Raw genomic sequence first — 60,948 nt, forward strand, 5'->3', positions numbered from 1 at the left:
AAATACTTTTAATTTGAGATTTTTATTTTAGTATCAGCGTCCTGCTAAAGGAAAAAAATCATTTTTGAAACTTTGAACTTTAACCCTTAGACCACGAGGGACGCGTATATGCGTCGAAAACAAGTCAAAATACTGAGTCTCAGACTTGAGGCCACATCTCCTGACCACTTGATTTAAAGGGGCATAAACCGAATGCTTTTAGAAAGAGTATAATAATAGCTTTCCAATGGTACCAAAATCATCTTCTAAATCAAAAGCTAAAAGCTTTTATGGCACTTTAAGTTTTGAGTTTCAAAAAAAACAGCACGCACAGGCCTTATAAAATTGGTCGAGTGACATGTTTAAGGAATCATCTGTTATTTCCAAGAGGAAACCAGTGACAACATTTGACATGATATAACAACATAAAAGCAACTAATAGAACAGACTTACCAATGCTATCGTCATCACTGTCCGAAAATTGGAATCCTTCTTTCACTTTTTCGGACGCGTATTGTGATGGTGGGCCTGGAAAGGTAGAAAGAAAAAATCAATATTAAGAAAATATAAATTTGAGTTTGGTAAAGGTTTATTGAAGGTCTCTTCACCATTTTATAGTGGTCACTTTGAAGGGAAACAAACAAAAAATGAACAAGCAAAAGTCAGAAGAATGCAAAATTTGGTTACAGTAATTAATACAAAAAATTACAAAATACAACTGTTAAAAAACGTGGAATTTTTCTTTAGAAAGATATCTAAGGCTATTATTCGTTCCAATAGTCAGAGCGATTACAAAAATGTTCACTATTTGAAAAACATACTTAAAAGGTTGCTAATATTTTCCATAAAGGCTTTTGGGTCGAACTGTATTTCGTCATCGATGCTGGGCGCCCCCGCGCGTCCACTGTCTTGATTGACATCTACCTCTTGGGGCGTTTCAACGCCCTCATAACTGGAGACTTTATCAACAAATAATTTCATATTATCCACAAGATGTGATAGGTTTTCAACGTCGTTCTGAAAATCAACAAGTGAGGTTTCTTCGGTCAGTCAAATAAATGGCATAAATTAGTACTGTTAAGTATCACACGATTTGATTTTACCTTTCAACAAGATGATATATCTTGATTTTTTTTCAGAAAAAGAAATTGCTAATATGGGGGAGGAAGGGGACCAAAATTATCAATATTAAGGTCAAAACTAGCGGAAAGGCTTTTCGATCTTTTTTCAGGTGCGAAACTATGACAACTATGAGCCGAATTTCTCATTAGCTATTCTTTCCCTCCAATTGCACACATCTCTTCTTTCTTCAAATTCTCCACCCTAACAAAAAATCATACCTTTCCATGTTGTTGATTGGTAGACTCTCTGCCCCAGGCTCCCAACATCATTTGATCAAGTTCTTCCGGTGTAACTGTCATCCAACTGTCATCTGTCAAAACACAAGGAAAATAAAGAATCTAATGTAGAGCCCCCCCCCAAGCGGTTTTCGTGATGGCGTGATAGGGGCTTTTTTCTAGCGTGATTACGTGATTTGGAAATTTTATTTTCGTGATAGAATGATCAGAGGTCAAAACGTGATCGTGATTTGAAAGATTGTTGAGCCGTGACACGTGATTTGGACTTTTTGAAAGTAATACATGATTATCCAAAATCTTTGCTGATTTGAGTGATCGTGATTGAAGACGAAAAATTGCGTGATATCGTGATCAGACTTACCGCTGGGGGGGGGCTCACTGTACACTTTTCTTTAATAAGCATAACGCTTACAAGCATATCAAACAAGATTCAAATCTTGAAAAAAAACTAAAGCATTGGCTAAGCATATACGGAGCCTCAATTTACGAAAAGTCAAAACACTTATTTTAAAATTTACCGGAAAAGAAATCAGAGACAACATTACATTACAGTCATTTCATAAGTTTAGCATAAACAATCAATAACAAATAAGGCTAAAAAAGAATTTTGCAAAGCCTAATGAGGCTCACATAAATTTACAAGGTAATTTACAAATCTAGCCTTACATTGACTTTATCCAGTCTAGATGCAAAAGTCTGAGGAAAAGTTCGGTAAAAGTATATTAAAATGATTTTGAGGATTTGAAATCCCTTTCCAGGTTTCGGTTTCAAAATTCATGTGTGTGTTTAATTACTAAAAGATGCTCTTAACCATGTGAAAGCTATTGTGACTACCAATTAAAAAAAAAATTGATAGGTCGATATTCAACTTTTCAAGCACTTTCTCAAAGTAATCTTTTTAGTCTTATTGAGCATAACTTTTGATCTAATGAACCAAATTTAATAATAGACCCATCAAAATTCTTTGGTTTTTTTCTTTCCTTAATGAAAAAGGAATGGTTCTTTTAAAATTTTTAGAACTCGAGAAAATTAACTTTAAAAAAAGAATTTTTTGTCGCGCACCCGGTATATAATTCTTGCAACCATTTCTAGAACATATTTATTTTCGATGGTGAGTTGACTTGCACGACATGGTTTAAAATATAACAAAATCCGACCTTACCATCTTCGGGTAGAAGTTTGGATGCGAGGTTCTTGACCATTGGTTCGTTGTGACCGACTTCTTCGTATAGTTTCAAAAGGTCTTTACCGAATGAATCAATGCTAAGAATGTATAAAATATATAAAATTGCTTAAGTGGTGTTCACATGGAAACTGATTTTGACAAATCAAATCATTTGTGGGAAAAAAAGCTTTCCATATACAGGGACGAAAACACAGGAATAGAGACAGCTCTTAAAAAAGCAAAACATTGGGCTTTTAAATTTATTTTTTAGCTTGTGTTTCTCCTCGCACGGGTTCGAAGATTTATTCATTCATTCATTCATTTCCTAAAATCAATTCACGACTTGAAACTAACTTGATTTTGATGTGTTCTTTAAAATGTTCTTTTGCTCTGGACATGAATTCTTTGTATTTCTTTGAGCCTTCCATTTCACCCTGGAAAAGAAAAGTCATCATTCTATAAACCTTGATGCTAGATTCAGATCCCCCCATACAAACAGTGTGTATCAATGCTTGTTGATAGTATAGAACAGTTAATGTTAATGATACTGATGTGTTTAATCAAGTTAATAAGTATTTGCATTTTCGCGAATTTTTGCTGTTCTCGCGAATAAATCTCGCGAAATCAATTGAGAAATCAATCCACTTGAAATTTTCAAAAAAAAAAGAAGATTCTAAACGTGAAATAAAATGTAAATTTGGATTCGCAAAGTTAAATCTACGAAAAAAATTTTAAAACGCTGATTCCCGAAAATAAATCTGATTGAAGTAAATTGAAGCATGAACTCCTTATTCCATCCTATCTTAAACATGCTAATGGAAATGAATAAGAAACATAGTCGAGATGAATATTACCTGGAAGAAGTCATTTTTCTTGAGGTTTTCCAAAAAACTTTGCCATTGTTTTCCATGAGGCTGACCATCTTTCTGAGAAATGAAAAATGCAAAGTCATCAAAAAGTGTGAAAACAACAGGCTGTATACAATAATGGACATAGCAAATAAAAATTTAATGGAACTGAAGGATAGAGGCTTTTAACTCGAATCTGGTCAAATTAAGTCGATGAAGCTGGATGAAGAAGTCTGAAAAGTCGTCCTTGTATTATCACAATATCAAAGTGCATACGAAATACCTTTTCGACCCTTCTTACGCAGGTTCTTAGTAGCGTTATTTTTCGTCGCTTGCTTAATAAAACCCAGCGTGAGGGATCGGAATTAAATTAGGGCCGGATGATAAGACGTCTGTTGCATATTAGCGAGATTATGTATCTGGAATTCTCTACGGCTACGGTTAAAATGGTGAGGGAAATGGCGAGTAGGACAAGTAATGGAGGGTGAAAGCAAGTTCAATATTTGACGTACGGCATTATTTCGACTTTGCTTATACGTTGTTTGGTGTTTTTCTCGTACAGAGCAAAGTAGACAACGACAACGACATCTTTGGTGACGCCTCGCATGGGCAACCCCACAACCGTAGCCGTAGAATATCTCCGATACGTAATCCCTCTATTACTGAGTTTGATAGGGGCCTTCACCGAATAATAAAAAGAATTTGCTATGCATCAAACACGGCCTTCACCAGATCATTGAGAAATAAAGTACGTAAATCCACTGACTTGGCAAGGAAGGAAACTCTATTGAAGAAAATTCATTTCGATCTTACCTGACTCATCTGATAACGTGAAAGTAATATCTCAAATCCACATGCCTAAAAGTAAGCAATTCAAAATAAAAATAACTTTCTAGCTTGGCAGGAAATCTTTTTACCACAAAGTGATGATTATTAACCAGAAGTTTGGCAGGGAATCTTTTTATCGGAAAGTGATAATTATTATTTAAGAACCTACGAGAGGTACGATTAAACGTGACAAGAATCCCCTTTCCAATTGTTGATGTGTTTTTATTTATGAAATTCGGTCTGATTCATCTTCCTACAATATAAACATTCTGTTGAACCTTACCAATTTGTATCCGAGTTCTTTCGATTTGTACGTTGTATCATTGGTTGTGGGTAGTTGCCATGGTGAACGACGTTCAGGGACGAAACGCGCCTGTGCGAGTTGACAATATAGATGTTTGGTAAATTTAACCTGAAAGGATGGAGAAGATGAGATCAAATACATTTTCGGCATTCTTTGTTTAACTAGTTTTGGATCCGAGTTACACCTTTTAAGGCTTGATGCTTCGTATGACCTGGATCTTTATTTGAGTGATTAGTCACGCTACGTTTACGGGAACCTGTTCGCAGGCCCTTCAAGAAAATGTCGTAAAATTCTTATCTTCTTCGGTGAAATAAAAAAAAGCTTTTGTCGTGCCTGCCTTATTCCACACAGGATACAAACGCGCCACGATAAACCGTACCACGATAAACCACGCCCTTTTCCTCCTTATTGGACTAAAACGCAATGTATCATTTTTCTGTCGAAACTGCAAACACACAGAAAAGTAGAGTAGAGTACTGAAAATGAAGAACAATTTCAATCATGTTGACTCTAATCAAGAAAAGAAAGTTAATGTTTACAATAATTAGATGTGAAAGATTCGGTACTCGTTTCACTGCCCATACTCTGTACCAGAGTGTATCTCACGATTATCGTAGCGTAGTACACTCTGTGTGCATTGTCTGTTTGAGAAAGATTTTGCCGATGATGATGGCAGCCAAAGCTACGGCAATTGTAAGCAAAGGGATGGGGTCCATGATTGAGTGTCTTTTTAAGCATGTTTTGGCTGCTTTTTTAATGTTTTTGAGCCAAACTAGAAGCTGAAAAGTGACGAAGACATATTCGAAATTGTCTAACAGAAAATTATTTCCCCATTACCTTATATTTTCCATGTAGTTCGCCAAAGAAAAAATATAAACATTTTTTACAAAAGTTATGACAAGAAAACAAACTATATAGCCACTCTACATAGATCAAATGCCGTAAAAGTAATACTAAATTTGAACATAACGTACAGAGATACTCTGAATATATTCGATATTCTTTTGAAAAGAACTGAAGTTAAAACCACTTAAAAACAAGATTCCAATATCAAACAAACAATTTCTCTCTCACGTTCATAAACTCAAAGATTAAAAATGTAAACAAAAAACATTCGATTTGTTTAAAAAGAGTTATTAGTCAGCCCCGGTGACTCTTCAAATCGGTTCGACGATTCTTTTCCCGCTGGTCGTCGTCGTCGTTAAGACTTTCATTTTTAATTCCGATTTCGGATTATTTTCGGGAAACAGGATTTCGGGATTATTTAGCGCGCGAAAATAATTTTTTCTTAGCAAGATAAAATAAGAAAAGAAAAAAAAACACACATAACATAAAAAGAAGCCTTATAATTAATAACAAGAAAAAAAAGAAGAGAAAAGAAATTCTTTTTTGCGTCATATCCAATAGTTAATAAACCAGCCGAGGCTGGAAGGTCAGCCAATAGAGCTTAGCTAGATAGCTTTAATAAGTGGGTTAACAGATGTAAGAGATGCACTGAAACAGAGTAGACTAAATATGTTGAATAATGTACAAAATGTGAAACATTTGATAACTTGATTTAAAATTATGTAAAACAAGCCTGAGAGCTCCTCCAACCCCCCCCCCCACGAGAAGCTCAAAGTATACTTCTCTTTAGCATTGTCCTAGTCCATATAGTACGTACGCAAAGATTTTCCAAATATTTCACACCCTCTCCCCCTTGTACGCAGAGAACAATAGAAATGACTTTTTTTAAACAATAGATGTACGCTTTTGCTGAACCCCCTCTCCCCCTTCACTGTGTACGTACTATATGGATGGCCAGTCTCTGGGTAAATAAATTTTGTAGTTTAGTAACCGTCAAGTTACACAACATGCACACAACCATCTTGAAGACTTTGCTGGTCGCAAATGATAATCGAAAGCAAAACTTAAAATTCACAACTATGCGGGAAGCTCATTTCCCCCCGTTTTGCTTTAAACTCGCTTTTGATTGGTCTATGAATTTGGGCGATTGATTTACCGCCTTGGCGGAATAAACACACAACCATAATAAATAAATTCAACAGGGCAGCGGTGTAGCAATTAATTTCAACTGGGAGTCCTCTCTTCTGTGCCAAGCACTGGCAGTGTTTTTTAAACTTTAAAACAATGTTAAATGAAGACCAGATTGATCTGTTTGTTATGGCTGTGCAAGTTATGACGAGAGTGTGCACAGCATGTTGTGTAACTTGACGGGAGCCTGCTTTCTGCAAGTCTGATAAGAGATATCTATAAACTGTTATCACCATTCATTCCATTCCATCATTCAGTCAAAATTTGCGCCAAGGTTAGAAAAGGTTAGAAAAACACAATCTGCGTCCGGAACTGCGTGAAAAATAGTTTGATCAATTTCAACAAGAACTGTATATTAATATTAATATAAATGATCAAATTCCAAAGACCATTTGTCATAATTTTGCAAGTCCAATAATAGGAGATGTGATATCATTCATCATTTGGCCTGTCATCTGATTTACGGTTACGAGCTGGAGAGTCGGAAAGCTTTTCCGCTGCTTTGCTGGATTTCCAATGTTGACCTCTGCACGCTCTGTGTTTAAAAGTTTTCAAATCGAAGTAGAGAGCCGCATGCTAATGGAGAGTAAACCTTAAACACCAATTTATCCACGTTTTCTCAATTTTAAAATTCAGATCAGTCCACACGAATTCCCTTTCAACAAGATGTATAGCTGCTTCTTAACAGAAAAATATTTTCGACTGACCGGCCGAACGACTCCCACTTTTTAAAGTAGAAATGACGGGAACCAAACAGTTTTTTGCGATTCGCCTTTATCACAAACACGTCGTCCAAGTCCAAAAAAGCACGATTGCATCCAGTCTTTATATCAAATTTATACAGTAGCTGAGTAGGTATAAAGTGAGAGTTTAAACACAATGGGTATTGTTTAACATGAATAGAAATGAATGGGTATTGTTAACATGAATAGAAATGAATGGGTATTGTTAACATGAATAGGAGAGTTTGAACACAATAGGTATTGTTAACATGAGCAGAAATGAATAGGCATTGTGTTTACTTTATCTCAATAATATTAAAACAAAAGGGGTATGGATCGAACTAAAAATGAATGGCTATTGTGCTCAAGATGTCTATAAGCAGAAATGGATAGGCATTGTGTTAGCCCAAAAATGAATAGGCATTGTGTTAGAGCAAAAATGAATAGGCATTGTGTTAGAGCAGAAACGAATAGGCATTGTGTTAGAGCAGAAATGAATAGGTATTGTGTTTACTTTAAGTCGTTAAATTTAAAACGACGAGGTATGAGTAGAGCTGAAAATGAATAAGCATTGTTTTATATTGCGCTTTGATTAAAACACTAACATGAACAGAAATGAATAGGTATTGTGTTAGAGCAGAAAATGAATAGGTATTGTGTTAGAGCAGAAATGAATAGGCATTGTGTTAGAGCAGAAATGAATAGGCATTGTGTTAGAGCAGAAATGAATAGGCATTGTGGTTAAGGCATTTGGAGTAGAAATGAATAGGTATTGTGTTTACTTTAAATCGTTAAATTTTAAAACGACGAGGCATGAGAAGAGCTGAAAATGAATAAGCATTGTGTTTTTCAGTTGTGTACCTTTTTAAAGTAAATCAAGATATAATTTTTGCGCTTTGATTAAAACACAACCTATAAAAGGGGTTCGAAATACCGTTTTCCCCTCAAAATATTTGCTGAATCCCGGAATCCCGAAAATTGAAAAAAATAATAACACCGTCACACCGGTTTGTACAGGTTCAAATACCGGCATAATGACAAAAAAATAAGGCCAAACACCGTCACCGTCTGATTTTAAAATATCGTTTTCCCGTCTTTTTCTTTGTCAATCCCGTAATACCGTACTAAAAAAGGGCCAATCCCGTCACACCGTAAAAGTACACCCCCCCCCCATAAAAGGATGAAAATTGCTCATGTTTTTTTCTCAGTTTTTACCTTTTCAAAGTTGGAGAGCTGTTAAAGGAATAAACAAAATGGCGACTTATAAAGAAGATACTTCAAACACCAATGCTTTGAACAACATTGGTGTCAAGGCATCATACGGAACGCCGAAGGTGTTCTCCGCATAGCGATATCAGTTAATGATGTGAATTGGAAAAAAAATCCAAGGGATTATATAATCTCAAATGAGGATTAGTTGATCCCAATGAGCGATTAGGTAATCTAATAAAGGGATTCGGTAATCTCTAAAAGATTTACTTGAATCAGGTAATTACAAAGAGGGATTAGGAAATCTTATAATAGGGGTTAGGTGATCTGAGATAAGGATTAGCTTGAATTAGGTAATCCCAAACAGAGATTAGGTAATCCCAAACAGAGATTAAGCGAAGGATTAGGTAATCTTAAACAGGGATTATGTGATTTCCAAAACATATTCACATGGATTCAGTATAATCCCAATTAAAGATTAGGTAATCTTAAACATGGATTAGGTGATCTCAAAAACGATTGCCTTAGATTGGGTAATCCCAAAGAAGGATTAGGTAATCTTTGATAGGGATTAGGTAATCCCAAACAAAAATTAGGTGATAGTCCCAAAATGATTAATAAAACAGACTAGGAAATGTAGAATAAGATCAAGCTAGCTTAGTCCCAAAATCGATTGTAAAGAAGAAAAAAAAAAGAAAAAGACATGAGCGTACTCAATTGAAGAAGAAGAATCCAAGATACTGAAGAGAAACCCGATATCGGATTCCTCTTGCATTTGGACTATAAATTGGCAAGAAAAGATTCCATTTCTTCATAATGTTTAAAACCAAGGGCGACAATGTATGAATGTGACGATTGCGAAAAGACCTTTTCCACAAAAAGCAACTACAATCGCCATGTTGCAAAAGCCCACCCTGAAGAATCTGAAGAGGAAGAAGATGAGGATTATTCAGACAGCGAGTCAATGTCCAATGATGAAGATTCTGATGACGGTGTACAATCTCAAGGGAATGAAGAAACGATAAATATCTGGGAGACCATGTTCAACGAATGCGAAGAGACTGGTTTATCAATTAATGAAATTTATAAATCCAAAATCCTTTTTCTCCGGGCAATGAAAAAGAATATAACTCATAAAGCCATCATGCAAACTTTGCAAAGAATTAGAGACGAAGAAGATATGGACTTTGAGGAAGCATTGGATTTTGCCATTGAAAAACGTCGGTTTTTGATTCATCGACAAATAATTCAATTTTCAAATGATGAAATGAAAGAATGAAACGAATCGATCTCTGTAATGGACACTTGTATTTTCATTAAAACTCTGAATATATTGCTCTCTGATTAGATTATACTTGTATTTTATTTCTTTTATTCTTTGGGTCAATCATTTCACTCGAGGTCAAGCATTTAGCGTAAGGTAGGGTTACTGAAACATCATGATAATATATATGATGCTTTAAGTTTCAGCTACGTTGTTTAAGAATAAACGTAACAGGACAAGTATGTTAGCACTAACAAAAAGCTAGAAGAAATGTATAACTATAAATGAAATGCAGGATCTTGGATTCTTCTTCTTCAATTGAATACGCTCATGTCTTTTTTTCTTCTTTTCTTTACAATCGATTTTAGGACTGAGCTAGCTTGATCTTATTCTACATTTCCTAGTCTTGTTTTATTAATCATTTTGGGACTATCACCTAATTTTTGTTTGGGATTACCTAATCCCTATTAAAGATTACCTAATCCCTCTTTGGGATTACCTAATCTAAGGCAATCCTTTTTGAGATCACCTAATCCATGTTTAAGATTAACTAATCTTTAATTGGGATTATACTGAATCCATGTTAATATGTTTTGGAGATCACCTAATCCCTTTTTAAGATTACCTAATCCTTCACTTAATCTCTGTTTGGGATTACCTAATCTTTGTTTGGGTTTACCTAATTCAAGCTAATCCTTATCTCAGATCACCTAACCTCTATTATAAGATTTCCTAATCCCTCTTTGTAATTACCTGATTCAAGTAAATCTTTTAGAGATTACCGAATCCCTTTATTAGATTACCTAATCGCTCATTGGGATCAACTAATCCTCATTTGAGATTATATAATCCCTTGGATTTTTTTTCCAATTCACATCATTAACTGATATCGCTATGCGGAGAACACCTTCGGCGTTCCGTATGATGCCTTGACACCAATGTTGTTCAAAGCATTGGTGTTTGAAGTATCTTCTTATAAGTCGCCCCATTTGTTTATTCCTTTAACAAGCTCTCCCAACTTTGAAAAAGGTAAAAAACTGAGAAAAAAACATGGAGCAATTTTCATCCTTTTATGGGGGGGGGGGGGTGGTACTTTTACGGTGTGACGGGATTGGCCCTTTTTTAGTACGGTATTACGGGATTGACAAAGAAAAAGACGGGAAAACGATATTTTAAAATCAGACGGTGACGGTGTTTGGCCTTATTTTTTTGTCATTATGCCGGTATTTGAACCTGTACAAACCGGTGTGACGGTGTTATTATTTTTTTCAATTTTCGGGATTCCGGGATTCAGCAAATATTTTGAGGGGAAAACGGTATTTCGAACCCCTTTTATAGGTTGTGTTTTAATCAAAGCGCAAAAATTATATCTTGATTTACTTTAAAAAGGTACACAACTGAAAAACACAATGCTTATTCATTTTCAGCTCTTCTCATGCCTCGTCGTTTTAAAATTTAACGATTTAAAGTAAACACAATACCTATTCATTTCTACTCCAACACAATGCCTATTCATTTCTGCTCTAACACAATGCCTATTCATTTCTGCTCTAACACAATGCCTATTCATTTCTGCTCTAACACAATACCTATTCATTTCTGTTCATGTTAGTGTTTTAATCAAAGCGCAATATAAAACAATGCTTATTCATTTTCAGCTCTACTCATACCTCGTCGTTTTAAATTTAACGACTTAAAGTAAACACAATACCTATTCATTTCTGCTCTAACACAATGCCTATTCGTTTCTGCTCTAACACAATGCCTATTCATTTTTGCTCTAACACAATGCCTATTCATTTTTGGGCTAACACAATGCCTATCCATTTCTGCTTATAGACATCTTGAGCACAATAGCCATTCATTTTTAGTTCGATCCATACCCCTTTTGTTTTAATATTATTGAGATAAAGTAAACACAATGCCTATTCATTTCTGCTCATGTTAACAATACCTATTGTGTTCAAACTCTCCTATTCATGTTAACAATACCCATTCATTTCTATTCACGTTAACAATACCCATTCATTTCTATTCATGTTAAACAATACCCATTGTGTTTAAACTCTCACTTTATACCTACTTAGCTGTACTTTTGTAAACTTTATCAAATCCCAATAACATTATAACAACATCAATTCCCCTAGAGGCAAACAAGAAAAAAATATATGTTTTTATTGCAAAAACTATTAAAAAGCAGCAATAAAAAGTATATATCAAAAAATTCAACATAAACAAAAACTTGAGCAAACGGCTTTAAACCTTCAAAGGATATATAGTCGCGCGGCTGAGGTCGAAAAAAGTGGCTAGAAAATGATTTTCGTGATACTTACACCTCTTAGATTCCACTTTTTTCGATGGAAACTCTCGAATTAGTATATGTAGATTCCAAAATCAAAAAGTTTCCACGATATTATCGTGCAAGTAACGAGTAAATGGCGATTTTTTGCGTTTCCAGGCAAAATTGCAAGGCCTGGAAATTCATGATTTTTGGAGGGTCTTCAAATTAAAAAAAAACCTATATCACATGATAGAGCTAGAGCTCTCAAAACTGAGCGAAAAAGTGTATTACACCAAAGTCCTAACTTCTCTAGATCAAAATTATGGGCCTATTGTGGTCAAAAGGTGTTTAATTTTGCATAAATTAATGCAGATTGTGGGGAAATTCCCCTGTTTTTTCATCAGTTTTTACCACAAATAGGCCCATAACTTTTGATCTAGAGAAGTTGGGACTTTGGGTGTAATACACTTTTTTGCTCAGTTTGAAGAGCTCTATCATGTGATATAGGTCTTTTTTTAATTTGAAGACCCCCCAAAAATCATGCCATACCAGGCCATTTTCAGGCCTTGCAATTTTGCCTGGAAACGCAAAAAATCGCCAATTACTCGTTACTTGCACGATAATATCGTGGAAACTTTTTGATTTTGTAATCTACACATACTAATTCGCGAGTTTCCGTTGTTTTTTTTGGAATCTAAAAGATGTATCACGAAATGAAACGTTTTTCGACCTCAGCCGCGCGACTAATAGAAAAAGAATCCCCTTGATGAAAATCATGTGTTTGATTTGCCGAGTTAAAAAAATAACTATATTTAAATGTATAAATGACAGAAATTGAAGCTTGCAACAGATTTACACTGGAGATACTTTGGTAACAACACTAACTTATCACATCTGACTATCGCTTGAGCCGCCGCCATCTTGAAACTACATTATGATCTGTAAAAACAACGCACGCTAAAAGTACGCAAAAAATTAACCCGATCGGAAGAAAGTTTAGAAATCAAAGTGAGATCGGAAAATCGGATTTTTTTTTTGCCGTCTTATGATGATGCTGATGATGGAAGAAAATTTTACCTATTTGAATGCTCAGCTTAGGCTGACCAATAAAAGATGTTTTTGCATTGTAAATAAAGAGAGCTAATTATAGAGAAAGCATAGATGGAGAAAGTGAGTATATCAAAGAAACTTTTTTTCCTTCGAATAATTTTAAAAGTTATATACTACTTGTAGACGGCATACCGGATAAGTGGGATGGGGGAACCCGGGAACCTAAAGTGGGAACCTAAATGAACACCTGAAAAGAGGGATGGGGGAACCCGGGAACCTAAAGTGGGAACCTAAATGACTACCTGAAAAGTGGGATGGGGGAACCCGGGAGCCTAAAGTGGGAACCTAAATGAACACCTGAAAAGTGGGATGGGGGAACCCGGGAACCTATAGTGGGAACCTAAATGAACACCTGAAAAGTGGGATGGGGGAACCCGGGAACCTAAAGTGGGAACCTAAATGACTACCTGAAAAGTGGGATGGGGGAACCCGGGAACCTAAAGTGGGAACCTAAATGAACACCTGAAAAGTGGAATGGGGGAACCCGGGAACCTAAGTGGACCTAAAGAAAAGTGGGGGGGAACCCGGGAACCTAAAGTGGGAACCTAAATAAACACCTGAAAAGTGGGATGGGGGAACCCGGGAACCTAAAGTGGGAACCTAAATGACTACCTGAAAAGTGGGATGGGGGAACCCGGGAGCCTAAAGTGGGAACCTAAGTTGTTTAATTATTAATAGAATTGAAATATTTTTCTTTAAAAACAAATACATAAAGATAAGAAATATGCAATGAAAGAAAAAAACCTTTTATCATAATAAGAACACCAGTTATTCATACTTTTTACATTACGGTTCGCAAACAATAATGTTGAAAATAAAACAAAGGGAATTTATTTATTCAATTAGCTCCAAAAAGCATGTTTATTTATCAGCAGTTTTATAGTGCATCTTTTTGAAAGGTTCTTTTTATTAAATTGACTTAATTGACTTTAAACTTTAAACTTTAAACCGTCATATCTTCAAATCTAGAAGGAATTAGAAGTTCGTTCATAGCTCGATGGATAACTTAGAGCCTCTTCTTTCTTTTGCACGGATCTAATTTGCTTGGATACAGAATCTAGTAAAACATTATTTACGATCTAGTTTTTGTTCCCTCTTGATGCAATACACATTGTTTTTTATTAGCAGCTCCAATTTTCGGGTCAGGGCTGGGGTCGCTTAGCATTTAACGGATTCTAGCTCGTTTTTCTTTCTGTACCAACCAAACAGTACAGCGTGTGAATACACTTCATTAATTAAAAATGTTTGATAGTAAAATAGAACATATTGCACGGCTTGTCACGTTTCAATACACATAAGCATAGTTCCACGGGGGGGTCACTCAAGGTAAACGACCTACCATACGTGCGGCCCTTTTTTCCAAGCTTCCCAAAGTACACTGTAAGGGTGGAAATGAGCAAAAATGAGAATAAGTGCACTCTAAGGGTTTAAAATTTGGTCAAAGGACTGGCTTTTAGAATTTCATCCGAACAAGTGTCATGTTTTAACACTGGGTAAATTTTGGAACATCAAATATGAACATCCCTATACCATAGCAGGATCTGTTCTAGAACATGTTGACCAAGAAAAAGATCTAGGAGTGATAATCGATAGTGACCTGACCTTTGAAGCCCATATATTCAGTAAAATCAAGAAAGCTAACTCTATTGTTGGATTGATTAGCAGGAGCTTCGAATTTCTCTCACCAGATATGTTTCGAACGCTTTTCATTGCATTTGTCAGACCCCATTTGTAATATGCACATGTAGTATGGTCTCAATCGCTAATCAAACATATCAATGCAATCGAGGGCGTCCAACGAAGAGCTACAAGGCTAGTTAGTTGCTATAGAAACTACTCATACGAAGATCGGCTACGACTCATCAATTTACCTAGCCTAAAGACCAGGCGGCAAATCGGTGATATGGTGGAAGTTTTCAAGAACCTCCACATTTATGACGAGTCTATAAGATCAGAGAAATTTACTCCTCGAACACGACCACGACGTCAGCATGATTACGAGCTTCAAAGGAACTTTGCTAATGACGGTATGAGAGGCTACCAAAGCAACTCTCTTTTTTACAGAAGTGTGAAATCTTGGAATGATCTAGAAGAAGATATTGTTGAAGCACCATCCTTACAAGTCTTCAAAGAGCGTTTGATAAAAGAAAGGGAGAAAAAACTTTATAAAATGTAAAATCAAAAGTTCTGTTTCATAGAGGTCAATAGACCTGCGAAATATATTGCTATAAAAAAAAAAAAATAATAAAAAAAAAATTTAGGTTCCCACTTTAGGTTCCCGGGTTCCCCCATCCCACTTTTCAGGTAAAAAATATGTGCACATCTTTTCAAAATTTTCAAAATTTGAAAAGTAAACACAAATCGCCATTTTCAATAGACCTATTTATTTAAACATAAAGGAATTCTTCTTAAACTACGATAAGACTTGCTATCGAGCAAGTGTTATTTTTCGCTTATTAAAACAGGTGATTCCTCGAATTCAGGATTTTTTCTTCCATTTTTTCGAGTGGTCACATCAAAAAATAGATAAAAATATTTGTTGTTATGACAACAGCTATATAAGCGGAGGTAAATCATTTGGTGTGACCGCACTCTTTATGTATTTGTTTTTAAAGAGAAATATTTCAATTCTATTAATAATTAAACAACTTAGGTTCCCACTTAAGTTCCCCCATCCCACTTTTCGGGTAGTCATTTAGGCTCCCACTTTAGGTTCCCGGGTTCCCCCATCCCACTTTTCAGGTAGTCATTTAGGTTCCCACTTTAGGTTCCCGGGTTCCCCCATCCCACTTTCCAGGTAGTCATTTAGGTTCCCACTTTAGGTTCCCGGGTTCCCCCATCCCACTTACCCGGTAGCCCTTGTAGACAGACTATTTCTTCTATCTGGGTCTTTTATTATTCTCATGGAAAGAGTATAACAACAACGGAATAAATGTTTTTCACCGACTTCTGCTTTGGATACGGATTCCACTATGCACTGCTCTGTTTTCTTCTGAACGTTTCAAGCAAATAGATACGTTCTTTCAAGCTGCTCAGATTTTAACAAAGCCAGATTTCTTATCTGTACTTCCTATTAATCATTCTAAGCCTTCTAAGCATTTTGGGCTGACTTTCCAGCGCAGCTGGTTTATTTTGCAATGGAATGTCTTCATTTAGAGCTCTCTTTTATTCAAATTACCAAAAAATAAAAAGCCAGCTATGTTATGAAAACACTTTTTTTGGACAAACTTCTATACTTTCGCTGACAATTCTGACGGCCATTTTCTCTTATCGCCTCCGATTTCTTGCCAAACTCCAACAGCACTCCATCGCAGCGGTTGGTTTGAAAAATCTCAAATAAGAAAAGACAATGACAACAGACCCTCTACGGCAATAAATTTTGAAATTAGCCGTAGATATCGGGTTTGTGTACAGACTACACTACCCACACCCTAATTCCCCGTCCTTTTACGTGTTTTTATGAATTTTAGAAGACGTCTAAAATTTTAACTTACTCTTGATAAAGCTTGTTTGTTTGGTGTGAACGATGGTAAGCTTTTACAAGTCTGAAAGAGAAAAAAATCGTTAGCTCAATTTCGATGCAATGTCTTTTCGGAGCTTTAATGGATTAGTAAAATAATTATACCTGACAACTCAGATACTCAAGACTGAATATAACTGATTGCTTTTATTACATGTTTTTTTATAAGCATACAAAAATTCGAAAACAGGTTCGGAGATGCTTAGGTCGAGGGCTTCACAAGGCTCAAAAATGCTTATAAGGATGCTTATATCCCAAGCAAAATTTTAGAAAAATTCCAAAATCCTTAAAATCCCAGCCAAAATGAGGAAAATTCATTTTTCGTAGGCTAAGGTAATGCTTAGCCTAGATATGCTTATAAGTGCAATGCTTATAAAAAAAACATGTACAAATGACCAGGAAGGTCATTTTGAAATCAAGTTCCGGATTCAAATAGAAATTTTTTAGTCATTTTTTCATTCGACAACAGTACAGAATACCACTAGTGTTTAGTAACCTTACTTTGATATCGATATGATCTCTGTTATAAAACGCTTCAACTGCGGCGGCTACAAGTGCGGGTTGTTTGTGAAGCATATAGATAAGCTCTAACGGTAGGTAACAGTGGGCATGATGAAAATCTTTCTGGATTTTTGATGGATAGCTAAACAGAAACGATCATCATCATCATCATCATCATTTTAAAGCACCTATCTCTGAAATAAAGAGTAGAAGTCTATCTAATTGATCCAGTCAATCCAATTAATGGATTTAAAAAGTATGTCTCGAAATTCTTCAATAGATTGCTGCAGCTTCTCTACGTTAGTCCCTCAAAGATGTCACGGATGTCTTTTGATTTGATAGGGGCGATGGTGACCATTTCAGTTTAAAAAGTAACCGTGAATCAGTTGTAAAAAACTTTTACATAATATTAATAAAACGACTTTCAGCGACAATTTCGATCTTCAAAAGTAACCAAACATTTTCATCAAGAAACACCGTATTTAAACCGTATTTAAAGAAAAGCTTTTATTTTAGTTCTAACATCAGAAATGCTGATACAAAAAAAATGACCTACTCTTTAATTCTTGCATTTAGACATTCTTGTATCTTTGGACACGCGCACGTTTTAGCTTCATCATCGTTTGTTAGTATTTTGAATGCTTGTTGCAAGGTAGGTTTCCCTGTCGGATATATGGTCACTTCAGAGGGGTTGGATGGAAAAGGAATTAGGTGTAGATTGCCATTATAGATAAATACCTAAAATGTTGAAGTGTAGAATAAATTAAACTTTTCACTAATTTCGTAACAGATATGACCTATTCAGTCAGTATTGCTAACAGATACAATGACTGTGATATGGTTTTCTAATTGGCTTCAGTCAAATTGTTCAAAACGCGTTATACTGTTCTGTTGGAAACGAAACAAACAAAAGCGAAGGCGACTTGGCTCTTATGTAATGTCAGATCCTTTTGCAGAGCTTACGAGTCAAGAACCCAGGCTTGAAGAGACCAGACGGTTGTGATCACCCGATCTTTATTACACTACACTTTAAATATGCGTTGCAGTGAGCCTACTAATAAATTTTGTTTAAAACAAGAGAAGAAACTAAGGCTTTTCGTCTGAGACGGAAAACGGATTTTACATTAGCAATTTAGCACAAAATGAAATTTCGGTGAATTATATAGAATTTTGAGACGTATTTAAACCTTTATTTACTTCACTAAAACGGAAATCCGTATGAGACGGAAGAAGTTCGAACACTGTCATAATAATATCAGTGCAGAATGAACAATCTGTTGTGGGATAAGCCTCACCCATCAAACATAAAAACCTCCCAGTTCCACATATATAAACACTATTACTAACAACTCACATCAACAGCACATCCTACCAATAACCCTATACCTTGATATTATGTTTGACTAGAGGTTTTCAGGATAAAACTTTGGGTTAACATTATTATAAAGCAAATACTGATACATTGACATCAATCAAACATCTTAATTTAAAAAGATAGCATGCCCTATCACACGTCAAAATTAGCAAAACCCAGATTTTAGGAGTGTGATTGATTGACCACACGTTGGAAGTTTTCAAATGACAAAGCCTGTGAAATTCATGCCACAAAAGCATACTCGAACCTTCATCAACATTTATTCTTACCCTGTTATCACTGGTTTCAGGTTTGAGCCATCTAGGGAGGTATTCAGCTGCTTCAATCAATAGAAAGTTATCATCTGTGTCTGTCACTCTACAAATAGAAAATTAAAGAAAGTTTAATCATTAAAAAGTTTCAAAAATTGATTGACATATATGCAGAAAATATTTCAAAAAACTTAATGATTTTTTTTAGATTTGTCACTAAAAAGTTCCCTAACTTTTCAACAGCTTTCAAATCATATCTGTTAAACCGAACTCGAAAAATACTGACTAATAGCAGTCCAAAAATCTTTTTTTCTCATACTCTATGGTTGTCTGAAAACGATACTGTTACAATAAGCTATACCTGAATCAGAAAAGGTAAGCCATACTGCAAACAATTTTTTGCCTTGATAAATCTATCTGTAAATTGTAATGTATTTGAAAATCTTACTGAATGATGCATCTTGGGAACTTTTTCGACAATTTGAATAAGAGATGAACAATAAACCATTCATCATTGATATTTTCTCCAACATCTGTGGAACCATATAATGCAGCAAGTCCTGAAATTGATATGAATTTCATTTGTTAGTTTTAAATAATCTTTTCTTCTCGTCATCCACATGAGATAAACCTATTAGAAACTTACAAATAAACCAGCCGAGACTGAAAAGTCAACCACGATGCTTAAAAGGTTTAGTAATAAATCAAGCAAATATAGTCCATAGTGCCATTAATATAGACTTTTCCTAATAGCAACGTCATATTGAATAAAAAATTTCAACATAAATTGCGATAACTCCACATTTAATGGGTGTTAGGGAATCCACAACTATAATAAATTAGCAATTTTTGCTAGAGTTGGGAATTTTGATGGAATGTCGACTGCTACTACGCTTTCAGGAAAGTTCGCTAATTCCACATGACATCGTGATTAGAAAAAGGTCGATGGCAGAGATAAGGCAGCATTATCAGAACAGTATATAAATGAAAAGAAAATTAAGAAAATTAAGAAAATTAAGATGCAGTTTCAATAAAAGTGAAACCATATCTATTTCTATTTTACTTATTTTAATTACTAAACCAACACAGTTTAATTTAATAAATCTTTGAACTAAAAAAAAACGATTTAAAAAAAATCAAAATCTCACCTGAATTATCGAAATCCAGAGTAGCATTTAAACAAAATTCTTCTTTATGCCATAAATACTCTTGTATATCAGTAGAAATACACCCCAAACATTCTTTGTGCAATCTGTCGAGATCCTTATCCGGTTCAACAACCAATGAATATTCTATTACTGTGTTGATACTCATTATTCTGGCAGATTTAAAATTTTTATCTTTAAAAAGAAAATGCGCTTTTAAAGACAAAAGTGGAAATTTTACTTAAAAGTTTTTGTATTGAAGATATTTGTGGAGATTCGGTAAATTTTTTTAGTTTCGAGATGTGCCTATCCATTTACCGGATTCAACATTTTATTCCAATTATCAGCAACCATAGTGCAAGGGGGAGGTCGTCGGTAGTCCGACACTTTCTAGTCCGACAGTAAAAATGTCCGACATTGGATTTGACGAATGCGTCAGTATTCCGACAACAATTTTGTCCGACAACGAGTAAAAAAAAACATATTCATAAAACGAAATATAAATCGGCGAAGAGGGGGTTCATCTTTTATAAGCAACCACGTGCTTATAAAAATCCAAAGTTCAGACTTATTTGAAGTTCGGCCCCTAAACCGGACTTTTCTTAAATTTTGGGAAGCTTTTTAGGATTAGGCTTCCAAGAGTCAAGAAATTGGATTCAGCTGTTTTTACGACCCTTCTTCTTTGATTAAAGTTTGTGTTTTAAAACCCTTGTAATTCTGAACAAGCGAAAAGGGACCCTTAAAGGTGGTGCATTCTTTTTGTTATAAATTATCTTTACGCAAATTTGTTTGGTCCTTTGTTTCTAATTATGCGAAAATGCCGCCAAAATGAACATATTAATATTATCTCAGTGAAAAACCCTTATTCAACATTCGACACTCTAAAATCTTTCGTTTTCGGACAAAACTGACGTCGGAGAAAAAACTTCTTAATTGTAAATTTATTTTAAAGATTCGGACTATTTTACTGTCGGACTAGAAAGTGTCGGACTAGTGACATGCACCCGTGCAAGGGTAGAGCATTTTGGGCTCCAGTTCAAAAGGTTCAATTCCTGGTAGGTTCATCCCAAAGATTCCTTGCTTATTCTTAGCAAATAATAAAGAAAAGGGTCAATGGTAAGCAATGCAGGGAGAAAAGAGTGTCACCCTCCCCTATCTTTCAGTCAAGAGCTATCAAAAGAGGAGCCTTCACAGACTTAATAACTTAACTATTCCAACAATGTTAAATAAATACATCTTTCAATGCTTCTTAGAAAAAAGGGGAGACTAAAATATTTGGTTTTATTGATAATAATTTTCTTTGTCTAATAATATCTTCTTTCTCGTTTTTGTGCTCACAAACTCATTCCCACTATTTTGCAGACCATGCTATATTGAAAGTTATGTACATTAGAACAAATTTAACAGACCAAATCAACCATAAAAACTATTATTCTCCCCAATTAGATAACGTTTTAAGGTGCTTTGAGGGTGTAAAAAGTGAAAAAATTTCTTTGTCGCCCGAGCATGGTGGGCAATATTTTTTTCCTAAATCTTGAGTCAACTTTCTATAGGACTTGGACTGGTTAATCTATGATTTGAGGCTTTCAAATCCATTTTTTTCACTGACTAGTACTAGGTCAGAGTTTTTGTCACGTCGTGATGGAAAATTTTCAATAGCCTGTAAAGATCTATGAGAGTGGAATCAGGTATTAATTTTCTCCATGAAACATCAACCATAATCAGAAACCTAAAATAGAAATTAAAAAATCAACCCACAAGATTTTCTGTAGCCCTTTTTAATTTTTGTCACGCCGTGACGGAAAATTTGGGCCTATGTCAAAATTCCCCTATCTTTTCGTCAATTGTACTTGAATAGAGATTTCTTTGCCTGAAAATTCTTCAAATAGGTAGAGTATATCAGAATATGCAAAAAATGGAGTCAAAAATGCAGAATTACAATGAACTAGAGGTCCTGCAAGGTGGATTTTCTCATTTTTGATCAAAATGTTTCGTAGGCTAATTTTGGAAAAACCCGGGGTTTTTTTTAGGATTTAGCTCATGTTTTAACTTTCTAAGTTTATTTTTCTCATTCTAGTATGTATTTCTGACAACTTTACATTAAAATTATAATATTTCTTACAAATTCAGGAAAATAATTACATTGTTCTCATTTATGATTTTTAGCGTTTCATCACTTTTTTGGCCAAAAATGGGTAATTTTTAGGCCGAAATCCAAAAAAAGCAGAATATTAACTTGAAAATAACCCTATCATGTTATATATCAGTGGAAGCGGAATTTTGAGTAGATTTTGAATATCCAAGTTTCATGTCCTGAAAAAGAACTCAACTCAAATTATTATTCTTTAACAGCTAAAAATAGACATGGGTACGAGCTTTTTGCTTATGGCTAACCTTTCCATGTTTCACTTTTTTGCACTACTATATCTATACTGATAGATACTATATATTATCAACCTATGGGACTATAATAATTATAATCTTTAAAAGTTACTTTAACTTTGATCTTGTCTTGAAAAAAATATATCATTAAAAGCAGATTGAACTTGCATGGACAGGCCATAAGTTAGCCACATAAACACTCTAAAAACTCCCAATTCCTTAACCTTAGAAAATTCCACAAAAATATTTAAAAATGGTAAAATTAACATTTTTAGGAGGCTCAAAGCTCAATGTTGGATGTTGTTATTAAAAAATGTGTAGTAATACTTTTGAGACACGCCATTACTTAACCACTTGAGGGACTCAAGTACTCTTCCACACGTTCACGGCTCGGCTTTTCAGACATCTTTTCTGACCTCTTGGAGTTTTGTTTAAAACCCCAGGCGGTGTCAATCGAACTGTTCGATTATCGAATTAATCGAACTTCATCGAACCCTATCGAATGATAGCTGTTCGATTAACGAACCCAATCGAACACATATCTTTCGTAAAGTTCGATGACTGTTCCATTATACATATGATTATTAGAGATATATATCACCTTCATTGTATATATTCAGTCAAACATTCACTAAATGTTTATATACTAAGTAGAAAAACCTTCTGGTTATTATTTATGTTTGACTTATGATCAACTGACTTGGAGGAATATCTCAACACAGCCTTATCCGAGAGGCAAGCTCAGCTCGACGATCGGGTCACCAATATACCCAACCAGCTGGCTTCCAACAACACACTGGCTATACACAAGTCTTGCATCTCTGCACTCACTTTTCATTAACTGGCAACTCTGCTACGTCACAGCAACTGGCAACTCTGCTACGTCACAGCAACTGGCAACTCTGCTACGTCACATCGACTGGCAACTCTGCTGTTACAACTTTGTGGTTGCATCTGCTTGGTCCAGCACAACCGGCTATAACTGCCACCCAAAGCTTCTCCACATCGGGTTAGCCCCAAACTATACAGGTATAACGTTTATTACCTTATTCGTTTGTGCAACACCAAGACATTTCGTTTTCACTCTGGTGTCTGGACCAACATTAGCGCTCACCTGTCAAGAAAAACGCGTTCACAAATCGGGTTAGCCCCGAACTACACAGGTCAGAGAGTTTTTATCTTACACAATCTGACACCTTGAGTAATGGTTGTGGTCCAACGCATCTGGTGTCCACACGCCACAACAAGGACTCGCTGTTCGAGAAACTGCACGTGTTGAGAAAGTGAAACGTCCTACAATAACAACTGGCGGTTCCAGTGAAGATTGGTCTTACTTCACAGTTCGATGGCAAGACTACGTCACAGCCACCAAGATCACTGGCCCAGAATTGGTCATACAATTACTCGAATGCTGCGATGACGAACTCCGAAAGGATCTCACTCGCCTTTCTGGGGGAACACTCACAACAAAGATACAAGAGGAAGTACTTGCAGCAATCAAAAGCTTAGCTGTCCGCGAAGAAAACACCATGGTTGCAAGAGTGACACTCAATGAGATGAAGCAGGACCGTGACGAACCAATAAGGTCCTTTGCTGCACGTATCAAAGGACAAGCTGGCATATGCAAATACATCCTCACTTGCCAATGCGAGCGTGAAATCAACTACAGTGACCATATACTGCGTGATGTAGTTGTTCAAGGACTATATGACAATGATATCCAACTTGATCTTCTCAGTGACCAAAATCAAGACATGTCACTTGAGGAAGTCCTTCAATTTGTTGAAAAGAAAGAAGCTGGTCGACGCTCCGCCAACAAACTGCAAGACTCCCAAGCAGCTGGAATCAGCCAATACAAAAGAAACCAGCGAGAGCAGGTCAAAGAAGGGTCCTGTAACTACTGCGGCAAGAAGGGTCACAGAAAGAACTCATCATCAGACATCAGAAAGATGAAGTGTCCAGCCTTTAACAAAACATGTGATTACTACCAGAAGAACCATCACTTGGCAGTGGTTTGTAGACAGAAGAACAAGGCAACCACTGAAGTATCAGCATTGGAATCTTTCCTTTGTTCTACAACCTCCAACACAAACAACGCTCTTTCATCATCCACTGCTCTCGACCACCACTTATATACAGACAGATGGATCAAGAGAGATTCCCAGCCACAGCCATACATCAAGCTCTCTGTCTCGGTGGCAGCTGAAGATTATTCAAGACTTGGGTACCATCTTGATGAGAAAAAGCACATCAACATTTGAAGCAATGGCTGATACAGGATGTCAGAGTTGTGTCATTAGCATCAAACACCTGCAAAGACTTGGTCTTGGAGAAGAAGACCTGATACCAGCAACAATGAAAATCAAGACGGCCAACAACAATTCTATGCCAATCCTTGGAGCTGCCATCCTCTTCATCAAGGGACGTTCAGCCAACGGTGACACCAAAGAGACAAGACAAGTGGTTTACGCAACTGAAGTAACCAACAGATTCTTCCTCAGCAAGCAAGCGTGTGTCGAACTTGGGATCATATCAAACGATTTCCCCACGATTGGTGAAGTTGGTGCAATCCAAGAGGTAGAAGGTGAAGGACAGACAAGCTCACCTGATCCTACTTCAGAAGTATCAATCACATCATCCCAACCACCAAAGAGTGCACTAACATCAAACTGCGACTGTCCAAAGAGGGAGCTGCAACCAGCAAAACCTACGAAGCTTCCCTTCCCAGCAACTGAAGAAAACAGGTCCAAGCTACAAGACTGGCTCGTCAGCTACTATCGCTCCAGCACCTTTAACACATGCAGCCATCAACCTCTTCCAATGGTAGACACCAAGCCACTTCACCTGATGATCGATCCGTCTGCAACACCAAAAGCATACCACACTCCTGTGCCCGTCCCTTTGCATTGGCAAGAAGACGTCAAAGCTGAAAAGGCTGAGGGTAATAGAGCCTGTCCCAGTCGGGGAACCCGTTACCTGGTGCCATCGAATGGTGGTCTGTGCAAAGATGGATGGCACACCTCGTAGAACCGTTGACTTCCAGGTGCTTAATGCAAATGCCACCAGGGAGACCCATCACACGATGTCACCATTTCACCAGGCCTGTCTAGTTCCCTCCGGAAAGAAGAAGACTGTCTTTGATTGCTGGAATGGCTACCACAGCATCCCACTTGAACCAGACGATCGTCATCTGACCACCTTCATCACCCCCTGGGGAAGATACAGATTCAAGGTTGCACCCCAAGGCTACGTCGCTTCTGGTGACGGATATACCAGAAGACTGGATGAAATAGTCTCGAACGTCCCAGACAAGACCAAATGCATCGATGACTCACTACTCTGGGCAAATGACATTGAAGCTAGTTTCTTTCAAGCTGTTGACTACTTAGATTTATTGGGGAGAAATGGTGTCACACTCAATCCTGAAAAAGTCCAATTCGCCCAAGATTGTGTCACATTTGCTGGCTTTGAAATAACCCTGGACAACGTCAAAACGTGTAGAAGATTCTTCTAAGCAATTGAGGACTTCCCGACCCCTCGCAACATCCACGATATCCGATCATGGTTTGGCTTGATCAATCAAGTGTCTTATGCCTTCTCATCTGCTGAAATACTCCAACCATTCAGACACCTCCTTCGTCCAAACACACCTTTCATATGGAGCAAGCAATTGGACGAGACGTTCCAACTGTCCAAACAGCTCATCGTCAACCAAATTGCAGAGGGTATCACCATTTTTGACAAGGACAAGCCAACCTGTTTAGCTACTGATTGGTCGAAGAAAGGCGTCGGTTACTGGCTCCTGCAGAAGCAATGCCAATGTGAAGGCTCGAAACCTGGTTGCTGTCATGATGGATGGAAGATCACACTGACTGGCAGTAGATTCACAAACAAATCTGAATCCAATTACTACCCCATAGTCGGCGAAGCATTAGCGGTTGCTGACGCACTGGAAAAGACAAGATATTTCACCCTTGGCTGCTCAAATCTGATTGTGAACACTGACCATAAACCCCTTCTCAAAATCTTCAGCGACAGATCTCTGAATGACATCCCAAACACTCGTCTGAGGGATCTCAAAGAAAAGACCCTTCCATTCAAATTCACTATCACTCACATCCCTGGCCTGAAGAACATCACCCCAAACACATTCTCCAGATACCCAGTTGGTGAAGCACCTAAAGACACTGGGGATGACGATTTTGACGAAATCTTGTCCATTGGATCCGCCTTTCAAGCAATTACATGGAACATGGTGAAGGTTGCTACACAAAGCAGTGTATCCATGAAATATCTCATCAAAGCACTGGAAGATGGATTCCCAAACAAGAAAGAGGACCTTCCACCAGACATCCAACAATACCATCAATACAGAAGTGATCTCCATTACGTTGATGGTGTCGTGTTATACAACTGCAGGATTATCATCCCACCGTCACTTAGGGCCCAGGCCCTGGATTCCCTTCATGCAGCCCACCAAAGCACTGGTATGATGCTATCCCGTGCTAAGTCATCAGTATTCTGGCCAGGTATCACCAAAGATATTCAACAACAACGCAACAATTGTAATGCCTGCAACCGAAACGCTCCATCGCAACCAAGCTCATCTCCATATCCAACACCATCTCCAGAATATCCATTTCAACTTTTCTGTGCCGACTTCTTTCAGCATGAAGGCCAACATTACCTGATCATGGCATGAACCCCCCCAGCCCGCAGGGGGGGGCTACAACCAAAATCTTCCTGAAAAAGGCTGGGAGCTGGATTTTTTTTCAATTTCAGGGGGTACCTATGATCTCTGGGGGTATCTAACTTTTATGCAGTAAGGTCTGGGGGCTTGGGAACTATATTTTATCTTGCTTTTATCTAACTATCATTGTTCTATTTAATTGTAAAGATATACAATTTTTTTCCTTTCTTAACATATACTCAATTCACAGGGGGTACCAATCACAGAGGGTACCTACCAACGTCTGTTGTTTGGGGGTACCTAAAATTCAGGGGGTACCTATTTTCTTAGGGGGTACCTAAACCCCTGGTCCATGCCATGCTGATAGCAGTAGACAGATACTCAAATTGGCCAACCATTGACCGCACTCAAGAAGGATCGAAAGGCCTGATAGATTGTCTTCGCAAACAGTTCTCCACTTTTGGTATCCCCGAGGAGCTAGCATCAATTCAGATGAAGGACCAGAATTCAAATCACACGCCACCACCACATTTTTGAAGAGCTGGGGAGTCCATCAACGATTTTCTTCGGTAGCTTTCCCACATTCGAATTGCAGGGCTGAAATTGGTGTCAAGACAGCAAAACGACTGATCGACTGATCACTGACAACACTGGCCCCAACGGTAGTTTGGACACAGATAAACTACAGAGAGCACTACTGCAATATCGCAACTGCCCAGATCCATCGTCTCTCACCTGCGATGTGCATCTTAGGAAAACCTGTCAAAGATTTCATCCCAATTCAACCTGGACGCTACAGACCCCACCCCACATGGGTGGACACTTTGAACAAACGAGAAGACGCCTTACGTCATCGCCATATGATAGCTTCTGAACGATGGTCCGAACACACCAAAAAACTCCCGCCACTTAAAATTGGTGACCATGTTAGGATCCAGAACCAACGTGGGCCCCACTCACACAAATGGGACAAAACAGGCAAAGTTGTTGAAGTTCATCAATTTGACAAATACACAGTTCAAATGGACGGCTCTGGCCTGCCAACAAATCGCAATCGACGGTTCTTACGCAAATTCGTCCCAGCTGTCCAGAAGACTGCACACCGCCCTCCAATTCATGACTTCAAATACATCCAACCAGCAAAACTTGATGGCCCAATGGAACCAAATCGAGCCAAATCATCAACTTCCTACAGAGAAACCTCCGAGGCTGCAACAGAACGATCAAATCCCAGGCATACAAGATCTACGTGAAACCCATTCTTAATTATGCATCCTCCGTCTGGAATCCAGTCAACAAGGAAAGCCTCACTAAACGACTAGAGCAAGTCCAACGAAAAGCTGTGCGTTTCGTCTACTCTAACTGGTCCTGGAAATCCAGCCCCACAACTATGATCAACAATCTTGGCTGGGAATCCCTTGAAAATCCCTACCAAAAGACTTCTTGCCCAAACGAGCAAGAATAAACACCAAATTCCAACAAGTGCATGGTAGAGTCCTGGCGTATTCCAACTCTTTTGTCCCTACCACCATTGACTGGTGGAACGAACTTCCGAATGAAGTGACCATGAATGATAGCTTAACAACATTTCTGACGAACTTCTAAAACATATTTAAATCTCATTTATCCTAACTATATATTTTTACAGCTATAGCCTTACAATGAATCTTTACTTCTACTTTCAAGTCTTAGCACCTTACCCTAGAACAATCTTTGTGCCAAGTCTTAGCACCTTCTCCTAGAACAATCTTTGTGTCATTAATTCATTCATTCCTGCTTAGCATCTACTAATCCCTTGCATTATTTCTGAGGTTTACTCAATACTAGGAAGGAGTTTTATTTTATTTTATTTTGTATATATATCAATAAAAATTTTTACTTAGCACATTAATTCATTTTTCATATCACTTTTCTTATTTTTAAGTACTACTATAGCCTTAGTCTTAGCCTTAGTTAACTTTGTTTAACTCTTGCTCTAGTATTTATATTCTTTCCCTTAATTTTAATAAAACTTGTACATTATAACAATAATATTCATTTTAAACTTTAAATTTTATATGTGGCGAATATGGGCTCACGCCTAATGCTACTTAATTAAATAGATAGATAGATAGAATGGAAACACCTCGATCCACTCCAGGGGACACCCCATCGACACCCAATGGCAATCCTCCGAGGGATTCCATTGTTCATGACTTGCCTGTACAAACTCCGCCTCCGACTCCGACGTCTGGCAACCCTGGAGACGTTAGCTCAGCCAAAGAACTGTCTTCACCCACAACAGCACAGAAGTTACCTCTTGCCCTACGTCGTCTGCTGGATCATAATAAAAAGGGACTGAAAGAGTGATCCAGCCCTGTTTCATTTGTTTTTTTTTCTTTTTCGATGGATCATAACAGAAAGGACTGATAAGATGATACTATATTTTATCTTTATGTTGGACATTTTGAACCTAGGGGGGAGATAGAGATATATCACCTTCATTGTATATATTCTTTATATCGTTTCAGTCAAACATTCACTAATGTTATATATATACTAAGATAATATATATATACTAAGATAATATCGACAGATAAAAAAATTCACTCCATTAAGAATTAGTGAATAAGAAAAAGAAACACCATAACTCCAAATTTGAGTCTAAGAGCAACAGAAAAAACATAAACATAAACAAAAGTCAAGAAGAAAACGAATACCAGGTAGAGGCTGCTGATCCCGGGGCCTAGGCCAAAGGTAGCCCAACCCACCTGAGTTGTTTTATACTCAGAAGTGGCCGATAAAGCGGAACTTGTTTGGCTTGTGCTGGCTATCAAGTATCAACTTGGACAAAAGACCAAAGACCGCATAGCTTAAACACACCAGGTTAGCCCTGGACTATTGAGGTATTACTTTACTTTTTGCTTCTTTCCGTCCAACGCTTCATTCAATCTCACGTCTCAATACAAGGGTCCTGTGGCTGGTCACCCAGGCATTTAGCCAAATCCTGAGGAGCAGCTGCACATGACAGTGAATGGTTTCCCATGTGCAGCTGATCAGGTATCTTTTATCCTGAATTATCTGCTTTTTTTTTGTTCGTCCAACTAATTTGTTCAACTAGTTCTCCTGTTGGCAATGTAATTTTAATGAATCACTGAGTTAAGTACCTACCCAGTCTCTGGTTTGGTGCTGTTTGTTTGCAGCCATGCCGACTCAACAAAACTCTCAAAACACCATGAGGAATGTTGTATCGGTTGAACTCATCAATAGTTGGAAGCAAGTTCTTGCTGAACTAGCGGAAGAGGCCAGCAACAAAACAATTAGAAATTGCATCAGACTCTACAATCCAGAAAAGCCAACCAAAGATAACGTAAAAACGCTGAAATTGTGTTGAAAGGATCCTATTATGGAGACATTGAATTTCCTGTCAAAAAAGGCTAACTTTATGAACAAAGATGAAGCCATTGAAAAATTATGTGTGGTTATACAAAGCTATTTTCCAGATATATGCCAAATATGCAACCAGTCATACAGAGTAAAAATACATGACAGTTCACTCCTAAAATGCGGCTCCTGTGGGCAAGAAGTCCATCGACCGTGTTACCTAAATCTGTTAAAGAACATGAATTTTATTGATCAAGATGAGGAATTGAGAGACTTGGTATACCAAGTTCCTGGCATGTTTTATCTTTGCCAACATTGTCAGGAAAACACAATCAACTTTCCACACAATACATATAAAGCTGCCAATGCTAATGTCAACAATGTCAACATTAACTCTACCCACACACCTACACAAATAACCACAACGACTAACACTACAATCGTTACTGACTCTCCAGAACAAACACCAACACCCTCACCTGCCAAAAGTGATACTGATCTCTCATCAGACACCTCAATACCCCCTCTACAAAGACGATCAAGAACTCTTCCACCAATCCCACTTACACCAAACGTTATTCTAGACAATAAAAATGAAGAAGCAAAAAAAAACCTTGATGATGTTAATCATTAGGGAGAACAGATTTCATGAAGAAAAGATTTCTAAGAGAGATTGAGAACAACACAAAGCTCACATCTGCAACATCCCAGCCCTCTGAAGAATCAAAAGATCTCAACAAGACCAACAACAATACACCTCCAACCTGTCGATTCTATATGAAAGTAAAATGTAAGCATGGTATTCGCGGTAAAAACTGCCAGTACACCCATCCTAAAGCCTGTCCAAAACTCATGAAATACGGAAACAAAGGTCCAAGAGGATGTAATGCTGGAACTAACTGTGCACAATTTCACCCCAGAATGTGCTCTTCCTCAATTAAAAGTGGTACATGCTTCAATACCCACTGGTCAAAGGGACCAGATCCATGTCAAAGAAATCAGATCTTCCAACAAAGAACCACAGAGAAACTAACGATTCATTGGATTTTCTCAAAATACTGGACAACTTTCGCCTGCAAATGATCTCATTCATCAATGAAAGTCTCAAACCACCACCACAAACTCACCCTACTCAAGAAGTTTCCAAGCTGGTAAATCAACAACGATACCAAACCCAAGCCACAATTCCACCACCACTTCACTTGGGGAATCTGAACTTCAACCAATCAAACCAACTATCCAATCCAAACTTCAAGATGATGCAACATTGAGAAACTTCATGTTTTTAAACATCCAAGGTCTTTGCCCTCAGACCAAACAGTCCTCAGTACCATATCTGAGGGAAATTTGAGGTCAGAGAATCACATTTTTCTAGGACTGACAGAAACATGGCTATCCAAAGGTCATAACGAGGCGGAGCTAGAAATTGACAGATATAAGCTATTTCGAAAAGACAGAAATAGAAAGAAATCTAGATATGGCAGATACAGCGGCGGAGTGGCTTTCTATTTACAGGATGATATTGCTCCTCTTTTCGAACCACTATTGGAATTATCCAATGGGGTAAATGAAGCTCTCCTTCTATACTCTAAGCAACTTTATGTTATTCTTGGAATACTTTACAGACAACCGACCAACAAAATTCACAAATCAGATGGTCCTGAGTTCATTCAAATGCTCGCTTCAATAACTTCAAAGATTGATACTATTAGAGACTGCACCCCAGACATTTATATTTGTGGAGACTTCAATATTCCACACACATTGATCAACGATACATACACACAAACAAAAAGCTGTGACAATCAGCTTATATATATTTTAACAGATTTTATGATGCACCTAAACTTAAATCAGACAATTCATAAACCAACACATAAAGACGGAAATATTTTAGACTTTTTACTAACAAACAATCCAGATATGGTTTTCGACTACCAAGTCACTCCTACCATTCATTCAGATCACCATATGGTCCAAGTTGCAACCCATATGACTTTCGACAAAACTTGTAAAAATTTTACCAAGAAAACCTCACACAACGAATTTGACAATTTTAATTTTCACAGTCACAAAATTAATTGGGAAAGTATTAAAAAAGATTTACTAAATATTGACTGGCATGCTATTTTAAACCCCATTTCAGACCAAGACGAACAATATGATACTTTTCTTGATAAATGCATAAACGTTATCACTGAAAATCAAGTCCCTTCAAGAATGTCAAAGAAATCAACAAAAACCATTATACCCAGAGATAGAAGAGTGCTGATGCGAAAACGCCTAAAGCTTAAGAAAAGGAAATCAACTCAAAAGATTCACCAAAAACTTATCGATATTGAACTTAAACTTCAAGAATCATACTCCAATGAAAGAGAAAGAACTAAGAAACAAATGTTACTTCAAAAATAAAATCCAATCCAAAATATCTTTATTCGTACGCGAAACGCTTTTCAAAACACAAACCGAAGGTTGGACCATTGAAGGATCCAAAAACCAATCAACTGACAAATGACAGTCTAAAAATGGCAAACATTCTACAAGATCAATATACCTCTGTTTTTATGGAACCACTACCCAACTATAACTTGCCAGAAATCACCGAAAATCAACCAAATCTAAGTGATATCGACTTCTCAGAACAAAATATTATAGAGGAGATCGACACTTTATCCTCCAATGCTGCTGCAGGACCAGACGGCTTCCCTGCAATTTTCTTAAAACAAGTCAAGTCACAGATTGCAGCCCCTCTCTCTCTAATCTGGAGAAATATACTTGACAAAGGCTACACACCTCAACTTTTGAAAACCAGTTTCATCACACCCATCTTTTAAAAAGGCAACCAAGGCCTACCTGAAAACTATCGACCTGTAGCATTAACTTCGCATGTAACAAAGATCTTCGAGAAGATTGTCAGAAAACGGCTACAAAATCATCTAGAAGAAAACGACCTCTTTAACAATAATCAACATGGATTCAGGTCTGGAAGATCATGTCTTAGCCAAATTCTTTCGCACACAGAACGACTCATCCATCACATTGAAAATTGACGTTATTTACCTTGATTTCAGCAAGGCATTTGACCGTGTAGATCATACAATCTTACTCCATAAAATCGAGAGAAATGGTATAACTGGCAAATTACTGCAATGGATCAGATCCTTCCTTACCGGTAGGACCCAACAAGTGTCTGTTGACTACATCCTCTCCAAAAAAGCAGAAGTCACTTCTGGCGTCCCCCAAGGATCAGTTCTTGGTCCACTTCTCTTCCTGATAATGATCCAAGATATTGACACTAACATCCTACATTCATTTCTATCTTCATTTGCCGACGATACACGTTTAATGAAGGAGATCTCTAATAACACTGATGTTCAATTTCTACAAAACGACCTTGATGTGGTGTATCAATGGACATCATTAAACAACATGCAGCTCAATGGCTTGAAATTTGAACATCTTAAATACGGAAAAAATGAAGAACTGGAAGAACACTCAAGTTACCTCTCAGACACTGGCTCTCCTATCGAAACCAAGATGGACGTGAAGGATTTAGGAGTCACTCTGGATGTTAACATGACATACAGCAAACACATCACAAACCAGATTGAGAAAGTCAAAAGTATCATTGCTTGGATCCATCGAACGTTCAAAACAAGAGATTGTCAAGTAATGCTAACTCTTTGTAAGTCACTGGTACTACCACACATTGACTATTGCTCCCGGCTGTGGTCACCTTCAAAAAGATATCTGATCCAACAACTGGAATCACTTCAAAAATCTTACCTGAATGGAATCCCTACACTTCAACATCTCAACTATTGGGAGAAGCTCAAAGAACTTAAACTATACAGCCTGGAGCGGCGCAGAGAAAGATACAGGATTATCTACACCTGGAGCATCCTAGAACAGCTTGTACCAAATTTTAACTATGCTGAACACAAAGGTGGCATCTTCAGTTACGATAACCAGAGACTGGGTAGAAAATGTTATCTAAAAGAGGTGAACATAAGGCAAAAAAACATATGGAGAGACTCCCTGATAGAAGAAGGTCCCAGACTATTTAATGTCCTCCCACAATCCATCCGTAACCTCAAAAACTGCTCCAAAACTAATTTTAAACATCAATTGGACCTTTTTCTCAATTCACTACCGGAAGAGCCACTGCTACCGAATTACTTTCCTCTTAGGAGAGCTGATTCAAATAGCATCAAAGTCATTGTCCATCATCGGATTTCTCAAATTGGATGATTGTTGAGACGAACAAAGAAGCCTTCAAAAAAGTAAAGTATCTAAGTAGAAAAACCTCCTGGTTATTATTTAATTATAGTTCGATCGCAGTTCGATGAATACGATTGAGGTTCAATCAGTTCGATTAAGATTGATGAAGTTCGATTGGTTCAATTAAATGGATTTATACCTTGCAGCAGAATTTTTTATTTATATTCCGAGGGCGTATTGGCGGCTGCCCACGGGCCATCCTATATCTATCCCATCGGATGGGACAAGCTGGAGCTTTTACAGGCTCTTTGCTCGTTAATTTGTAAAAAAAAGATTTTAATTTTTATTACTTTTTTTAAAGAAAGTGTCATCTCTATTATTTCAAATGAGCAATAATAGTGAAAGCATACAGTGCCTGTGTTTTGATTAAACAACCTCGTAATTTTATTCTGAAAGGTAAAGAAAAGTAGAATCAATCCGACACAATCATCGAACCACATCAAACTTTCATTGAACCACATCGAACTTTCATTGAACCACATCGAACTTTCATCGAACCACATCGAACTTTCATCAAACCACATCGAACTTAGATCGCACTCATCAAACATCAATCGAACTTCATCGAACAAAGAACACTCCTCGAACTAAATCGAACTTATCAAAAAATTTTTGTAAAGTTCGATAGCTGTTCGATTTTGTTCGATAAAGTTCGATGGTTCGATAACGAAAATCGGTTCGATGGGGTTCGGTTGGACACCGCCTGGATGCTGGAAAACCATTAAAAGTTTGACTTTGTTTTGAACAGCAGCAGAACATGATTTGAAAACAACCGACCATTTAGTCCTAGACAAAACAATTAAAAGAGCGAAATGATATTCACACACTAAACAAACTTATTCCCTCCAAAATAACTAAACCTTTATACAAATCACGATCAGAGACTAAAATAAAAAAAAGAGAGCTTTCAACTCAATGTAAGAATGGAGGTAATGTGATCGAATGCCGACTACAACGGCTACCATTTTTAAACGAAAAGTAAGCGTGCGCTTCACGAAGTTCGCTTGCTCCACAACTTAGTTTATGTGCGATATCCTACTTCAAATTAGCCTACCTTAAAGTTAAAGGCAAGGGAAGAAATTTTCGCGAGAAGAAATTTTCGCGGAATTTAATTTCGCGAATCAGAATTTCAAAATGGCAAATTTCGCGGAATTTAATTTCGCGAATGAGCCAATTTTAAAAGTTTCACAGAATTTAATTCCGCGATTGAGAAGAATTTATCAACTTAGATTAACTTTTAAGCATCACGGAGTTGTTTATATTTGTTTATATTTTATAAAAAATACACGTTATAATGCTTAAAAATCAATTGTGTCCATCTTTTTTGGTAATACCTGGTCAAAAACAACAAAATAAAAGAAGAAGAAAAAAAATCGAATTTCGCGGAATTTAATTTCGCGATTTAACAATTTTGGTGTGTTTCGCGGAATTTAATTTCGCGAATTACGCCCAAATAATTCGCGAAATTAAATTCCGCGAAAATTCGATTTTTTTTCTTCTTCTTTTATTTTGTTGTTTTTGACCAGGTTTTAGCCGAAAATCGATAAAAACCTCGATTTCTGACGAAATATAACAGAGTTCAGACAGACCTTCGAAAATAAAATCCCCTAAGTTTCCCTGAATTTTAATCAATTTTCAAATTCAATTCAAAGGTTTTTTCCCTGAGAAATTCCTCATTTTAATTTAGCTATTTTTTCCCTGAGTATCAAGCAAACCATAAAATCTAAGCAGAGTCAAAAGCGATGTATCTTTAAACAAAAGGCACACAAATCAAATGGTAAACCTAAGGTAAAATATAAAGTTTTGTTGTTAGCAAAAATCTAAATGAATAAAGAAGAAACTTTAAAAATCTTAAATTCATTCTTCAAAAAATAAGATTCCCTGAGTTTCCCTGAGCAGACTGGGAAAAAAAATTTTTCCCTGGGTTTCCCTGATTTTTCTGAAAAATTATCATATTTCCAGGTTTTCCAGGTTTTCCAGGGTCCGTCTGAACCCTGAATAAATAGTTTTTTCAAAAGGCACGAACTTTTTTTTAAAAGGCACGATCACGAACTTTTTTTCGAAAGACACGAGCTTTTTTCTCAAAGGCACGAACTTTTTTTCGAAAGGCACGAACTTTTTTTCGAAAGACACGAAGGGCACGAAGGCACGAATAAACCATATTTTTAGGCAGTTTTTTATGGCGCGCCAAAGCGGAAATAAATACTATACTATCTTTCATTTCGCGACACTATCTTTCATTTCGCGGCACTATCTTTCATTTCGCGAAACTATCTTTCATTTCGCAGCAATCAGGGTCATAATATATTGGCACTTTTGGCTAATTTACAATTTTTCGAAAATTGAAGTTCGAGCGAGAACGTCAATTTTTAGGCCTTCAACTTGATTTCATCAAGTATTTCGATCTGGGACGTGGGAGGGATTTATGGGTTTCTAGGCTATATTTCAAGCCCTACTAGACCATTTTTGAACTTTTGGATCCTCACATCCTAAGGTCCTAAGTCTTAAGTCTAGCGTTAAAACTCAGAGTTAAAACTCTACCCTTCGAACATACTTTAGAGCACTTACAAATCGATTGTGGTTTCAAAACACCCCGGTGAATTTCCTTTTTGTGCCAAATATTTTGTCCCTGATTGAGCATTATCTTTCATTTCGCGAAACTATCTTTCAGTTCGCGACACTATTTTTCAGTTCGCGACACTATCTTTCAGTTCGCGACACTATCTTTATTAAACGACACTATCTTTTTTAAAACGATACTATCTTTCCAAAAAAACATTATCTTAATTGAAACAATACTACCTTTTTATGGAAGCCGAGAAGTGCCATCGATCGACAAAAAAATATTTAATTTCAGAAAAAAATAATTAATTTTAGAATAAAAAAATATTTAATTTTACTTTAGAAAAATGAATTTGAATTCAGAGAAAAATATTTGATTTTAGAAAATAAATTTAAATTTAGAAACAAAATATTTAATTTTAGAAAAATAAATTTAAATTGGGAAAAAAATATTTAATTTTAGTAAAACAAATTAAACTTTCAAACATTATCAATTTAGAGAAAATAATTTAATTTTACTTTAGAAAAAAGATTAAAACCTTAAAACATACCTTATCGCAATATCGGAACTACTTCTCGCGGGTTTTAATTTTAGCACTTTTCGCGGTTTGTTATGTACTATGTATGTACATTAATTTTTGTTACCGAAATCTAACGCAACCGTTACCTACCTATTTATGATACTCTACTTTTATGCAAAAAAATCAGAAAATTTTTTACCTACGTTGTTATTATGTATGGGAGAAAATATCAGCGGAAAGTGACGAAAATTTTGAAGGGGTGACGAAATTTTTCCCCAACAAAATTTATTCCCGACATTTCATCACCTGCCCAAAACTTTTTTTACCCGATTTTTTTATTCCCGACCAGAAACTTTTACTCAATTTTTCCCCCAACCAAACTTCAAATCCAAATTTTTTACACCTTTATTAACCGAGATTAGTGTTTTATTTTATAAACGTCGAATCACAAGATCAATTTTCGAGCAAATTTCATTTGGACAATTTAGTCATGTGAAAGTGACTAACTAAATTGTAAATTTAGTCGGGGAAAAGTGACGAATTTGAAATTTTGGTCGGGAGAAAGTGACGAAAATACCTGACGATTTTTTTCCCTGACGAAATAAAACTTCGACATTTTTCCCCCGATAGATAAAAGGTATTAAATATTGAGCAAATCCTGAAATACCGCATTTTTTGCGCCCTTTTTGGCCCAAACTTGCCCAAAGCAAAATAATTTTTTTTCTTCAAAGTTCGGTTCTGTCAACTTGAATTGTTTGTGGATTGACATGTATGCCCGGGGGGGAGGGGGGGCAGTCAGGCAAATTGACCGACGGGTATGTGCGGCGGTTAAGGGTATGTTTTTCAAAATATCAGAAATGCACTGTAAGGGTAGACTTTTGATAAATGCACTGTAAGGGTGGAAATTTCAGCAAATCTGGGAAAAATTGCAAATTTTTGCTCGAATATGTTGATTTTTTTTGCTTTAAAAGAGTTTAAAATTTGAGAAAATGCACTGTAAGGGTATGAATTTCACTGATTTTTTCCTGCACTGTAAGGGTGCGATTCTAAAAGCCAATTTTTTCGCCGCGCATATACCGCCGTCAGTTGGTAAACCCACTGCCCCCCCCCGGGCATGTATGTGATGTGCAAAAAAATAATCTGGTCTGAACAAAAGTCAAATCCAAAGACAAATCCAGGAAGTATGAAAACGAAAGTTGTAAGTGTGCCACCCGGGAGGAATCAGGCCAAAAAGTTTATTTTTCTTTTTTCAATTTTTTTTCAGACGGTGGACTTACTTTTGGTGTAAGCATGCACGGAATCAGGCAAAAAACGTTTTCTCTTTTTTCTCTCCCACAATAAACTTTTTTCTTAAAAATTTTTTTTTCTGAATTTCTAAATTTAATTTTTCTAACTAAAATGAAATATTTTTTTTCTAACTAAAATTAAATATTTTTTTCTCGATGGCACTCCTCGGCTTCCATAATAAAGATAGTATCTTGTGAAAAAGATAGTATTGTTTCAATTAAGATAATGTTTTTTCGGGAAAATAGTGTCGCGAACTGAAAGATAATGCTGCGAAATGAAAGATAGTATTTATTTCCGCTTTGGCGCGCCATAGTTTTTGGGCCCAAATTTGTCCAAATATTTCACATTTTGTTCCAAAAATCAGAAAATAGTAATGAGCCAATCTCGAGAAAAGTTGGTAACGAACATACGGACGTAGGTCCAAAAATCGAGTTAGAGTCGAGTGATTCCACTCACAACGGTTCACTTGATAGGAGAGAGTTATATCGGATCACCCAAAGTTACCTTCATTTTTTTATTTTTCATTTTTTTATTTTTTTATCCACGGATCGCTGATAGTCACCTTTCCGGGGGTTTTGTTGTTTGGAATTGATTAACTAACAGTTAGGTAGGGTCAGGGTTGCTAGTAACGGCTTGTCACTGTGCCGGGTGCATACTCGGCGCCTTGGGCCCCGCAGGGTTGCTAGTAACGGCTCGAATTTCAGTCAGGTTTAAAAAAGGGGTACTTTTACCCATATTATAATAACATTACCCCCGTCTTTTGCCAGTTCGGTATAATATGTAGTGTTATGAATTGTGTGGATTTGATGTGCGGCGATGGCTCAATGGATGGAGCGTTGGCTTCCGAATCGGAAGGTCTTTCTTTGGTGGTGGTTCGAATCCCGCTCGGGTCGAAAATTAGGTTGGTCGAAAGTGATGGACAGGTATGAAAACTCAGTCAGAAATGAGAAACTAAGTCTCAGAAACTCAGACAGTCAGAAAAGAGAAAGACAGGATCAGAGATAAGAAAATAAAAACATGAAGGTACTTAGGGTGATCCGATGTAACTCTTTCCCACTTGATAAGTGGACAAATCTTAAAAGCCTGAACTGAAGGGCTAGATTTGCGGCTTTTATCGAAAAGTGAAGCCTAGGTTTGGAAGGATTTCCTACCAAAGTCACGTGACTAAAACATGCAATTTCACCGGTTTGAGAGATATGAAATAGTGTTTGCCGCCTACTTTTTTAGATCTCGCGCTCCGAAAACAATCAAAATGCTAGATCCTATCCATCAGCACAAAATTTAAAAAGTCAATGCGAGAAGAATGGGCTCCCAGAGCCTCCTGTAACTCAACCATAATAGATAATAGATAAAAGCATATTACCATATACTAGGTAACTTAACTTAATCGCGCCATCCAGTCTATATGAAAAAAGCTTTAAGAAGACCCCGGGCTAAGGTAGGCATTAATCATTAAAAAATGGAAAGCCAATCAAGAGAAGTGCTCATTTTCCCTAAAAATAACGAAAGGGAAATCCCCCAAATACTAAAATCTGATTTTCAAGACCAAAGAATTTGTGGATTGAAAGAAATAACAGTGTTGATATTTTCATTTGACTGGGATTTATTATTGCACAAATTTAAGCTTCAACAGCATTTTGTTTGTCTTTCTTGAGAAGACCCATGAAGTTCTTCTTCTCTTGATCATGTTGGAAGCGACCATGACCAAATTTGGATGAGGTGTCGATGAATTTGAGTGATATCTTTTCTAAAGCCTTTCTCGAGGTTTGTGGGAGAAGTGTCTAGAAAAAAAATTTCAATTATAAGTGGAAAGGAATAGCATTACAAAAATAAAATGACATCCACGGTTTGAAATATCAGCCATGCTCATGGCAAAATTTTTTAAAATGATAAAAATCTATCCATCTATAGGTGTTACAACTACTAGCCACATGATCCGAAAACCAATGGTCAACAATGGTCAGTTGGAAAATGTGTTAACCCTATTATTATCAGGCTTTTTCGGATTTTGTATTCTCAAGGGGGGGGGGTTGTTTTCCACCAGCCTTGCATAACTTTTGATCTAGAAACGGTATGAACTTGAAATTTAGCACAAATGTTCTCTACCATAAAAGGAGTTCATAAAAGTTTGGGTTGATGACGTCATCATAAAGGTGGTGACGTCATCACAAAGTACTATTAAAATAGCAATTAAGGTTGAACGAATGGAGATTTTTCATGTCTGTTTTAAATTTCTAAAAGCCAAAAAAATATCTTTAACATATTTGCTGGTTTTTAACATACTAATAAAATCGGGGTTTAAAATCCATGCAGAAAATGAGTAAATTTTTTCAAAAAACAAGAAATTTTTTTAAATATTTTTTAAAACTTATCATTGATTCCTAAAACCTGTCAAAATTTGAAGTCAGTTGGATGCCTAGATCGAAAGATATGCTTGCTATATTTAAGATTTTGGGATTTTACAGGGTTTTAGCTGGATTTTATGATATGCCTCCACAAATAAGTTATAAAACCTGATCTGGTCGGCGTATAATTGTAAAATTTGGTATACATGCTGCTAATAGGATTATATTAAAAGTAAAAAACTTTCAGAGTGTTAATTTTCAGTGAGCTATTAGCAAAAGAGTGCCAGTCTGGTGGAAAACACCCCCTGATAAAAATATGGTTTAAGTGTTGAAGTAAAAACTGATATCATTAACATTTAGGAAAATAGATAGAAAGTACCTTTCTTAAAGTGATAACTCTCTTCTTTGGTCCCATGACACATCCCTTGATCATCAAAAAGTCTTCATTGACTTCACCGTAATGTGGGAAACCACCCTAGAAGGATAAATTCAAAATCATCATTTCTACTTTGCCAATTGAGAATACACCTTATCGGAAATTCCACAAAAACAATTGCGCTAAAATGGATCCGTTGAAATTGGGAGGTAAACATAAATGGTAGCGCGAGTAGCGATGGAATGGCTAGCAATCCATGGAGTACGTTCGCGTGGTACGGCCCAGCTTCAACACTACATTTCTGTCACGTAAATATACTAAATGAATTCTAGACCTGTATAAAATTTCCCGCGTAAAACAAGAACTCATTTGCGTATATCTGTCTTGTTTATGTTCCTAAAAATACACTGAATTTGAAAAAAGAAAACAAGCAAAACAAAGCTTTCCAGATGCTAGCAGAAGCTATTAGAAAGAGAAAAACAACAACTTTGGTGGTTCTTCAGTTGAGGAGGCTCTTTTGACATCAAAATTTTGGGTGTTTTGCTTTTTGCCTGAAAACCGCAATATCGAGCTTTGTTCACCTCCCAAAAAGTGTTGCATAGCAACAATGCGAGTAGGTGAAATTTCCGATAAGGTGTATTCAGGAAATACATAACACATATTGTGACTATTAAATTTAGAAAATAATTGTAATTTATTGGATACGAAATAACCACAATTCATCGTTAACAATGGACCAATTTAAACTACCTCGGATGGAAAAATATCAAATTCTTAGGTTTAGAAATCTCTTCTGTTCTTAACCAGGACAAAAATCAAGGTTAATTACTTACCATTGGGGTAATTGTCTTTTCAGTGAGATCATATTCTGTGGCAGCATTGTTCTTAACAACTTTGTTGTCCTTGGTGTGAACTCCACGTCCAACTCTGTAAACTTTCTTGTTTCGTTCAACACGATGATGGTAACCACATTGACCAGCACGTGGAACAGAGTATGCAACACGGGCAGGATGCCAAGCACCAATACAGGCAACTTTGCGAAGACCTTTGTGTGTTTTTCTTGGTAATTTCTTGGTACCCCATCTGTAGGTGACACCTGGAAAACAATTATTGAGAATAAGCTTCAATTTTCATGAATTACAAGCAGTTATTGAGACTACCTATCTTAAAATCACAAACACTGAATGGAAAATATCAATTGGGATTGATGCGTTGGAAAAAGTGTACAGATGACTCAAACCTAACTGCAACTGCTTTAGCCTCCAGGGAAGTTTTTGCTTTACTTCTCATGCAATCCCAAAATGTTAAAAAGTGCATTGCAATTAATTGATCAGCAATATTATCTCTCATTAACCTCCCCAATGGGGAATGCTCATATCATACCTTTGAATCCATGACCTTTGGTGATTCCAATGCAGTCTAACATCTCATCTTGACCAAATACTGATGCAACTGAAACAGTCTTTTCTAAATGTTCTTTAGCCCAATCAACTTTAGCAGCAATGTCACCACCATTGACTTGAATTTCCATGATGTGGGCTTTCTTTTGTTTCAAGCGGATCAGTTTTTGTTGAGTGTGGACTAAGACTCTGATAACTTTGCAGTATTTCTTCATCTTTTCAAGGTCACGTTCAATGCTTTTCTTTCCATTTTCATCAGACCACTTCTTACTAGATTTAGTGAAGGCCTTCCTCTTTGATGTGTACCTAACAACAAAAGACCGGAACTCATCAGATAACTCTGAGCGGAGTTTCGATGCTGAGAAATTTTGCAATTTAGTACACATTCACAAAGGGCCTAAATAAAATTTTCAAATGTAATTAGAAAAAGACCTTCCTTTGAAACAAACTTGAGAACTTTTCTTACCAGTTTTTGTAGAATCGACGTCTGCATTCTTCACTAAGATGTTCAGCCCAAACAGTAGTGAGCTGTCTCATTCCTCGTGGAGTTTCAACATAACCGACAATTCCAACAATAACAATTGGAGGAGTTTCCAAAATAGTAACAGCCTCGACAACTTCCTTTTTGTGAGTTTTTGAGCCAGCTCTGTCTACCTCTCTTACAATGTGTGTCATACCAGCTTTGAAACCAACAAATCCAGTCAAATGGCAGGGTTGTGTTTGGTCATCCTTGGGGAAGCATTTGATCTTACCATTTTGACGCTTTGATCTTTTGCGTGGCAAAAACCCAAGTGAACCATGGCGGGGAGCACGGAATTTACGGTGAGACTAGAAATAAAATAAACAGAAAATATTGTAGTCCATGTTGTTGGGTACCCTTCAAGATCAAAGCAATGAAGAATAAGTGGAAAAGATATAGGATTGTGGAAGATTAGCAAAGGTTGAGCTGTCAGAGCTCAGAATTCAACTTACCATCTTGCCGTCCTGTGCTATGAAAAAGGCTGATGAGTGTATGACTTTCACTTTTCAACTGGGTTTATATAGTAATTTGCAGAATAGGTCGAAGCAAGCTATTGTATCTCCGCCCTAAGAAACTTAAGAAAAATAATTTGATATTTTTAACAAATTTAAGGCTAGGATATGTAAATTCAGGTAAATTATGTATAAAATAATTTTTTCTTCCTATTTTTATCATATTTTTGCAAGAATTAAACCTGAATTTGGAAAAATGAGGATATTTTTTACCATATGGCGGCTATGGGCGGCTTAATGATGAAGCAAAATATATTGCCCTCAGATTCGGTTAATTTTATTCAAGATGGCGACCGTTGCTGCTGCCGATGCATTGATTTCTAATGCTCCTGACAAGGACCAAACCTTATTTTTAGAGATTATTTCCAAAGAAGTCGATGCTACAATCGAAGAAGATGTTAGAGAAAAGGAAAACGCCATTTTAAAGCTTGCATCTTTGTTTTCAAAGCAAGGAAAAGTCAAGGAGATTGGTGAGCTGATCAAACAAACAAGATCATTTTTGAAATGTATCTCTAAAGCCAAAGCAGCAAAACTCGTTCGTAGCTTACTAGATCTCTACATTGAATCGCATTCAAAAATCAACGATAACACTGCTGTTGACTTGTGCCATGAGTGTATTGAATGGGCAAAGGAAGATAAAAGAACCTTCCTTCGTCAAGCTCTCGAAGCAAGATTGGTTGCTTTGTATATTGATTCAAAGTCTTACACAGAAGCCTTGAAACTTGGATCACGCTTAGTTAGAGAGTTGAAAAAGCTAGATGACAAAGCTTTGCTTATGGAAGTGCAATTGTTTGAAAGCAGAACATATCATGCATTAAACAACATCCCAAAATCAAGAGCTGCATTAACTTCTGCACGTACAACAGCAAGTGGTATCTACTGCCCTCCCAAGTTGCAAGCTGCACTTGACTTACAATCTGGTATACTTCATGGGGAAGAGGGAGATTTTAAAACTGCCTACTCATATTTTTATGAGGCTTTTGAAGGTTATGACTCAATCGTTAACCCTGCTGCTGTTGTTGCATTGAAATACATGCTGCTGTGCAAAATCATGTTAAATTGCCCCGATGATGTTCAATCCATCATCAGTGGAAAGCTGGCCCTTCGTTATGCTGGTCAACACATTGAGGCCATGAAGGCAATTGCCACAGCAAGCCATAATCGGTCGCTGCAAGAATTTCAGGATGCACTCAACAAATTCAAAGTTGAGCTTTCAGAAGATCCAATAATTCAACGTCATTTCAATAAGCTGTATGATAACTTGTTGGAACAAAATCTTTGCAGAATTATCGAGCCATTTTCACGTGTTGAAGTTACACATATTGCCAAATTGATCAAGTTGCCTTTAGAAACTGTTGAACGTAAATTATCACAAATGATTCTTGATCAAAAATTGCTAGGAATCTTAGATCAAGGTGCTGGAATTTTGGTGATTTTTGATGAAAAGCCGACCAATAAAACCTATGAGAATACATTGGAAATTGTCAATAAAATGGGGGGAGTTGTGGATGCATTGTACAACAAAGTCAAAAAACTTTCATAAATAAACGCTTCATCACATTTTTCAAAGTTCAAGAGTTGAATTTCATTTTGAATCGTTTTTTTATCATTTTAGGATCTTTTGTCAAATTTTGAGTATTATTTAACAAACTTTGAAATCATATAACTGCCTCTATTCTTTTTCTGAACACCACTTCTATGAGAAATTGCTATGTTTTTAAGGCTAGCTTGACTAGAATACAAATTAGATTACCAGAATCCGCAAAATTAAGTTCCCGCCAAAATTTCTTTTTTCCTATATCCGCCAAATTTGAGAGAACAAATTACAAAAAAGTCTCACTAAGGGTAGGAAATTTTTGAAAATCAGAGAAAAATTTTCGAAAAAATCTCTCTAAGGGTCACTTTTTCACTAAAATTTGGTCTCTCTAAGGGTCGGTTTTCGGAGGTCCCGTCCGCACATATCCCTCATTCACCAACCCTAGTACCCCCCTCCCCCGGGCTTTAGGGAAATCTTCATTTTCGATGATCTGCTCTTAAACCTTTCTCAGTTTCTCTGTAAAAAAAGCTCTGTTTTATGGCAAACAGTCTTCTCGGTGAATCTAAGGGTGAGCACATCTGTTCAAAAAGATTCTCTTATTACACACTCATGGGATCATCCCCCCCAGGAAGATGGGGGGGGGGGAATCAGATTTTGGTGCCAGGGGGGGAGTGAAAATTTCAAGCTTGATGGGGGGAGAAAGGCGAATAGGGGGTATATTCAGTCCTCTACCTAGTGGGGGGAGTAATGGGATAAATACAGACCTTCCTGGTGTGTTTGGGCATTCAGGCTTATGAGCCTGTCTTTCTAGGGATTTTGAGAGTCTTCTTTTTGCTATAGATAGTAGCTTGCGAATTGAGGCGAGTCTGGATCATCACTTCGCAACCCTTATACAATACGGCTAGGGGGATTTCCCAATTGGGGGAGCACAAATTTTAAAGACAGGTGGGGGGAGGCTAGATGGGGGATTTTAGCTCATATTAAGGGGGACCAAAAAGCTGGAGGACGCCATGACCCTCCAGCGTTGTAACTTCATCATTGACTACACTGTTGGAATTATGTTTACAACCTCGGCATTAGGACAACAAAGTTAGGTTTTTACTTTCAACCTAGCGTTTGTGTGAAAACCACGTAGGTCATGCGTTTTGGATGGGAAATAAGTGGCTTTAAGGGCTCTGACCATAATGAATTTTTCATAATTTGGTTTAGGTAAATTTTTGAATGATTTGATAGGTTTAGCTGATCTTTTTGTCTGACTCAGACGGGATCTAAGCCAAATGGGCCTTTCCTTAACAACAACAAAAAGTTGGAATTCATGGTAACAAGTAGCCCGGGGTCCACTTAAAGCTTTTTTTATAGACTGGATGGCGCGATTAAGTGGCCCAGTAGTATATGGTAATATACTTTTGCTTAGATTTTAGTTGTTTTTGGAAGGTAAAAACAGTATGAAACAATGATGGCGACCTCGCCAAATGCTCCTAGTCTACTTCACTGGACTCAGCGTCATAAAAATTATCAAAAAGCAAAGTTCAGCCAAAAGTAGACTCTAGTCTAGGTAACAAGATTTATGATGGTAAACGAGAAAATTCCCTGAATAACACGTTAACCAAGTGAGGGAGAATTCTGAAAAAAGAATAATTTTAAATGACTTTGAACAATAGAAATGAAACAATAGAATGCGAGCCTGATATAGGGGCAGACACTAGCTTATAAAAAAACCTGTACAAATTTTTAACAAAGTTACACTAGAAATACTGAAAATTTTAAGAACACTCTTAAGCTTGAAACCCATAACATTAAGAAATCATGAACGCTTTAAAAATTCTTTGTCGACCTTATAAAAGGTCAAACCTTGTCGAAAAATGCATATGTAAAACACGTATTAGGCAGGTGGTAAAATAGACTCAAAAAATATGCCAGTTAAAAAATGGAAGAAAATTCTACTTTTGAAGGGGTCAAATTTTGATGGCGTCCTAAGGTGGAAATGACAAAATATTGTATGGAACTTTCTTCAATAAACGACGAATAAACTATATATTTTTTCGATTTATTGACATAAATTACGTTATTCTATATACAAAAAAAACGAACAGCATCATTTAATATCAACAAATAATAAAATCCCAATTTCACTTGCCTAAGTGTGCAATCATTCTTGTTTTGTCGGTCATTTTTAAAGCAACGCTTCAATTCTATAAATTAAATATCGTTGAAATGATAATTCAAAGCACTTTTAAAAAGTTGAGATATAAATTCTAGAACTTCAGTTTGTATGAAGTACTGAAAAGAATGCAATGAAAAATATTATTAACAGAATCTTTTTCAGGTAAGAAAAAGTGAAGCCTTCAAATATGCGCCGTATTTTTGACGACGGATTCCTTTGTTTTCGAGTGATATCTTTTTCGAAATTTAGATGTAAATTTTATTATCAATCACCAGGCGGACCGCGCTAGGCCGCGCAACTTTGGCAGGATTTTGTAGGCTTCAAATATTACCAAGGAGATTTATTCGATTCTAGCCCTTCGAGCTTATACTTCATTGGTTTGTGCGCCATGAAATTTGTGATATGAACTGACAGTGAAATGTGAGAGAACATAATATAATAAATAGCAATTAATTTACTAAAGATATGATGAGACGATAAAAGCTAATAAATCCTTCGTCAAAATCATCTCATTCATTTTAATTATCTCCTTGAGTTTTAATTTGATCGACATTCTCAAGCAAGGTCCAAGAGTAATTACGAACAACAGAGAGTTCGAAAGTTGCGACGCCACAGAGTGTATCTAACAAGCATTAAAAACCATCATCGGAGTCGCCACCACCCGTTTGTATCTGATCGTCATCATCTTCGTCGTCACTTCCCGTCTCATCGTCATCGTCAAGTAATCCGTCTTCCACACCTTCGCTTCCCGATGATAAATCACCTGAATCGTCCTGTGATAAAGATCGAAAGAAAGGTGTGAAATATCAGTTGAAAATATAGGGCATTCTCTCAGCTGTCTGTCTTTTCTTCCACTTATGAAGTGTACTTTTGTCAGAATTGAACTTTAGGTGAGATGTGGTCATCTTAAAAAAAAAATGTTTTTGTCAATTTTTTTTTTCATTTTCTGTTTATCTTCGTTTAAAGTGACGTCAATTCGATTATTTGGTTTCAAACAAATGTTTGAACTAGGTACGGCACAAAGCACTATTTCAGAACATGAAAAAATATTGCTTTGTTAACTTACGTCATCTGAATCGAGTGCACCAGCCATGGATCCAACCACTTTCGGTTTGCCTTCTATAAATATTTCAAAAAGATCATTCAATTACTTGTCATAAATTATCAAGATATATCTTCACGCTTTTTTATAAGAGAAACTGGTGATGTTCAGCCTCTTTTAGGGCAGTAAGTGAATAAAGCAGGCACAAGCGTGAAAATTACAAAAAAATGAAGTCAAACCTTAGCCAATATTTATTGGTTCTTACGAAAAAAGCGTGTATAAGATGGATCAATTTCAACATGTGACCTAAAGAGCTTTTAAATTATTCGAGTGAAGAAAACAACGTCAATCTCTCGTTTACCAGGAATTTGACGGAGTCATTAGACGGAAAACCCTCTTTAAATAATATTGAAATGAGAGAGAATAGTCAAAAATAATCATATGTAACCAGGACTGATTCCACCACCCCCTCCCCCCCATAAGGCCTCCCCATTGGTTAAAAAACTTTAGACCAACAAAAAGGCGGTGGTCCTGATTACCCAATATTCGCAGTCTATAAAACATACGTTTGACGGGGTGGTCATTATCAGCCACCAAGACATCTTCATCCTCCTCTTCACCATCCGTTTCACTACCAGCGCTATCTAAACGTCTTCTGATCATGTCCTCGTGTTCCTCACGCGCTCGCATCGCTGCTTTCAATGGATTGTCTGAATCCTATCAAAAGACGAAGGAAGAAGACTTATAAACGTATACATTATCCGTCTTATATACAACAGCCCTTATTGGCATTAGAGAAATTATGTTTACTGTCTTTCCTATAGCTGAAACGGCTAATTATTTAATTTATTTGTCTTCACCCTGACCGACTAAAGTATATAAATGTACAAAACTCTATTAAAATAACGCTATTATTTTCGGTCAGGTGACAGAATAGGACCACTTTTAACAACCTAAGGTGTTGTTTACGGCCCAAATTTGTGTATACTCAAAACTGGACAGTGGCGTGGCGTAAAACTAGGACCCAAGTGGTGTGAATATCTTATCTTTTGTTGAGTTAAACTACACTTACATTGAATTTATCGAGCTCTGTTTTGTTCATGATTTCGTGTTGTTGTTCGAGGTACGTTAGGTTGCGATATTTCTCGATGTAGGTCTGTTAAATAAAGTAGTAAAAAACTGTTAGAATTTCCCATATCTGGTCAAGGGGAGGCTTGTCTGCAAGGATAATCACTAAGAAATGAATAACTGTAACAACTTGACTTGGATTATTTTTATCCTTCTCTTCATTAATAACTTATTCAGCATTTCACTGAAGATTGGCGTAGGAAGGAAAGCATAATGAAATTCTGAGTTCTGATCAGAATTTTAGCCAACTCGTATCATATCTTTTACAATATACAATTTTTCTCCTGGATGAGGTTACTTCTTTTGAAGGTCATTGTTTATAGGAAAGACGACAATGGGGCCAAGAACCTGAACCTATTTCAAATCAGAGTCTTTAAAGAAAGAATATCTAAGTTTAGGATACGATGAGAGATCTTTTTGTTCAGAGTTCTGCAGAGTTACGATAATCAAAAAATTAAAGTTTTGAATAGGGCAAGAGTCTTCCAAAATCCTTTTTTAAGCTCATGTTGCTTTTGATGATATAACATCAGTCGATAGGATGAAAAACTAAGCGAAGTCAAGGATTACCAAATACTAGTCTCAAACAAAAATTATCCTGGTATACAAACCTTGTACAATGTCTCCAGATCTTTCTCTAAGCCTTCATATTCATCCATGAACGCTGGTCGTACGCTCTCCAAGTTCTTCAGACGTTTTTGATTGCGCTCTAATTCTGCTGTCCGTTTTTCGATTTTCGCACCCAAGTTCGCTTCGTCTGATGCGATGTTATCGAGCTGGTTTCGTGTTTTATCGAGGTCGCTCTTCGAAAAGAAAAGTATTCATGTACTTGAGCGGTTTGCACGAAGGGTAGGCTGATTTGCAGCCCTCATGTAAGAATCCGGAAGATGGACAAATGAAGCATTACATTACCTAACTTGTTATATTTATACCACTTTGCAAAACAAATGCTAAAAAACGACCTAATGGAGTCAATAGGAAAAGGATAAATTGATGGAAATATCGAACCATATATCGAGCCCAAAAAATATCGCCTTACTTGTGCTTCGTTGACAGCATTTTCGATGTTTTTCTCGATTTCGTTCAAATCTAATGGTCTTGCCACGCTCGCTGTTCTGATTTCCTGGAAAGGAAGAAAAAAAAGTTTTAGAGGTATAATTGACGCTCTGCTATTCAATACGTCCAATTATTCGAAAATATTTAAGTCACCGTCAACAAAAAACTCTCATATACAACGCTCTACCATTCGATACGATGAGCTCCCTTATTCGATGAAAATCCGATTCCTCTTGAAAATCGAATTAGAGAGTGTTAACTGTATTAATTCAAAAGATTTCTGAATCAAATCTTATAGGCCTTCAAATAAAAATGACTAAAAAATCAATGAGAGCCTAAATATTCTTTTGAAAATCTCCAATTGATGTTTAATAATATTGTTTTACAAATTCGCAGGCCACCGTGCGGACACATGGGCCTCTATGAATCGCTCATACATTTTGGGTTAATTATTTACATTGTTAATATAGACAGGTATGCAACAATAGTGACACTTTCAATCATATTCAAATTTTTTAGCTTTCCGGGCCACACTAAGGGTCTCTTTAAATTCTTCCACTGAGGATGAGTTGACTACTTTAGAAGGCAAACTATTCCACTGCTTAATGCCCCGATAGTATAGGGAGTTACTCTGCGGACCGCGAACACCATCGTTCCCAAAGATTACTACTAATTCAGAGTCGTGTGTTCTCATAGGTCTCCCTCGCTGGTTACATTTCTTAGGGATGCAAGATTTGTCATAGTAGTTTAGATGTTTAAAGATCTCAACCATGTCACTTACCTCGCGTCTGTATTTTAGACTAGTTATTCCGATTCTTTGCATTCGATTTTCATAGCTTAGCTGTCCACATGTCTCAACTGTTTTAGATGCACGTCGCTGAATACCTTCTATCAATCTCACGTGTTTTTTTTAGTTTTGGTGACCAGATAACCTGGGCGTATTCTAAGTGTGGTCTGACAAATGTTACGTACAGTTTTCGAAATAGTTCTGGAGTGAGGTACGTGAAGGTCCGCCTGATAAGACCAGCCATTGAATTAGCTTTTTTCACCTGATTTGATATGTGTTGGTCAAAGGAGAGATTCTTATCGATGATAACACCAAGATCTTTTTCGAATGATACACGTTCAAGAATTTTATCCCCTAGTGTGTATTCGTGTACATGTTTGATATTATTTGGCTTTCCTAGGGTTAGCTCATGACATTTGTTAGGATGAAAAGTTAATAGCCATGTTTCGGACCACTTTTGTAGTTGGTTAATATCGTTTTGTATTACTAGTGCATCCTCAACTGATTCCACTTTATTGGCGAGTTTTGTGTCGTCAGCAAAAAGGAATAGTTTTGACTTAACGGATTCTGGTAGATCGTTGATATAGAGAACGAAAAGGGTAGTACACTACCTTGAGGTACTCCACTGAGCACTGCTTTTTGCACCGATTCAACTCCGTTTACTTTGACAATCTGGGATCGATCCTCCAGGAAGTTTTTGATCCATTCAAGCAACTTGTTTTTTATCCCATATGCTTCCAGTTTGATTAGGAGACGTTGATGAGAAACTGAGTCCAATGCTTTTGCAAAGTCAAAGTATATTGCGTCTACGGCTTTACCGTTTCCAATATCTTCGGTGCAAGCATCTAGGTAGTTTAGTAATTGTGTTACAGTTGACCGGCGGTTGATGAAGCCATGTTGTTTGCTAGATAGTAATTTTTCTTGATCAAGATATGTCATAATATGGGTTTTGAGAATCTTTTCCATTATTCGGCAAACTATAGATGTTAAACTGATTGGACGATAATTTTCTGCTATGTTTTTGTTTCCTTTTTATAGACAGGTGATACGTTTGCAAGCTTCCAGTCCTTCGGAAGACAACTCTCATTGAAAGATTTTGTCATTATCAGGAAAATCGGTTCTGCGATGTATTCGGCAAGCTCCTTGAGCATCCTTGGGTGAAGCTCATCTGGGCCGAGGGATTTATTTGGATTTAACTTTTTTAGTTCTTTCCTTATAGTTTCAGTGAGTATGTTGATCTCAACTTCTTTATCCGTCCTAGAATCAAATTCAGGGAGCTCCTCGAGTGGCTCACGCGTAAAAACACTACAGAATTGGTTCTGGAGGATGTCAGCTTTACTTTTATCGTCATACTTAATGGAGTTTTCGTCATTTGGATTCTCAAGCAGAGGGTGGATTCCAGATCTTGCCTTAAGGTTACTACGTATGTATTTCCAGAATCTTTTTGGGTTTGTTTTGGACTGTTCGCTGATCTTTTTCTCGAATTCTCTTTTGGATCGAGTCAGGGCTCTTTTGGCGATATTACGGCTTGTTACATACTCTCTTCTATTTCTTTCAGTGTCTTCATCATGTAGAGAGTTGATCCATTTTCTATGTGCTTTTCATTTCTCATTATTTAGGTAACAAGTGTTTGAATTTAATGGGCATTTGCCTTTTTTGATCTTATTTGACAGGTCTTTATTGTTATTGTTGGAAGTTGGCACATAAAGGTTTCGGAGCTCGATCATTTGCTTAAAGAACAGGTCCCAGCTCTCATTTACATTTAATTCTACTGACCGCTGGATGAAGTTGGTGGACCAGTTTATTTGGCTCAGATGGGTTCGCATTAGGTGGTAGTTAGCTTTGTTATATTGATATCTATTTAGTTCATCCTTGAGAGTGAAGTAGCCATAGAATTTAAAAAAGAGGACACTATGATCACTGAGATGGAGTGGGGCAAGATATTTTATCTCAGAGACTTGGTTTTCTTCCCCTGTAAGGATGAGATCGAGTGTCGATGGCCTATCGGTTCCACGTCGGCGTGTTGGTTCGAGGACATGATGGTATAAGAAAGAGTCTCTTAGAGCATCGAGAAATCTTTCCTCGTTGCTATCTTCTTCGCATGGGGAAGACCAATGTTTCCAATCGATCTTTTCGTAGTTAAAGTCTCCTACAAGACATAGGTGAGTGTATTTTGGGTTTAAGCAGAGATCTTTTATGAGCTTGTTCAAGTTCTTGTTATTTTCATCGTAGTCGTTTGTTTCGGTTTTGGTCGGACTTCTATAAAAGCAGCCAAATAACATTGTGTCTTTGTTCTGCATTGCTATTTCTATCAGGCAGACCTCTTCAAATCGAATTTTTGTTTCTATTTGTAGGATAAGGTGTTCAATGGAGTTGTGAACTAGTATTATAATTCCTCTTCTTTTTTTCATTCCAATATTTGTTTTATATGGTGTGGAGTAATTTTCGAAAGAGTAGTCTTGATCTTTTCTCTCGGAGACTCGTTTGGTGTTTACCTCAGTGATGGCAATTATATGTGGTTGTTCTGCGATTACCGTTTTTAACAGTTCATTTTTCTTTTTACTTGTCATTTGGTCAGCGTTTGTGTAAATTATCCTAAGTTCTCTAATTGTTGGAGTTGTTTCTGTAGGTTTGCTCATGTTTTGGTTTGATGGGTTTTCATTTGAGCTATCGTCGTTATCATTTTTGTTTGGCCTTATTGGCTGGTTGGGTTGTTGTCTGTTACGTTGGTTTGGCTGTTGTTTAGTGTCGTTTTTTTGTAAACCTTCTTTAGGTCGAATCCGTTTTTGAGGATCCTCGGACTCTCCAAATGAACTCATTCGTGGTGAGATTACGATTTCGGTCTTTAGCCTGCTGGGACAGTTCTTTATAGCATTCGCGGTCGGATCTACAGAGGTCTTCCGTGATGCTCATGCCCTTATACTTTTCGTTTCCCTTTAGTGACGGGAGATTTCCCATTAGCTTATCTTTATCTTCCTCACTATTGAGGCATATCAATAGTGGACGGTTGGGCTTCTTCCCTATTCTAAAATGAATGTTTGTTTACGCACTTCCCCTATAGAGTCTCTTTAACTCAAACCTCTACAACTCCAATGTTTCCTTCAGTTAACAATGCCTTGTAAACCCTACTCCATATCTCGAAAACTCCTTAACTCGAACAAATTTGCGTTTCCCCTGCGTGATCGAGTTATGGAGACTCCACTATATATTATTATGAAACTATAAATTACAAAACAAAACATTCACATACCCTTAAATCGACCTCCCTTCCAAGTAATTGATGGAGAGTTGATCCTTTGACTGTAATTTCTGAAGCAAGTTGTCGTGCCATTTTCAACTCCGAGATCTGTGAAATGAAAAAATGGAATCGTCTACATAAACAAAATATTTCGTGCAATGTATAATAATTCACCAGTCAATAGAATCACCAGGGGGGGTCTTGCAGTTACTCCTTGACACTATGTGGAGTAACTGCAATTTTGGACATTTTCTACAGACACCACCACCCTTGCAGTTATTCCATAGTGTACTAACTGATTTTACCCTCAAAATTGGTGTATACCACCCCCAAAAATGCCAAATTTGGCAATTTTTTCACTGAATTCCTCATTTTTGATACCATTTTACTGGGTACGTCTTATTAGTGACCGTTCAAGAGTTAAATATCTCAATCATTTTCCAAGTTTGTTAAAATATCTTTCATGCCTTGATTGAAGAAAAAATTTTGTGATTTTTTTTTACTTTTGAAAAAAATGTTTTGAATTTTTTTGCTTCCGGAATTTTTAAAAACCTAAAATTTTAAGTGAAAAATTGAAAAATGTGCTCACTTAGTACACCATATCCTACCAAAATCGACAATTTTGGGCTTAGGCACCACCCATGTTGCAGTTAGTCCACTGGTGGAGTAACTGTTTTCCCAAATTTTGGTTTATATACCACCACGGTAGTAATTGTCATAGTGTTTATATAATAACTGCATGAACCCCCCCTGGAATCACGACTAATAATATTATGTGCTAGAGAACGAGGTTTGGAAAAAAAGAAGAAAATTAACAAATAGGGGGCTAGGGCTGTTTATTAGGCACTCGAGGATATAGCTTAGAATGTCGATTTTTCAGCCACAATTGGGGAATCGAATTTATTGAATGTTCCGACCAAATAGAACCGATAAAGAATTGCTAAAAGGTCGAACTTCTTAGGAAAAAATGATCTCTATTTGGTAAATTCTAGTCCACTGGCAACACGACATGAATAATATCGAAGAAAGAAGACCTGGAGTGCCAAATAAACAAATCTTTACTTTAGAATTGAAGTCAACTTTTCTTGGCAAATACGAAGCAGCCATTTCATCCTAAAAAAAAAATTTTTACTGACGTGGAGGATTTACAAACATTAACTTTTTATCTAATTGACCGAATTTGATAAATAACCTTTCCTCTTTATAAATAATGAAAAAGGTTTGAAAATTCATAGAAATTGAGAAATTGAACTTCAAAGAGGGTAACTTATTCCCAGTACATCTTGGTTAGATTTTTAAGTCTGTCTTTTAAAAAAAATTTATTTTCCCCGAGAAACCAACGCTATAAGCTATTACATTTTTAAAGATTTGAGTAAAGTTTAATACAATTTCCTATCAAAATTTAAATTCTGTTGTTCCAAGGTTAAAAAGTCCAGTGGTGGATGGTTTTGGAGTGCAGTCTTTAAATGTTGATTTTCAGTTGCTTCCCTGGTTTTGTTTTGCTATGAAACACTCTAAGAAATTTTAGTATCAAATCTCCCAGTTAAAAATAGATGAAAATACCCTGGCAAACCCGAGCTTAAGTATCTGTGTATTAATTTGGCCGTTGGTCAAAATGCAATTTTTGGCGGATGGCAGAATTTGTATAATTTGGCGAGGATTCAATTTGGCGGATGGGGAAATTTTAGGCACTTATAGATTAAAAACTACTTGGTATTATAACAGTTTTTACTTAAAAATGCTAATTTCATATAGAATTTCTACTTAAGAAAGATTTCTGTGAAATTTGGCGGATGGTAAATTTTCAACAGGTATTTAATTTACAAAATTAATAAACTTAAGAAAGTAAACTAACCTCATCCGATTTTTTGCTTTTTTGAGTTGCATCATATAAAACAGTTGTCACTTTTAACAATTCTTTAACTGCTAGTCCATCTGCTCCATATAATTTCTTTGTATTCAATTTGATATGTGCTTTTGTCATCTAAAGAAAATCAATTGAAGCCTGTCTCAAAATAATCTGTACTGTGGAGACAAAGTTTTAACTCAAAATTAGGGGTAATAGAGACCTTCTAAATTTGAAATTAAGTCACTCATGATATCTTAGTTATACTTTGCACAGCGATAACTACCATTAAAAATTACCGCTCATTTGTTTCTTTTAAGCCAGAGAAGTTGTGGAGAGTCTAAAGGGGTTTATTCTAGAGCTCATTTAATCTTTGACCTGTGAAGAACATGTCATGGACAAGAACATGAAATCATTCATTTTTTATCTAATTTCTTCTCCATCATACTCCCAATCATCTACTGAATCGGGGAATACAAGTAGTTTATGCCCTTGAGGCCATAAAATGAATATCAGCAATATTTTAGAAAAAATATGCAGAACTTATTAATACGAACTACCAAAATTTTAAAGTTTTGCGAAATTTAATTTTGCGAAAAAGGGCCAGATTCGCATTAATTCATTTCACATTTATCAATTCTGCAAACTAATTAATTCTGCATTAATTTATTCCCTTATGGTGGTCCACAACATAATGAGCATACATAAGAACTACTAACCATGAATTGTGCGACAGATTTGATGAAAAGAACTCGATCATTTTCTGTATCCACATCCATAGGAATATCTGTATTGGGATCATATCTGAAAAAAAGTTGCACTTCCGTATTGTAAACAATATTATAACTATATAATGTTTTTATTTAGCTTGAACCTGCTTGAACCTTAACTCAAAATATGAAAAAAAAACGAGGCTGAGTTGAATAAAACCTTCAAAAATACTTCATGCTCATCATTAGCCTGTTCCTTATTAGTGCTCTACCTTGCACAAGTCATAAACTCATTTATTTTGACATTTTGTCTAACTTTCAATCTTACATTGTACATTTACAATAATTTTACATTGTACATTATTACAACAATCTTACATTGTACATTTCCAAATGATTTGAAGACTGTTTATTGCAGTGTGCTATTCCATTAGTTAAACAAAGGAAAAACTCACCTTAAAACAAGCCATTTCAAAATTTCTGCTACCAAGGAGAAATTTGGATTTCGAAAATTTTCCATAGAAATGAGTCTTGGGTACCCAAGGGCCCTCATCATTTCTGTAAAATCTGCAAAAAGAAAAAGAGTTGATAAATATAGACAAGATTCATTCATCTTCTTGACTTTAATTTGTGATTGCATAAAAACATGTTAAATAATACCTGCTCAGGGTTGTCACACTTCTCTCAGTTAAAAACAATACCCCTTCAATAAAAGAATTATTAGACTAATTGGTAGATTATTCAAGAAGGCTGGAACAGTTTGTACTTGCAATGTGTACACATGTTTTTATTTTCATGAACAATCTACAAATATTTAAATGTAGATGTATTCCTTTAGGGGGTTACATCGTACTTACTTCTAATATCTCTGTAGGACATTTTCAATTCAAGTTTTATTCAATTTCTTTTGAATTAAATCAACTAAAAAAAGAAGAAAAGACAACATAACAACATGATCAAACTGACAGAAACTTCTAAATTGAAATTAGAGAATGTGCCATTTTTCCAAGGGAAGAGAATATTCCTGTCAACTTTCCATAATTAAGTTTTGTTCCAGTACTTGCGTGCAGCATTGGGTACAAAGTCCAAATATGCATTTCCTGTAAATTTTGTATGAAGAGTTAGGGCTATATTGTCAAATGCAGCTATTAAAATGACTTTTCTAGACACATCTATTTTTTGTGAAATAGAAAAATGAAGTGACTGCTTATGTTAAAATTTTCTCCATCATGCAAATGAAGTCACGAAAGATGATGAAAATTTCAACATCAATTTTTTAGTTAATTGATAGTTTAATCGTAGAAATTTTAGCGAGATTAATTTTAGCGTATATTAGCAAGTCAGGAAAATCTTGATTTTTTTTGGATTTATTTTAGCGAATCACGATTTCAAAAAATTTCGTGTGGATAAATTTTAGCGAATACTCATCTGACAAAATTTTCGCGTGGATTAATTTTAGCGAGGGCAATGATTTTGAAGAAAAAAATATTGTTTTTAAATACAAAAATCAATATAGTCACATGTCTTTGTAACACAATTCTTGACTAAGAACAGAAAAACTTGGAAATTTACGCCCCCATTGCTAGTTTTTGAAAAAATTATGAAAATTATAAGAAAATGATAAAAAATGAAAGAAAAAACATACTGGATTTATTTTAGCGAATCAGCTTTTCGAAAAATTTCGCGCGGATAAATTTTAGCGATCTGTCAATTCGGTGCGTTTTAGCGAGATTTATTTTAGCGAAAATAGGGAAAACTCGCAAAAACGCTAAAATTAGTCTCGCTAAAATTTCTACGATTAAAGTAGAACTTATTAACGGTTTTTTTGAAGTCTGAAAATCAAATATTTGAGGCTACCATCGGATTCAGAGTGAATAGTAGATAAAGAAAAAGGGGTTATTTGTTAAGTTTCTACCACCTGGTGCCGAGAAATGGCATTTTTAATGCGAAAAGTAGATTTTGTACGGTAGAGTTAAGTTACCAGTGCGCAAACGGCGCCAGTGCACGAACGAACGTCTTTGAACTTGAAAAAAAACAACCAAAAACAAACTTTTATAGAATTTTCTTTGTGCTGCAGAATCCTCAAACTATCCCTTGCAATCTGTCCAAAAACTAAAATAAACGGAGCACTAGAACAACACCAAACCAATTTTGAACAAGGGCAAGTAAAAAGAGCACGAAATTCGGGATTTTTGTAAACATGGCTGATCGTGAGAGCAAAATGTTTTTTATAAGAAGATTTGCGCAAGAAGAGTTCTAAAAATCTTCCATCACCACAAAATTTCATTAAAACATGTTAGTTCATTAATTCAAAATCAATAGAAACATATCACCAGTTGATATAAAAAAGTGTTCAGTCCGCGAATGATCCAAACACCATATTCAAAATGAAGACATTGCAACGTCAAAACATTCCAAAGCTGGCGATCTCAATTAAAAAAGAAGGCACTACATTGCCGCCATTTTCAATGAGCAAAACTTGAAAAAGAAAACAAAAAATGGATGACAAACAAAATCTTTACAAAAATAAACAGGTTAGTAAAACGCTAAAGTTCTTATAAAAAAGACGCTTTTTTAGTGAAAAAGTGTGTGGTTTTGAAAAGTTCAAATATATACCCATGTATGATCTCGGAGGAGAAAAAGTATTACCTGCGAGTGGAGCTCTAATTTTTTATTTCGAAAGATCGTTTGCACACTGGCAGTCTAGGATTATACTAAATTAAGGGACGTCCCCAAATTAAGGGCGCCCCTTAATTAAAGGACATTGATTAAAATCATGTCCCTAAATTTAAGGACAGTCTCTAAATAAAGGAACATAAATTTTCAAACCTCAATTTTTTGGCAACCATCCATCAGCCAGTATAGACTCAGACTCGTATATCAAGACTACGGGATTTCAAGTACGGGCCGATTTTACTTTCGTTTTGAGTGGTTTCATTTTCGATTTCAAGCCAACATCTTAGCAACAGGCTGCTCGCCCATAGTTACAGGGGTTTGTGCAAAAAACTAAACATAGAAAATTTTCCAAATCCCCCATTTCGATTAATGCAATGAAAAATGAAACTTTTCTATGTTTCACTTTTTTGCATCTATTCTTCAAAATGAAAATATGTAAGATTTTAAGTTCTTCTTATATTCAATGATTTTTTAAGGCACTTTGTTGACAATCAAACTCTTGCATCACATTCCCGCTTTCTTCAGTAAATTGATAATGAGAAAAAACCTAAGCCACAGATCACGGATTGAAACAAATATATTTTGGCGCTTAGGAAATATCCTTAGTATGTATACTATATTTTTATTCTAGTTT

General features: G+C 36.4%; 4 protein-coding genes across 4 annotated transcripts in view; 1 reads left to right on the forward strand and 3 right to left on the reverse strand.

The window, feature by feature from the left end:
• Nucleotides 1-20,122, reverse strand: part of LOC136821452 (protein ecdysoneless homolog) — a 21,685-nt gene extending 1,563 nt beyond the window's left edge. Inside the window, exons 1-14 of the mRNA XM_067077685.1 lie at nucleotides 19,898-20,122; nucleotides 19,198-19,309; nucleotides 18,768-18,855; nucleotides 17,680-17,861; nucleotides 17,124-17,265; nucleotides 16,597-16,647; nucleotides 4,462-4,590; nucleotides 4,164-4,208; nucleotides 3,357-3,428; nucleotides 2,857-2,936; nucleotides 2,500-2,600; nucleotides 1,320-1,411; nucleotides 801-996; nucleotides 433-507 (exon numbers count right to left, since the gene is read on the reverse strand). Of these exons, the coding sequence (XP_066933786.1) occupies nucleotides 433-507; nucleotides 801-996; nucleotides 1,320-1,411; nucleotides 2,500-2,600; nucleotides 2,857-2,936; nucleotides 3,357-3,428; nucleotides 4,164-4,208; nucleotides 4,462-4,590; nucleotides 16,597-16,647; nucleotides 17,124-17,265; nucleotides 17,680-17,861; nucleotides 18,768-18,855; nucleotides 19,198-19,309; nucleotides 19,898-20,063 (1,531 nt within the window). The 5' untranslated portion in view covers nucleotides 20,064-20,122. The remainder of the gene's footprint in view (nucleotides 1-432; nucleotides 508-800; nucleotides 997-1,319; nucleotides 1,412-2,499; nucleotides 2,601-2,856; nucleotides 2,937-3,356; nucleotides 3,429-4,163; nucleotides 4,209-4,461; nucleotides 4,591-16,596; nucleotides 16,648-17,123; nucleotides 17,266-17,679; nucleotides 17,862-18,767; nucleotides 18,856-19,197; nucleotides 19,310-19,897) is intronic.
• Nucleotides 20,123-40,565: 20,443 nt separating this feature from the next.
• Nucleotides 40,566-44,160, reverse strand: LOC136821453 (large ribosomal subunit protein uL3-like). The gene is made up of 6 exons (XM_067077686.1): nucleotides 44,074-44,160; nucleotides 43,568-43,929; nucleotides 43,085-43,407; nucleotides 42,535-42,797; nucleotides 41,705-41,800; nucleotides 40,566-40,761 (listed from the first exon to the last, which is right to left on the reverse strand). Exons 1-6 carry the CDS (start codon nucleotides 44,074-44,076, stop codon nucleotides 40,600-40,602), a joined length of 1,209 nt encoding a protein of 402 aa, XP_066933787.1. The 5' UTR covers nucleotides 44,077-44,160; the 3' UTR covers nucleotides 40,566-40,599.
• Nucleotides 44,161-44,397: 237 nt separating this feature from the next.
• LOC136821461 (26S proteasome non-ATPase regulatory subunit 11A-like) lies at nucleotides 44,398-45,900 on the forward strand. The gene has a single exon (XM_067077696.1). It carries the CDS (start codon nucleotides 44,420-44,422, stop codon nucleotides 45,674-45,676), a length of 1,257 nt encoding a protein of 418 aa, XP_066933797.1. The 5' UTR covers nucleotides 44,398-44,419; the 3' UTR covers nucleotides 45,677-45,900.
• A 1,785-nt stretch (nucleotides 45,901-47,685) lies between these two features.
• LOC136821489 (clusterin-associated protein 1-like) lies at nucleotides 47,686-58,583 on the reverse strand. Its single transcript, XM_067077721.1, has 12 exons — nucleotides 58,496-58,583; nucleotides 58,094-58,205; nucleotides 57,648-57,732; nucleotides 56,938-57,066; nucleotides 56,145-56,195; nucleotides 55,095-55,190; nucleotides 51,041-51,124; nucleotides 50,613-50,804; nucleotides 49,949-50,032; nucleotides 49,443-49,593; nucleotides 48,901-48,953; nucleotides 47,686-48,607 (listed from the first exon to the last, which is right to left on the reverse strand). Exons 1-12 carry the CDS (start codon nucleotides 58,515-58,517, stop codon nucleotides 48,467-48,469), a joined length of 1,200 nt encoding a protein of 399 aa, XP_066933822.1. The 5' UTR covers nucleotides 58,518-58,583; the 3' UTR covers nucleotides 47,686-48,466.
• Nucleotides 58,584-60,948: the final 2,365 nt, after the last annotated feature.

The sequence above is a fragment of the Clytia hemisphaerica genome, unplaced genomic scaffold (assembly GCF_902728285.1).
Source record: "Clytia hemisphaerica strain Z4C2 unplaced genomic scaffold, Clytia hemisphaerica genome assembly, whole genome shotgun sequence".
Classification (NCBI taxonomy): domain Eukaryota; kingdom Metazoa; phylum Cnidaria; class Hydrozoa; order Leptothecata; family Clytiidae; genus Clytia; species Clytia hemisphaerica.

Excerpts from the sequence above, each read along its gene's own strand:
- LOC136821453 (XM_067077686.1), bottom strand. Across the intron at positions 43,408-43,567 it reads CGTCGATTCTACAAAAACTG|GTACACATCAAAGAGGAAGG; the intron begins GTAAGAAAAGTT and ends TTTTGTTGTTAG. Across the intron at positions 41,801-42,534 it reads AAAAGACAATTACCCCAATG|GGTGGTTTCCCACATTACGG; the intron begins GTAAGTAATTAA and ends TTATCCTTCTAG.
- LOC136821461 (XM_067077696.1), top strand. The coding sequence starts at position 44,420 with ATGGCGACCGTTGCTGCTGCCGATGCATTGATTTCTAATGCTCCTGAC.
- LOC136821489 (XM_067077721.1), bottom strand. The coding sequence starts at position 58,517 with ATGTCCTACAGAGATATTAGAA. Across the intron at positions 57,733-58,093 it reads TTGAAATGGCTTGTTTTAAG|ATATGATCCCAATACAGATA; the intron begins GTGAGTTTTTCC and ends ACTTTTTTTCAG. Across the intron at positions 56,196-56,937 it reads AAAGCAAAAAATCGGATGAG|GATGAAATGGCTGCTTCGTA; the intron begins GTTAGTTTACTT and ends TTTTTTTTTTAG.